The sequence below is a fragment of the Canis lupus genome, chromosome 2 (assembly GCF_048164855.1).
Source record: "Canis lupus baileyi chromosome 2, mCanLup2.hap1, whole genome shotgun sequence".
In the NCBI taxonomy this organism is placed as follows: Eukaryota; Metazoa; Chordata; class Mammalia; order Carnivora; family Canidae; genus Canis; species Canis lupus.
In genome coordinates, this window is record NC_132839.1 from 22109284 (window position 1) to 22170231 (window position 60948).

Below are 60948 nucleotides of genomic sequence, written 5' to 3' on the forward strand. Positions count from 1 at the left end.
CACTGTAGCATTCCAGCTGGTCTCTCTTTAATTCTCAGGCCGAATTCATAGATTTTCAGGATAATTTGAAGGTTTTCTAGGTAATTTGGTGGAGACAGGTGATTTGGGGACCCTACTCTTCCGCCGTCTTGCCCCTCCCCAAGCCACTAGTATCCATACTGGCTTTATAAGTGATTAATCTACTACCTTTATTTGTTGGCTTTTACCTGTGAAATTTTTTTCTTCCCTGGTTTTCTTATTTTTAGTTATGGCCTATTCTTTTTATTTCAAGGATTCCCTTTGATATTTCTCATAAGGTTGCTTTAGTGCTGATAAACTCCTTTACCTTTAGTTTGTCTGAGAAACTCTTTATCTGTCCATCTGTTCTGAATGACAGCCTTGCTGGTTAAAGTATTCTTGGTTGAAGGCTTTTACTTTTACTTTGAATATATCATGCCACTCTTTTCTGCCCTGAAAAATTTCTGCTGAAAACTCAGCCAATAGTCTTATGGGATTTGCCTTATGTCACAATTTTCTTGCTTCTTTTAGATTTCTCTCTTTATCATTGTCTTTTGTCATTTTAATTATTATGTATCTTGGTGAGAACCTCCTTGGGTTCATCTTGTTAAGGACTGTATTTGCTTCTTGAACCCAGATGTTTGTTTCTTTCCCCAGATTAGGAAAGTTTTCAGTTATTACTTCTTCAAGTAAGTTTCGTGCCTCCTTCTCCTTTTCTTTTTCTTCTGGGATCCCTATAATGTAAATAATGTAAATGTTATTATGCTTGATGATGTTGCAAAGTTTTCTTATCCCCTTCTATTTTTCTTTTTTCTTTTTGCTGTTCAGTTTGGTTGCTTTCAATTACCATGTCATAAAAATCGCTGATTCTTTCTTCTGCATCCTCTAGTCTGCTATTAATTTCCTCCAGTTAACCTTTTTATTTCAGTTATTGAATTCTTCAGTTCTGTTTTTTTTTTAATTTTTTCTGTCTTCTCTTTTCCCAAGTCCAGTTAGAGTCCACCAAGTATCTTTTTGACTATTACTTTGAATTTTTTTCTCAGACATACTTCTTATATCTGTTGAGTTAGCTCTTTTACTGTGGTTTTGTCTTACTCTTTCATTTCTGACTAATTCCTCTGGCTCCTCATTTTGTCTAATTCTTTGTGTTTGTTTCTATGTATTAGGTGGGTCAGCTACATCTCCTGGTCCTAAAAGTAGAGGCCTTCTGGAGAAGAGATCCTGTAGTGCCCTACAGAGCAATTCACCCTGGTCATCAGAACCAGGCACAGTAGAGGTGTCTCCTGTGTAGGCTGCAGGTGCCTCCTGTTATTCCCAAGCCATGATTTCCTTTGGCCTAGTCAGTTGCAGTGCCAGCTTTGCCTGCTCTGGGTGCACTGGTCAAGGTTTCCTTTTTGCACTGTTAGAGACCTGTCTATAATATCTGTGTGCTTTTTGATGGGTAAGGCTGGCAAGGCCTAGCATTCAGCCTGCAATTAGCCTCTCTGCCACAATTGCAGACACATCAAAGGGCAGGACTTGCTGCTGCACAGCCATCTGTGATGTTCAGCTACAGAAACTGCAGGCATGCTAGTATGGGCCTATCTTCCCCTCTGCCCAGAGCAGGAGGCATCTGAAGGGATGCCTACCTAGGTTATTGGGGTGGGTGAGGCAGGTCCGCAGAGGAAATTCCAGGATGGGGCTTTCAGTGTTAGTGCTGGCTATTGTAAGTGTCCATCTGCTGAGGAAAGGGATAGAAATAAATGGTGCCCACCTGTATTTTTGTTCCCAGAGAAGTCTACTGATCCCTGTCCCTTCAAAACATGTTCTGAGATTAAGATTCATAAATATGTCTCCTTCACATGTACCCCAGGCTCTTTTCAAACTGCTGCTTCTGTGACATTTCTCAGGTTGAGTTATTTAACGTGCTATTTTTTTAAGGATATGGACTTAGTTTCTATAGCTCTTTGGCTCTCTCAGAGTTTTAAGCTCACTGATCTTTAAAGCTTCCAGAGTTAGGTCTTGGTGGATTTCAAAGTCAGGTATAAAGGGGACTGATCTTCCCAGTTGGATCCCCAGTGTCAGGAGTGTTTGGTATGACATCTGATATTGTTGCTTCTCTGTGCTTGTGGTATCCCTCCTGTTTGTGGCTAGTCATTCCAGAGGTTTGGTTTCCAAGCATGTCTTCACCCCTTCTACCCTTTTCAGGGCAGCCTTTCTCTGTGATTAAACATAGAAGGTCTGTTCTGCTAGTCTTCAGGTCATTTTTCACTGTTAGTCACATAGATGTAGCTGTTTTCTCAGTGTGTCCATGGGTCAAGGTGACTTTAGGATCTATCTACTTCATCTTCTCACAACTCTTAGAAAGTATTTTGAACTTAATGAAAATTAAAACCTTATGTATTAAAATGTTATAATAAAAAATAAAATAAAATAAAATGTTATAATAAATATCAACAACTAAATGTTGTTAATCTGTCAGTTTCCCCCACATTGATAAATTGCCCAGAGTGGAAGCCATTAGCCACATAAGGCTATTGAATACTGTATATCTGACTAATATAAATTAAGATGTGCTATGAGTACCAGATTTTGATGACTTATTGCCAAAAAAAGAATGTAAATGATTACATCAACACTTTCATATTGATAACATTTTGAAATGAAAATATTTTTATATGTTGAGCTAAATAAAATATATTAACATTAATTTCACAAGTTTCATTTTATACATTTTTGCCTTTCCTTATATATTTTGGCTTGAATTGTACTATGCTCTGAATATTTGTATCTCCACACGATTCCAACCCCAGATTTATATATTGAAACCTAACCCCCAAGGTGATGGCATTAGGAGGTGGGGCCTTTGGGAGATGATTAATGCAGAGCCCTCGTGGATGGGATTAGTGCCTGATAAGTGCAACCTATGAAAGCTCTCTTGCACCTTCTGCCATGTGAAGTTAGAGTTGGAATATTGCTGTTTATCAGCTTGGACATAAGCCCTTACCAAACACAGAACCTGATCTTGCAGGCACCCTGATCTCAGGCTTCCAGCCTCCAGAACTATGAACAACCTATTTCTGTTCTTTGTAAGCAATACTGTAATTCAGTCTGTGGTATTTCATTATCATAGCCTGAACAGGCTAAGACACATTATACCCCACTGGTCACATTGATCTATAGACTTAAGGCAATTTCAGTCAGATCCCTTACTGATGTTTGTTAAAAATTGACAAACTGATTATAAAATTTATATTGAAATGTAGAAATTGAGTCTCATCATATATCCTCAATTACTTTTCAACAAGGCATGAAAGTAATCCAATGAGGAAAGGATTGTATTTTCAACAAATGGTATTGGAACGACTAGATAGAAAAATAAATCCTGATCCTTGTCCCATGTGATATACAACAATTAATTTGAAATGGCCCATAGAACTAAATATAAACCCTAAAATTATAAAACTTCTGGAAGAAAATCTTTGCAACCTTAAGATTGGTGAAAATTCCTTAGGAAGAAAAAAGGAACAAAAAAGACAAAAAAAATGTGTATTTGATATTATCAAAGTTTAAAATTTCTACTCAACAACAGACAGCACTAAAAATAAAATCCCACACACTGGGAGAAAATATTTGTAAGAACTATATATAAGGACTATATCCAGAGTATATAAAGAAATCAAAATGCAATAACAAGAACAGAAACAATATAGTTAAAATTAGGCAAAGATTTTAACAGAATTTTCACAAAAGAAAATAGATGGCAAATAAAGAATTAAAAAGACGCTCTTAGTCATTTGTGCAATGCAAATTAAAATCACAATGAGAGATAACCACAAATTCATTAGAATAGGTGAAATATTTTAAAACTGATAATACAAAATGTAAGAAAAAAAGTATGGAGTAAGGACTTTCATATGGTGTTAGTAGAGATGTAGAGTAGTACAATCACTGTGGGAAACAGTTGGGCAGCTTCCTATAAAGTTAAACATTTACTTACAGACTGACCCAGCAATTTTACTCTTGGGTATTTCCTCAACAACAATGAAAAAAGGTCCTCATAAAGAGTTGTTTATGAAATTTTAAAGATTTATTCATTTATTTATTCATAGTAGCCCTAAGTCAGAATAGGTCACTGTCCATCAGTAGATAAATGGATAAATAAATTATGATATCCATACAATAGAACACTACTTAGCAATAAAAAAAAAGAATACACTTCTGATACATTCAACAACTTGAATAAATGTCAAAAACATCATCTGAGTGAAGACTTTATATACCAAAGAGTACGTACCTTCTGATTCATTCATATGAAACTCTTTAAAAAAGGCAAATTTAAACTATAGTGATAGGAAGAACATTGGTTGCCTGGGGTTGAGAGCAAGAGAGGGACTAGTTAAGGAAAAATACAAGGAAATCTTTCAGGATTCTGAAATGTTCTATTATCTTGATTGTGGTGGTCATACAGATATATGTGTTTGTGAAAACTCACTGAATTGTTTACATTAAATGAATACATTTACTGTATGTAAATTGAACTTCGGTAAAGCTGAGGATTTCTTTATCGATGAGAATGAAAGAAATTTTTCAAGTGAGATTATAAAACTATTTAACATTTCTATTTAATGTTTTTATTATAATTATTATTTAAAGATAAATTCTTACCAATAAGATTCCCTTTTACTCCATCCTGTTCTTCTCCATAAAAATATCTGTCCTCATTTCATGGTTTGGTCTACTATCCAACACAGCATCAATGTTAAAATAAAATCAAGTTCTGAGGATGCAAAAAATTAAGAAGTCATTTGAATACAACTTCATAAATTTAAGAAGTTGATGACTCACTAGCTATTTGCACCATAATTTTGTTTCAAAGAAAGGAAGAATCAGAGTTCCAAGTTTCCGATGCAAAGTTGTTTTTGCAGATATTCTGAGAAATAATTTCCTGGCAGCCAAGTACTGTAACTCATATACTACGCAGAACATCACTGTAAAATAATGAAAATTCTATCTATAAGATAAGTTATTATAGCTATTGTCTTTTTTCTTCTGCAAGGGAAAATAAAATTACAGAACCTCAAGTCATAAATACATGGATCATGGCTTGTGAGGTTTTTGGGTTTTTTTTTTTTTTTTAACATTTTATCAACTACAAAAGAAGTCTAGGGAAGCTAAACATGTGCCTTTTTTTCTGATTACTTTGTTATGCTATCCTCAAACTATTAACTTTTTATGCTATCCTCAAACTATTATCCTCAAACTATTAAACTATTGTTAGTAGCCAAACAAAACCATTCATGCTAACTGGAAGTGAGAAAGTTCAACTTGTTTATCAAGAGAGGAGTTTTTATTGTGAAGCAAACTAATAAGCTTTTTTAAAAGAGGAAATCTGCTCATGCTAGGAATATGGTAGAAGAATTTATCTTTAGGCTTAATCTCCTTTTTTGGAGTAAGCATAAAGAACAAAATTTACAAAATACATTTTTTGCATCAGGCTAGCAGGTTACATTTCTACACCTTTAGCAAACAAATAGTCCAAAAAAGTCTTCAGGTTTGTTGATGAATTTTTTTTAAAAAGGGTGTCCCTGTCTTTTTGTTTGGTTGGTTCTAGATCTACTACTCTTAGAAGTCTGACCTGAACTATACTGACAGCTTATCCCCCAACTCACCATGTGTCTTTTGGAAAGTCATTTACTTTGTCTTACATGTATGTCTGACAAGACGAAGGAATCAAATAATACAGTAGATAGTTTTTCTTAAAAACACAGATTTTTAAATTAAAATTGGTTTCTGATTCCACATTCATGCTGGTGAATGTCCTGTGTGTTATAAATGATTCCAGTGTAGGATACATTTCACTGTCTTCACCCTAACTAGACACACCTTTACTTCTTTTTCTCCTTTCTTTCAACGCAGATTAAAGGATGTTTGTCTTTGTGATGGAAATCATTCTTCCTTCTCCTTTATAGCCACCACTATTTGTTCAGCTAGCAAAATGGCTGACTACTGATTGTTTATACAATTACAGTCTTATGACAGCTTATTTACTTCCTCCTTTTATAAAGTTTTAGTTCCAACTGGAGTATTTAGCAATAGGTACAAAAGCAAAGTGGTGACTTTATTCTAACATTGAAAGGACACTTGAGGATTTCTGCAGAAGGAAAATGGAACTTGGTCCCTACTTCATACCCAAAATTCTGTTACCTAAAGATTAAAAATATAAATGTGAAGGATAAACCATAAACATTTTAAAGGAAATATGTTTATAATATCAATACATGAAAACAAGACATCAAAAGCAATATATGTAAAACAAGTTTAGTAGAAAAATTCAAATTAGAATAGGGAAGAATTTTTTGAACAATACCAAAAAAATAATTACAAAAGAAGAAACTAAGTTCAACTACATTAAAATTAAAAATTTCTCCTCAAAATACACATAAAGAAAATTTAAAAATATGATAACTGCAAGATGAGAGTTGCAAATATAAGCAGAAAAGGACATATATCTAGGTATAGAAAAAACTCTTATACACAAAAAGACCCTAAAAAAAATAATAAAGGCTCAGTAGAAAAATGGACCAAAAAATAAAAGAAAATATGCATTCATAGAAGAGAAGATATGAATAGCTCATAAACATAAGAGACTCCTAATAATTATTAGTTGTAAGGAAAATGTAAATTAGAAAGACAATTTGCTATCGTTTGACATCTACATTGGCATAAATTTACAAACCTGTCAATGCCCTGTACTGGCCACAATACTTATCACCAAGGAATCTGAGATACTTTTTGGGAATGTAAATTGACACTATCACTTTAAAAAACAATTAAGTACTATCCTGCAAAAGTGAATAATCACATTACCTACAATTCGGCAATTGCACTCCTGGGTATAAAGCCTACGTGAGAGATATGTATGACAATGGCAGTATAATTAATAAGCAAAATCCTGGAAAGCTAAATTCTTTAAACGAGAAAGAATACATATGTATGTGTATAATCACCTACTGGAATCTGAATATGATAGTGAAATGAATGAACCACTACTTGCTTCAGTGTGGAGGAATCTTGGACTCTGAGAGGGAAAAGAAACTATATACAAAGTGGGGCTATTTTTATAAACCTCAAAACCACAGTGCATTGTTGAAATATACATTCATGTGTGATTTTAGAAAAGCGAGTAGGGGCACCTGAGTGGCTCAGTGGTTGAGCATCTGCCTTCAGCTCAGGTCAGGATCCCAGGGTCCTGGGATTGAGTCCCACATCAGGATCCCCTCAGGGAGCCTCCTTCTCCTTCTGCCTGTGTCTCTCATGAGTAAATAACAAAATCTTTAAAAACAAACAAGTAAATAAATAATTGATAAATTTCAGCAGAGTGTCTACTTCTTGGAGGGAAGGGGTTAGGGGTACGAGATGAAGGGAGACCACAAGTGGTTTCAAAGGTATTTACAACATTTTAATTCTTAAGTTGAATTGTGATTTCATTGGTGCTTATTTTATTACTTATTTACCTGGATCAAATAGTTGATAAGTAAAAATGTAAAGATAAAGGTGTATATAAGCTAAAATGTGTCCCTCTCCAAATTCATATGTTGAAGTCCTAAGCCCAAGTACTTCAGAATGTGAGTATATTTGGAGGTAGTGTCTTAAAAGAGGTAATTAAGTTAAAGTCATTAGGGAGGAATCTGACCCAATGACTTGTGTTCTTGTAGAAAGAGGAGATTAGGACTCAGATGTTTACCGAGGGAAGAGCCTGTGAAGACAGAGAGAAGACAGTCATTTAAAAGCCAAGAACAGGGGCCTCAGAAGACACCAACCATACCCACACCTTGATCTCAGACTTCTGGCCCCCAAAACTGTAAGAAGATACATTTCTCTTATTGAAGCCACCCAGTCTAGGATTTATAATCGCAGCCCCTGCAAACTAATGCTATGTGACTCCATAAAACAGGATAAATTGTATTTATTACTTAAATTATTTTTTTAGTTATTTGTGAGCTTAATTCATTTCTGTTAACTGGGAACTTAGCTATCATTTTGATGTGTTTTTTTTAGGGAATATATTCCAGCTTTAAAACCAGTGACATATAAGTTAATATTTTTATTATAATCTACTTATACACATGGGGCTCAGATTTTCTCAGTTTATTATCAAGGGGCCCTGATATAAGTTCTTTAGTCACCATGTTACTAAACCTTAATTTTTTTTAAGTGTCTAATTCTGTTTAAGAATGGTGATATTTGCTTCTTTCACAAAGCAGATGCTGACTTGAGCACGGGTAGTATATTTGGGAGTGAGAGAGTAGAGAGCCAGGGAAAAAGAACAAGCAAAGGGTATGTTAGGGAACTGGTTATTGTTTTGGGCAATGGGGCTTCTTTCAGCTGGGGACTCTGAGAAATCATAATCTTAAAACTATCCCTGGGTATATAGGAGGTTAGGGCATATCCATCAGCTCCAGTCCTCTACTAGTTGAGATTTGCTCCTAGAGGAATTAATGCTCCTGCAATGTGATACTGCCCTGCCCCTGGCTGAAGGGTCCTATGCTCGCAAAAATCCTCGAATATAAAAGTAGATACACCTGGTTAGACACTTGCAGTGAGTTGTGGTCCTGTGCATAGAAAGCATTCACTATTGCTTGTTTCTCAAGTCAGAGGCAGGCTGAGGGGATGTGACACAGGGTACAAAAGGCATCAATGTGTATTTCGCCATTCTAAAAAGAGTGTCTATGCTATCTTCAGTTGCAAGAAGTTATCTTGGCCTATTGCAGGGAAAATTGCATAATTGAGGGAACAGAAAAGAAGCCCAACTATTAGGGCCATGATATCAGCAAGGAAGACGAATTAAAAAGAAATTGATACTTACCTGCTAGCTACCTAGTATTGATGCAGTAAAGGTGTAAAAAGTTTATGTTATCAATGAGATAAAATCAAGCCATGGGATAACTGGGATAAAAGTGACTGAATACTTATCCAATTTGAGTGAACAGGTAGGAGTCCCAGCTAAATTTAAATGTAATATAAGAAATCACTAAGAAAAGTATCTATAGATCTGTAGACACCATGTAAGTAAAATACCCTAAAAAAATATATAAAACCAAAATTTACTGGATAACAAATTACCTCTATTTTTTAAAATATAATTCATATTATTTTAACTAATATCTTTTTCCCATCTGATAAAAATATTTTTTTTTATGCTGGCTAAGCCTCAATGCCACTAACACCAATACAGACAAAAGCAGTGAATTAATTAATGAATATGACTCCCTGACATAGTACCAGACTTGAGAAATGGCCACAAGCTTGTGATCTGAACATAGAATTTATTGTACTGGGAGTTATGATTAAAAGTGACTCCTTAGTTAAAAAGTCTGAACTGATGCTGAAAACTGCCTGGAATCACCATTATTAATAAGGTAAAATTTCTTTCCATGCAGAACAGAATCCTTGAGCAATGCATAAACATATATTATCACTTCTGAATCAGATTTTTCTTGTGTTCCCTGAAGAGGCTTCCTTTTGCTGGTATTTTCTTTCCCTCAGTGCCCTCTGCTATTTTGTGAGACTAAATCTTCCCATTCATCAGGAGCCAGCTCAAGTTGGCTTCCTCTAGGAAGGTGCTCTAACTTCTTTTCTGATAATATCAGCCCCTACCCTTGAACCCTGTCTTTTTTCTTCAGATCTCAAGATTCCTAAGCCTCCATTATGGCTATTTATATATTTTCTGATCCACTAAATTATAAATCCTTAAATGTAGAATTCACATCTGATTTGTTTCTGAGCTTCCATTACATCCAAGACAAGCAATTTGCATATAGTAGTTCTAAAAATATTTATTGGCTCAGTAAGTTGAACGATTTGTACACTGGTAGCATACATAAATTATTTGTTGCTCCTTGCTTCTGTGTCCTAAAAATCACTTTGATCCTTACATGTAGAGGTCTAGTTCTCCCGTGAATCTGATCCATTTTGTAATAGATGATTTTTTCCTTTACTTCACAAATCGGTGATTGTTAATTGTTGACAGTTTGGGCTTGTTTAAGTTGTCTAGTGACAGTATACTCTCTGAACTCTAGTTGGGCCATTGACAGTATTAATAAATGGTAAGGGGCAGGATCTCCTAATGAGACACTTGCCTGGAATTTCTTTAACAATAGAAAGCTTATAAATTAGTTTGTGAGCTCACATAATAGTTCCTTATTTATTCTATATAGCTTTACAATATCTTTATCCATGGAAACTATTCAAAAACCTAGTTGTATCTTTGCTAACTAGTTCTTCTGAAAATGATTTCTAAGTATTACAGGAAATCGAGAGAGAAAGGAATTTGCTTGACTCGGCCAGTTGGCAGGGAGAAACCTACTCCTATCCTTCCTTTCTCTTTTTCTTCTCTGGAATATCATTCTGAGAAGGCAAGTATCTCTCTGCACTCAAGGAGACTGGAATGAAACCTCCCATTGAAAAACCTACAGTTTCCTCAGTTCAGTCATTCTAGATCTACACAGTATACATTCACATTCCAAAAGTAGTGGTTATAAAGAAAATCAGCAAAGAGCTATGTTCTGTAAGATAGTCTCAATTCTATTATGCTAATATAACAACACAATATACTAAATCGGCAAGGAAATTTTTCCAAGAATATTTCATGGAATAAACAGAATTAACTAAATTTGCCACTGACTTCCAATCTCTCTAATTATATTACCATCACCTTAGTCTCTGGGAAGAATGTTGGGAAAATTCTTTTGAGCATTTAAATACTTTTTAGGAGCATCTAATATGAAATTCAGAAAACATTGCCAATTTATTAACTTTTCCAAACAAATAAAAAGATGGATTTTTTTTAAATCTTACTAGGAAAAATAGTGTTTCTACAGGGTCAGCATCCTTTTAAGAGGCTAAACCTCAAATGCCTTTGATAATGTTTTATGTTCTAGACCTGTGCTGTCCAATACAGTAATCATGAACCACACATGGTTACTGAGCATTAGAAATGTGGCTAGTCCAAACTGAGAGATTAAATGTAAAATATAAGTCAAATGTTGAAGACTGAGCATGAAAAATATAAAAATCTCACTAATAATTTTATATTGGTTATATGTATAAATAATATTTTAGATATTTCTTTAAATATTATTTCACTTTTTCCTTTTTATAAAAATAGTTTCTAGAAAATTTTAAACCACACACATGGCTTGGTTTTTTTTTATTCACATTATATCTGTGTTAGCATCATTTTATACTCTTAACCAGTGTTGCTCAAATCAGAAATATTTTTTCAGGAATACATGACTATATTCATTACTGTAGATTTCACCAATTATTAGTAAGTCAGAAAATTTAAGAAAATAATGGATAACAACTGCTCTATCAAAAATGGACCAGTGTTTGAGAAGTAATAGTTTGGCAAGTGATCTTCCATCAATAGTTGTTTCCAGATACAGTGACAGATTTTTGAGTGAGTGCCAGTCCCTATGTAATGACTAACAATCACATCAAAATGTTAGTACTCTGATGTCAGGATATTAATAAAATAAGTGCAGAATTAAGAATAATTTGAAGACCTTAAAATGAAACACTACTAAGAACTAAAATGAAGTGACTTTCCTATCATATCACTTCATCTACAGATTGGTTTTTCTTTTCTTTTAGCCACTGAGATAGAAAGGGTAATTGGCAAATATTAAAGCTATAATACGAGTTTTCTTATTTTTTTTAAATATGGTTTTTTGCAAATGTTTCACCTGCTTCATTTTTGAGAGAGAAAACTATTTGGTGGCTCCATGTTGTGAAAAGTGCAAAATCAATGACACACTAATAGGAAAGACATAATTTTGGAGGTGTCAATTAGTATATAAAAGTATATTGCACACTCATCAAATTTCCAAATTTTTTTTTAGAACAACGCCAGTTCACTCTAATTCCATCTACTAGAATGATTCAGAATCAGATATGTACTTAGCATTCAGATCCTCGGTATTATTTAAACCAGAGGAAAAGAGACATGAGTAGTGGATAAGTAGTGTGGCTTTTCTTGCATGGTTTTTGTTGCTAGGGAAACCACTTCCTTCTAATCCTTGTGTTCAGCCTGTCCATCCTACTATCTGGCATCATTGCCTCTCAAGAAGGGCAATATCACAGCATGGAATAAGAACAGGAAACAAAGGACAAAAACCAGAACATTATCCTGCTACACATAAACATTTCTCAGAAAATCTGCATGGTAGTGACTTCTGGGAAATGAAAAGCAGAACCAATCCCTTAAAACTGCTATATACACATGTGCTGGTGGCTGCAAGGTACCGCATTCACACATACAAGTATGCAAAAACACCAATTTTCAAGTCACACTTGTGATTGCGGAAGAGAATGTAATGTGTCAGGCCTGGACAGGACAGGGCTTGGCACATCAGAGTCTCAGGGCTTGCTGGGTCAGTATGGAGCCCTGTGATCTTTCTCAGAGGCAGTCACTGGCAGTCAGTGTAATCAGTGAAGTGACTTTGTAGGAGTAGATTCTCAGAACCAGTACAAAGACTAAGACCCCTTAGGTCCTGGGGTGAGGCTGAGGTATGAAACAGATAGTGAGCTGAATAAAACCATGAGTAAATGAAAAGAAAGCTGACATGCGCTGGTAAAATAACCATAGGCCATAAAGGTAACTGCCCTTACAAACTCAATATTGGCTTTTTTCTGGACATCTTAGCAACCGACTCAAAGACCCAAACTGACTCTCAAACAAACAAGCAAAACCCCAAACTCTGAAAAGTGATAACAAACCGCAAATGATTTGAATGAATATAGTCAAAAGCACAGTCCTGTCATCTGTGCATCTATAAGACATCAAATAATCAGCTCCTCTACTACTTTGTTTTACTTTGGTTTTCCAGTATTTACTGCATGTGTTCTATAGACATTGTTAAATTGAGTGTACATGTATGGCAAAGAGTAGTGTCTACCAAATTCTGAAGACAATTGGTGATTAAAAAAAAAAGCTGCAGCCATAGTAGATAATTACGTAACTATTCAGATAAAAAAATACCAAAAAATTAATCTGAAATAACTATATACAAAAGTTACTCTTATGAAACAGATGTACTAGTGGGCACAGCTTGGTATAAGACCATGTTCAAAGACTATTCAGAGTCCGTCTGTTTCCTTTATTCTTTTATAAACCTGGCACTTCATCTTATACTGCATTCACTGCCATATATATGTATGTATATATGAGTGTGTGTGTGTATGTGTGTGTGTGTGTGTGTGTGTGTGTATATATATATATATATATATATATATATATATATATATATATATATATATTCATTCTTTTGTCTTCTCAAATGATAGCTGGTTTCCTAACCTTGCTACTTAAAGAGCATCTCTGAAGATGTCCTAGGATAGCCATATTAATTTAAGGCTTGTTCTTCTAGGCTCCCAAGAGTGACATTCTGTGTAATTCCACAATAAAATTACCAAAACACCACTAAAAAATGTAATAGCAATTTACCAAATATTTGAAAACAGAAGCAAATTGTCTCAAAATCTCTGTCCAATCAGAATTCTATCATCAGGTTCTTGACTGCCCCTATAGCCAATCTTACAGACAGATGCCTTCAAATTTTCCTTCTGTAGACATATTCAAATTGTCTTCTGGAGCTCCTTTTTTACATGTTTATTTCATCAGCTTTGAAAATCCTAGTTATACCTGAGATGTGTAAGAGAGAAATTCAAATCCATTTTTAAAGAACTGAGGAGGCAAAAATAGTAATTTGCTATTGGTCACATTAATTGTGATTCTCTTTCTTTCCCCTAGAGACTATCTTTCCATAAATACCCAAAACAGGATTCCTTTCCTGACAATTTGAGAAATTAGTTGCAGATGTTATGAATCCTTAATCTCCATGTAATGTAGGAGCTACTTATTCATGCCAGTAGAGAAACAGAAGAGGTAGGTAATATTCAAAACTGTCTACTTGTGACCTGTTTTTGCTCCCCAATATAGTTGTAGAACCACAGCACCAAAGACAAAGCCATATATGAAAAAAGTTACATTCTCCCAAAATTACCTGCTTTTATTTTCCTTCATCATCTATTGCAAGGGTACAGCCCTTTATAATGTTGTCTCCCTTCTACTCATAATGTTTGTAATTTAATATTATCACTTCATTGTTAGGCATGAATCACAAATACAATTTAGTAATAGTTCTCATAGTTATCATGAGGCATCCAGACACTTTGGGGCCAATTGGGCCATTTTTGAGGTGAAAATGGCTGACATAGATTACATTTGATTAGTTCACATGTTAGTCATTGATACATAGAAACAAAAGAGCTTTTGGAGGAGACTGCATATATAGTAAAATAATTTTTAATATTTTAACAATCTCCAGTGGAACAAGAATTTGTGTGAAATTTGTACCCTTTCCTTCACCATCTCATGCTGCACCCTAACCCCCCAGTGAAAGTGCATTCGGGCATGTCCCATTTAGCTTCTGAGATGGAAAGAGGTCAAAATCTACACAGGTGAGTCTTGAGGAAAACAGTAAAAGCCAAAGACAAACTACCTATCACATGAGGGTGCATGTAGTGGGAGGAGATAAGTGTCTGCTGGGCTCCACGTAGGAAAGCAGGCCAATGGAGTATGGATTCAGGGAGCATAAAAGCCTAGAGAAAAAAGAGGATATGTGAGAGAACTGGAACCCCCACTGGGGCATTCCTGAAGTTCTACACCAGTGCAAGACTACACCCTTGGGTCTCAGTTTTGTAAGCATTGCACATAATAGTAAATATCTATAATATTCAGGTCATAAATTTCTTTTGATGAAATTCTCAAACCTAATGTTTCCTCTGGGGGGAAAAAGGCTACAGAAAATCATGGAACAAAATCCATACAAACAAATCCAAAACTTGGAAGACTACAGTAGCATCATGTTCATGTGTGACAATCAAGTATGCCTTATCTCCTCATAGTTGGCCTCCTGCTTTTTGTATATAAAATTGTCCTTGCACACATCTAAGCCAGAGCCCAGGCAGCAGCCAAGTCTCCCTAACAGGGCAGCTTCCTCCAGCTTCTCCTTGCCTTTTACACTTTTATTTCTCACCAAGTAGCCCAGAGCCACATTTTAATAAGTGACCTTCAACAAGCTGAATAATTTCTTCAGTACATGGGTACATTCAAAAGCCTTGGAGGATTTAGCTGTAATAAGTAGTCCTAGCAAATATACGGTCTTATGAAGCCTTTGAAGTCTCTAAAAACTTCCCTTAAATAGCCTCAATTGAAGGTTCGGGCTAGATGATTTACAGAGCCCCTTGCAAAGCAAAAATCCTGTGATTTGGGATCAGCAGAACCAGCTGGATATTACAGCTTACTGAAGTTAATATGGTTCTCCCATCTTTAAGAATATTTTTGGATCTAAAACAGGCTGCTTGAATTGTTCAGCTATTAACTATTAATTAATGTCCAGTCTTCACTGGGCTAGCAGCAAAACCAAACAAAGCAGCGATTTGTATTCTCATTCCCCTACCTTAAATAATGATCTGATAAAAAAATATTTCCATTAAACACAATTAGAAAATATTGTACAGTGCTGCAAGGCCAAAGATGTTTTTCACAACTCTGGATTGATTGTCACTTAACAGACTCAGGGTTTGTATTTATCCTCCAATGAATTCTTGAACTTTACTTAGAACTCATACCTTCCTCAACCTATGTCTGTAACTTTATTAAAAAGTTTGAAAATAGTATAGCAACGTGTTCTTAATATTTCATTTTTAAGTTGGAGATGTAAAATATTAAATACTTTTGGTTGGTCAGTGAATCAGATTTCTAATCATGTGCATTGAATAACGTTTTTCGAAATCTTCAACACCTTTTTATATTAATCACTGCTTATCAGAATACTAACTACATACTTAATCACGTATGGTACCTAGAGCATGATTTTTGAAGAAATAAAAATTTAAAGCACAATCACAATAAATACACAAATAGAGAATCATCATTAATAGAGAACACAGAAATTAATAGAAAATTAATCTATTATAATCAGTTTGCCTAATAACCAGTTTCTGAATGGCAAAATTGACTGATCAAATTTACCAAAAATTTGTTTTAAGAAATATCTTTTAGAGTATACCTGATGAAAATGATTTTTTTAAGTGTATCTACTGCCTCTAAACTTGTTTTCCCTTAATATTTATGGAGGACTTAAGACATGTAAGGCCTTGTTTTAAATACTTTACATAAATTAATTTACTCTTCACAATAGTCCTATGAAGTATATTATGTTGTTATTATTGAGAAGAAAACAGACATACTGTCATGGTGGGTAACTTGCACAAGGTCACACACCCAACAAGGTGCAGAGTTTGGCTCACTGTGCCATACCGCCTCATAAAATGACATCCACAGAAATTAATGAGTTTAAGAAAGTTTCAGCATATCAAAAAATAAGGAGATCAGGGTTGAGAAGTTAAGATGGAGGAGTAGGAGGGGGACCCTATGCTTGCCTCATCCCTCAAACACAGCTAGATAAATGTCAAATCATTCTAAACGCCAAAGAAATCTATCTGAGACTATTAGAAAAAACTGCACAACTAGAAGGAGAACTAGAAGGCCACATCGTAGAATGTAAGAGGCGTAGAATGTAGGAGGTGCACAGAGATGATTTAGGGCAGAAAAGGATCACAGGTGCTATGAAGAGGAGAGAGCCCTGATCATGGACAGAGGGAAGAAAGTGGAGAGAAGGTTGGGGGCGGGGGGGGGGGGGGGTGTTGCGTAGAAAGGGAGAGGGAGGGAGTACAGCATACAGAGGATTGAACAAGGAAAACACTTCCTCAAAGCCATTGGCTGGAAAAATGAGACGGACTGATTATCATTTTTATAACCAGCAGAGCTCAGACTGGAGTTTTAGAAGTCCATGGTCTGGCAGTTGTTAAGCCCAGAAGACACTGAAGGGCTCCTGTGGAGAAGGAGGTCTGAGGTGCACAGCTGATGGCACAGTCTGAGGATACCCAGGACACACTGGGAGAGAAGTTTCCCCTTCTTAGAGTGCATCTGGGAGAGGTGGCCTCACCTTTCAGAGGACAAAAGAGCTCGTGAACTATAGAGAATACACTGAGGATTGCTGGAAGGGAGGTGAGCAGTGAGGTGGGCTAAATGGGTGATGGGTATTAAGGTGTGCACTTGTGATGAATCCTGGATGTTACGTGTAAGTGATCAATCACTAAATTCTACTCCTGAAATGAAAACTGCAGTATATGGTAACCAGAATTTTAATAAAAACTTGAAACATTTAAAATATAAGGAGATCAAATCAGTTGTAACTCTTTCAAAATTCTGAATGTTTTTTTTAAAGTACTGCTAAAACAGTCATATGCACTGGCTAAAATTTAGAGAATATATTCATATTTACAAAATGTATTTAAGAAGAAAACTCCCTAAAATATACCATCATTTGGGCTTTATTCTATTCATTAGTAGGTTGTACTACATAAGGAGAGAATTAAGGTCCATTTGATGAGGGGAGAACCAAAGAATTCATTGATATAATTTGAAATCACCATGGAAAGAAAAATGAAATCAACAGAAAATCTTCACTATAGATTTTATATGAGGATTTCATGAGGTAAAACTAAAAGTACCATAGGTTAAATGTCCTATGAAGACTTCATTTATATGCAGGTTTTTCTTTTTAAATATCTTCCTTTAAAGAGATGAATATTTAGTTTACTATCTGTTTTAAATTATTTTCAGTGTTGAAATTTCTGCCGACATGGTGAAACACATGTAATGGTTAGGGCAAGAAGCTCTTGTGTGCATACTCTAAGAAACAAAATCTACTTCCTTTTTTTTTTTTTTTTTTTTTAATCTACTTCTTGACTAGATTCGTGGTTTGGTTCGCTGATAGCTCCTCAGGCTAATTCTATGGGACTTAGGGTAGCTTATATTTCTGATCAGGGTCCGACTTTGTGAAATGATTTCAATCCTAATCCATTTTGAGTTGTTGATAGGATATGCAGTCAATTTTTTTCTTCTAAAGTCTCTTAAGTCTCTTACCAAATTAACCAATAGTTCTCCACATAAAATCATGTTAATCATCCTAGTTGGAAATTTAAGAATCGGAGTTGTGTAACTCCTCCCTGCCTTTATTGTGAAGATGTTGCCCTTTACATCATGTGATGTCAGAAGAAAAAAATAGATTTTTCTTCAGCAATGGGTCTATTTTTGTCCTATAGATATTATGAATCAATATAAATGATTATGTTTTTCATTTGCACCAAGGAAGTTCAGAGTCATGTTTGCATGCACTTCTACTCAGTTTATATAACTCTCTGACATGACCTTTGAAACAACATAACCCTGCTACATCATTCTTTGTCCTGTTTTATTCATTGTGTTTTGAATTTTATTACTATACAGAACATATTTATATAAGCAGACGTAATTACTCTTGAACAATTTAGAAAATACATAAATATATACCTGTACCAATCAAATCTCATATTTGTCATTACATCACTTCAGAACATGATTTTAACTTAGCTTCTCTACTTTTCACCTATATCATTTTTTAATAAATCCTTTTCAAACATCTTCATGGTTAATTTGCTGACTAGGGTATCTCATCCACATGCATGTCTTTGGCTAGAATCATTGCTAGATGGGACAACCAGGGAGGTGTGCCACTCATCTCTCCCTTTGAGAAAGATTTTTGTCAGTCAGTACTGAGGAGGGCTGTTAGATGATAGCTTCTAGCTATAGTTCTTTCCAAACTCACCACAGTATTTGAGCCAAGGCTATGTTTTTCCTGGGAAGCACCTATCCAGTCACTGAGTACAGTGGATGTCCTAGGGCCTGCCCAATGCGGCAACACAAGGGACTCTTGCAACAGGCCATCTTTGATCAGAGCCTCACCCTTAAGTTGGCCAGGCCATTGTCATACCTACATCCCAGTCTACGATTTTCACTGTCCAATTCTTCCTCTTTCCTGTCAGGTGTTAGAATCAAAGCATCCCCATGATATAGCTTTTGTTTTTCTGCTTTACCTTTCATAGGCATTACCAACCCTCTACGTTTCTAATCAATAAACCCCTTACACTTCTAACTCCAAATCAGCATCTGACTCTCAGAGAACCAAAATGACACATTAGATAACTCACACATTTATATCTCATTGAGGTTTCACACCTGTGAAATTGATGTATATCAATCCACTGGGATACACTTTGTGTTTTTTTATTGTGGTATTTAATCACAAGGGTCCCTATCTAAATCTTACCCATCCTTTAAGTTTCAGCTTAAACATCAGCCACATCAAGGTTTCCTTGACTTCCTAGTTGAAAATAGTTATGTACTCTATTATAAAATTCTGTATTCTTGTATGCTATACCTAATATGTAATTATTTGATTAAACATCTTTGATATTACTAATATATCCAACTAAACTCCACATTCATCAAAGACAAGTGTTGAATTTATGCTTTTAAGTATTCTGTGCATCACCTAACATACACATATGTGTATATGTGTATGTGTTTACGTGAATGATTTGATTGACTAATCTAGCAACAGCTGGATGATTTTTGCCTGCCACTAGAGCAACTGTGGTGATATTTGAAAAAGTGGATGAGGCTAATAAAAATGTGATGGCCCAGTAAAAATGTTGGTTAGGCAATATATCTCTTGAATCTAACTTTAAACATCAAGAATAGGAGACTCATTTGGCCTATAAAGTTTTGTTGGTTTTCTAAACTCAAATGTCATAAAATCTACTTCATAGCTACAAAATATGCAGTAGCTGTGTGTCTGTAAGAATTGCCTACGCCTGATAATAGAGAGATTTTCCAATATAATAATGTTTGTACTGTCAAAGACCAAAAAGTTGATTTTAGGTGCTGTAGAGGCAGGGTGCTTAAAATTTTTCATCGATTCTTTTCATCGAAGCATTCAATATATATTGAATATATATTTGATATGCATTAAAAAAAACTCTCACATCAAAACCATGATAGTCATAGCTAATATTGCTTTGGATGGGATTAAGAAACAAGCATTTCAGTTTTAAAAGTAATTTTATTTTTTATGAATATTAATGAAAAAACTTTATATTTTTTATTGGTTTTAGGAGTAGAATTTTGTGATTTGTCATTTACATATAACATGCAGTGCCCTTCGCAAGTGTCTTCTTGATACCCATCACTCATTTAACCCATCCCTCCACCCGCCTTCCCCTCCAGCAACCTTCAGTTTGTTCTCCTAGTTAAGTGTCGTATGGTTTGTCTCCCTCTCTGCTTTTACCTTATTTTATTTTTCCTTTCCCTCTTCTATGTTCCTCTGTTCTATTTCTTAAATACCACTTATGAGTGAAATCATATGGTACTAACCTTTCTCCAAGACTTATTTTACTTAGTATAATACCCTCTAGTTCCATCCCCATCACTGTAAATGGCAATATTTTATTTTTGATGACTAATAGTCCATTGTATACATGTACCACATCTTCTTTACTCATTCATCTGCTGATGGACATCTGAGGTCTTTCTATGGTTTGGCTCTTGTGAACATTGCTGCTATAAACATTGGGTGCATGTGCCCCTTCAGATCACTATGTGTGTATCCTTTGAATAAATACCTAGTAGTGCAATTGCTGAATCATAGGATAGCTCTACTTTCAACTTTTTGAGGAGCTTCCATACTGTCTTCCAAAATGACTGCACCAGTTTTCATTCCCACCAACAAGATAGAAGGGGTCCCCTTTTTCTGCATCCTCATCAAAATCTGTTATTTCCTCAGTTGTTAATTTTAGCCATTATGACTAATGTAAGGTAGTATTTCCATGTGGTTTTGATGTGTATATCTCTGATACTGAGTAATTTTGAGCATTTTTTTTTCATGTGTTAGTCATTTGTATGTCTTCTCTGGAGAAATGTCTGTTCACTTCTCCCCATTTCTTGACTAGATTATTCATTTTGGGGGTCTTGAGTTTGATAGGTTCTTTATAGATTTTTGAATACTAACCCTTTATCAGATATGTCATTTGCAAATACCTTCTCCCATTCCACAGGTTGCCTTTTAGTTTTGTTGATGTTTCCTTCACCATGCATAAGATTTTTGTTTTGATGAAGTCCCAAAAGTTCATTTTGCTTTTGTTTCCCTTCTCTCAGCAGACATGTCTAGTAAGAAGTTGATACAGATGAAGTTAAAGTAATTTTAAATAAAAATACTAAAATAATATGTGGTATGAGATATGGCCAAAACCATGGCTGAACCTTAGGAAACATTATTTTAGAGAACTGAAATGTTAGTCTAACTCGTTAATGAAACCTAGGTTCTTACTGCTATTGAATCAGTAATTCAGTTTAATAGCTTTCATTTGCCAGATATTTATGAGCACTGCGTATATGTAAAGCACTGAGCTCAAAACTAGGGAAATAAAATTAAGAACATGTCTTCCATCAAGGAGCTCATAACCCCAAGGGGAAGGCACTGTGGAAAAAAAATAATAAACCTCACGTGACTGCCCTAATAGAAGGACATTTATTGAAGTTTCAATGGGCGGGGGGGTAAGAATGATTAGCTCTGCCTGTGAAGCGGGTAATCACATGAAAAAAAGGGGTTAATACAGGAGTTTCATTTGGGAGGCCAGGTAAAAGTTCACCAGGCAAATAAGTAAGGTCCCTCATTTCAAGTGAAGGCAACAGTCTTGTCAAGCCAGAGAGGCTTCTACAACAAAAAGTAATCCCAAATGCCTGGAGTTATGGGGTGCAGGATAGTAGGGGCTAGAAACTGAGGCACAGGTCTACTATTCTGTGCCAAAGAGTTCCTATACCTTAAAGGTGACAGAGGACCAATATACCAGATAACCACATGATCAGGTTTGTTTTTAAAAATAATAATAATGCCAGAGGACTTTTGTATTCTCATTAATTTTAAGGCAGAAAATTTGAAAAGTACTTTTTCTCAGTATAGATTCTCTTAGAATAAATTTTTTCCAAAACACCCAAAAGTGAGATTTGAAGAGACAAAAGCCGAAGTGAGATAAGAAAAAATTCAAACCAGAAGGGGGGAAAAATCATCCACCTTAATGACTGCCATCTCCAGTCCTGAGGGTCTTACCTGTTTCTTAAGGGAAGCAGTTCTACCCAATCATTTACTATTCTTTCACTTCAGCATTTCCCGAAGTGCCATAGCCTTATCAGTCACAAAGTAACAAAGGTATATATTTTTATTATTAAAAAAATCCTCAACCAGTCCTCAGAACTACTGTCACCAGTAATGTGATAAATAACACTATGTGCTCTCAGATAGTCTTCCTGTCAAAAATGTTTAACCTAATCTAATCCTGCATAGTCCAAGTTGAAGGACACACCAACCTTTATGATGGTCAATGACAGCCTGGAGAACTGTTCTAGATTAAAGGAGAAAAAACAAGCAAGGTAAATTAACATAATTTGAAATCTTGGACTGGATATTGATTTAAAAAGAAAAAAGCTATTTAAAGGATCTAATTGGGATTAGTGGAGAATTTTGAATATAGTCCATATGTTAGATAATATATAATTATTAAATATCCTAAGTTGTGTCTTTATGTTGTGCTTATATAGAAAAATGCCCTTGTTCTTCAAGTTATATGCAGAAATGTTTGGAAGTAACATTTCATAATTTCAGAATAAGTTACTCAAACGTTTCAAGGATAAAAAAAATGAATCTTACATAAACAGAAATCTAAACAAATGTTACAAGGATATATAAATGTTGATTTACTATTTAGTGGATATTCTGTAGGCTTGACTGTTTTCCAAATAAAATGTTGGAAAAGAATTGATCCCTGAATCCCATCTCCAAAATTTCTGATTTAATTGGTCAAGAGCCTAACCATGGAGACTTTTTGAAGCTCCCAGATAATGTTTAATATTATTATTAAATAATAATATTGTTCAATATTATTATTTTACAATTATGAGGGCAGGAGTCAGCAAGTATCACAAGTCCTTGAGCCTAGCAGTTCTTGAGCTTTAACTATATGCCCTACACTTTTGTAAGTGGTTAATACGTATTAATTGGCTACATTGATGAGTAACACAGGGAATAGGCCCAGATAAATGTTTAATTTTATTCTGTATTTTTACAAGATATATCTGTGAGTGATTTACTTTTCACCAGAAGCCCAAACCATTTCATCCCATAAATAAGACTAAACCATTTAAAACAGCATCTGCTTGGAATATGTAAACTACCAGGCCACAGAGTTAAAATTTGAGAGTTTATGTGAAAAACACTCAAAATAATATGTGGTCATGATATATATCAGTGAAAAGGCAAGAATTTTTCCGCACAAAAATATATTAATGCAAGAAGAGAAATGATAAAATATGTACACAGTTAACTCAAACACTGAGATAGTGACAGAAATATAAATTTCTAAAGTCAAAAACTTTATATCTGACTTTCACCCAGAGTAAGAGAGTCCAGGTGAAAATTTCAAGTTCTGTTATTATTTTATGTTACATTTTAATAAAAGGGTTTTTTTAAGATTTTTATTTATTTATTCATAGAGACAGAGAGAGAGAGAGAGAGAGGCAGAGACACAGGCAGAGGGAGCAGGTTCCATGCAGGGAGCCCAACGTGGGACTCGATCCTGGGTCTCCAGGATCCCGCCCTGGGCTGAAGGCAGCACTAAACTGCTGCGCCACAGGGGCTGCCCACATCTTAATAAAAGGTTTAATTGTTGACCTAATATTGAAGGAACTTTATATCTGTCTGGCCAAATGTAAAATTTAGGTTTCCTTTGGCTCTGATTTCAGGGATTTATTACTTGCAAAGCAAATGACAGACGTCATCTGGAGCTATAATTTACATCTTGGGTTTTTGTTTTGGGGTTTTTGTTTTGTTTTGGTTTGGCTTGGTTTGGGTTTTTTTGGCCCTGCCTAAGCAATGTGCATTTGCCTAGTCAATGTTGTTGGTCTTCCCATGTTTTTGCATGGCAGAAATTAAATAATATTATTTCTAAAAAAAAAAAAAATAGAAAGGTACTCTTCAGTATAGCAGATTCACAATCTGAGTCCTTGTTGTCTCAAATAACATATTTCTTTATTGTTACTACAATAATTACATTTATCATTAAAAAGAATTCTATCCTTTAATAAAATGTAAATAATTAGATCCATACCTCTACTACATATGTGTTAAGAGTTCTAGTTGTACACCTTAAATTAAGGATCAAGTTTAGAGCTTATTTTACACAGTTGACCCTTGAATGACATCAGTTGGAACTGTGCAGATCCATTATACTTGCAATTTTTTTCTATAAGTATAGTACTGTAAATGTACTTTTTCTTCCTAATGATTTTCCTAATAACCTTGTTTACTTCTAGTTTAGTTTACGGTAAGGATATTTATAGGATACATATAACATACCAAATATGTGATAATCGACTATTCATGTAATTGGTAAGGCTTCTAGTCAACAGTAGACTACCAATAGTTAAGTTTTTATGGAGTGATAAGTTCTACATGGATTTTCAACCACATAGAGAGTCAACATCCATAACCTCTATACTGTTCAAGGGTCAACTGTACTGATGAGCATAGAACAGAATGATTTTTTACCTTTTAATATTCCTAGAAAACAAATTTTATTTAACTATTACTTCAGATATTAGCCCCATACATACATTAACTAAAGCAATTCAGCTCAACAATTCTTAGCTAGAAAAAAATGAAATTCTAATCCTACTCCTTGCCTCTTCACTGCCATCTGTCTACCACCCCCACAACCATAGAGAAGAATGATGCATTATTTCAGAACAATAATGTCCATGTCTTGGTTTGGTCATATACAGCTAAGGAAGCCACCATATGAATTTAGCATATTAATTATTTACTTTACCTAGTAGCTTTAGGAAACAAAATTTGGAAATGGAAGAATGAAAATTAATATTAGGAAAAATTTTGGATAATGGTATTCTTAAAAACTATAGGGAAGGAAATTTCTTCTTTATGAATTTAGTCTTTCTTGACCCTGAACATTAATATCTGCCTTGAGGTGTGTGTGTGTGTGTGTGTGTGTGTGTGTGTGTGTGTGTATGATTCAACAGCTACTCACTGATCATTAAGAATAAACAACCACCTACAACTCACACCATTTGGGAGACTTTTAGAGGCTAAGCTTGGAAAGGCCACACCCACTCTTGACCTTTCTATGAGATTTGGAATGTGAATGATAGATCTGAACTGTCCTTCTTGAACCTGTATGGGATTCTTCTAATTCACACTTGGAAGAAGATACTTCTGTGAGAGAAGGGAATAGATCTGAAGTGAAATCAACCCTTATGGTTAAAGTAGAGTTTCTAACACTAGTTGGTGAGATTGCCAAGGAGAAACCCTTAGAAATCTGTGGATAAAATAAGGTTGGGAACCAAAATGTGGAAATCCTTGAGTGTTTTCCTGTTGAACTATGAGAAAGCTGTATCTAATACATGCATTATGACTTTTCTCCATTACTTTTAATTTTCTCCAACCCTTTAATAAATTCACATATAATTTGTAGTAGTTGTGAGGTAGAAGGAAAAGAGCCAATAAGACATATTATAGGGCTGCACCACTTTCGTCAAGCATATCTTCTGTGGAGGATTTTGGCAAGTAGCACCATTTTCCTGAAGGGACCTGACTTGCATGAACAGGATTTTTTTTTTTTAAAGTAAAGTCTTGCATCTATTTCTTCTAATGTATGCCATTTCCGGCCATCCTGCCATATCTCTCTTTTCTATATACATTAGATATATTTTTTTAAGTTTTTAAAACTGAACTTTTTCTCATCAAAAATGAGATGGAAAAAACTGGAAAGGAATAGTGTGGAATTTGAGCTGCTGTTCCCAGAAGTCACCAAATTTCTGCAACCTCTACAGATGAACATGCGCTCTCATAAAATCATTGTTAGGACCTTGGGCATTTTGATAGTAAAAGTATAATGCCAAGGAAGCCAAGGTTCCAAGTCATTTCAAGAATAATATGAAACAGTTCTCACTTGGAAAGTTCATTTAGGAAAAAAATACATGTTGATGTGAGTATAAATGGAAATTAAAAAGATAGATTGACCAAAACCCACAATTAGTAAATGAGTTAGTTCAGTTTTTTCAACTCTAGAACTCTCACTGTACCCCCCCTTGGCTGTACCACCCCCTAAGTATATAAAGTTGGCCTGCACACCTAAGAGATCATAATGAACCTGTAAGTTCCTGGGATCTTGTGGAGTGACAAGAACCCTGCTGGAACCCTGAGGGCAGGTAGTGACAGTATCACTTATTTGAAAATGTGGAGCAGAGTTCTATTCATCACTTACCGTATAAGGATATTAATACTTTTTGTTCTTTATTCCAAATCAAGAAAAAGGACATGGGGCCATCAAATCTTAAATGCAGCAAGATCCTCCTGCCTCAAGCCCTGAGAAGCTGTGATATTTAGGTAGTTAAGAGGTGACTGGCAGGAGGATCCATTGTGTTCGCTGCATTGACACACACATCAGAATGTTGGGTAACAGTAAAATTCTGAATGCAGGATATAGATTTCTTGTCATATATCATGTTTAATAGATGTATTTAATATTCACTATTGAATATTAAAACTATATTCCCTTGAAGCAATAGAGGCATCAAGAAAGAAAAATGACATGTTATCTTTTTTGACATAGTGAACATTGGAAAAAGACTCAGAATAAATACTAACTTAACCATGACAGGCATGCCTGGGGAAAGCACATGATAGTTACCACAAGCACTAGAGCATCAGATGAGAAGTCCAGAAAGCCTAGTTCTGTTCATGGCTATGATACCAAATATATAAACTTGGACAATAATCGTAAGTCACTCTCCTTAGTATTTTTTATCTATCAAAGGCAGCTAATCATAAGTAGATACTAATTATGAGGAGTAAATAAGATAATGGGCATGATCACAGCAAAATTTTATAAAAATACAAGTTAGTCTAATGGTTTAATGAGATAATGCATCTGCTTTAGGAAAACTCCACCCATTAATCATAGAATTATTTTAATTAGCACCTACAGATCAGCTAAGCCATCTATATAGATTATGTAAATATTAATATAAATATTTGAATAGAAGTCAGAGAAACATTGAAATAGTATTAAGAGTAACTTCAGGAAAAAAAAGTAACTTCAGGCCCTAAATCATTTCTTATCCCCTTGAAACGGAATATGTTATTTTCACTGATAAATTATATCAAGGTCTTAGAAAATTACTGATATTTTAAAAGAAACATTTCAATGAACATTAAATTCTTAGTGGTACAATTTTTTAAAGAACTAGTGTAAAGAATAAACAAATATAAATTGATTTTCAAGTCTAAAAACTTAAACACTTAAAAAGTTAGAATTGATTTATTAGGTGCATTAAAATAGTAGGCTGTAGGGTATGCATAAGTTTGCATATGTCCAGTTCCAGAAAGGCCCCACACTTTGGAGTGCCTTCCCTAAAGACTATTCTGGTCCGTTGGGCTGGGCACGGTTGGCAGTTCCATCCAGCATTCTCTGAGTCCAAATCATGAACCACAAGGTCTTCAGTCTCTTCTTCCCCACTTTGGGGAAAACTCCAATCCTCTTCCAAGGGTGTAAAGTGAACCAAATGATCTGAGAGGCTCTGGTATTCATGCTGATGGGGTTGTCCTTCACTCCAGAGTTGGTCCTTGTTCCAGGAGTGCAGCCTGTTGAGTGGACAATTCCCAATAGCACAGCATTTCTTTGCAGGATCAAGTTGATGAGATTGGGTTGCCATAAAGGTACCACAGCAGCTGACTCTATCATCACATGTAAGTTCAGGCCTGGGCTACTGAGGATTCATTGCCAAACCTGGGTTTGAGCTATGTGTGTGGGCTTGTGAGTGGGCCCTCACTCAATTCTTTTCTGACCACAGTACCACCTCTGGTCTAGCATCCATGGGTGTGCTTTACCCCATGCACTCCTGGCTACTGGCTCCTAGCACAGTCACTTATTCCCTCTGCAAACTCCATGCCTTATGTCTACCAGCTCTAGGAGCATGGGAGCCGAGGGGTAGGAGTGGAGTTGGTAGGGGGAGGGGCTGAGGGAGAGGGAAAGAGTATCTTAAACAGGCTCCACGCTCAGCACAGAGCCCAATGCATGGTTCGATCTCAGCACCTGAGATCATGACCTGAGTCAAAATCGAGTCAGACACTTAGCTGACTGAGCCACCCAGGAGCCCCTAAAAGTTTTACTTTTATAAGAAAAGGCTAAAAGTAAAAATAACATTCAGTGTTTGTTTTGCAGTGAGTCATCATACAGGCAGCACCGCCAAGCTCCTTCCCTGGAAACTATACTCAGCATCTGGCCACCCTAGCATTCAAGTGTGTCAGTGAGCAACTGTGCTTTATCTAGATTTATTTTGTGCAACTGTTAGCAAGATGTGTCCTAAGGTATCTGAAAAGCCTAAAAGAGGTTATTTTTGGGATCTGGGGATACTCAAGAAATTTTCCATATAAATTTAACGGTAACTGTTCCTTCACTTCATGCCATTTCAGCTTACAGAAGTTTCATAGGAATGTTTTACTTTTGGATAGCAAGGGAAAATCTGTTATTATATGTATTAATTATTATAGTTCTCAAAGTATATAGTATAAGTAACTAAGAGATAACAATTAAAAATATTTTTATTGATTTATCATATGCCAGACCCCGATCAAATATTTGATATATACTATGTCATCTCATCCTAAGATCCTACTATCCTCAATTTTTTTTCAACCAAGTAACATGTCTGAAATTTCATGCCTAGTTAATATTTTAAAATATTCTACTTAAAGGCATGGATAGAGAGAAGCCTAGAATAAAGAGTGTTGAGGACAAGGTGGGTGTTTTCAAGATATATTCAGAAGGCACCAGATTAGCTTATAGATTGGATAAGAACAACAGACAGCAAGAACTGTGAAAACTAAGATTTTTCAAGGACCTAAGCATGTGAAAGCCCTTCTCAGAACTCTGTTTCTTTCCTTCTTTTTATTTATTTATTTTTTTTCTGTCTGTTTAGAACTCATAGTGTAAGGCTGAACCACCATCCACCACTTGCAACTCCTGGACTCATATCCTTAAATCTTTGCCACTTGAGATAAAAGGGCTCATCCTTCTAACTTAAGGTTAAGTTCCTAGGAAGATAGGTTGATGGACACAATACATATCATGTGCTCACTCCTTGGATTAATCACAGTGAGCAGTGAGCAGAATGCACTATGATTAGCAATCTTTACAAAATATCAAGTTTAAATCCCAGAAGGGAAAGATGTCAGGCAAACCAATCAGAGAAATATCTATAAGGATGCATTAGATAGCTATGCATCCACCTTTACTATTAAATTATGAACTAACCTTATCAGTTTCATTGGTTTATTTTTTGCAAAGAAAGAAGATCAATTGTTATTCAAGCATTAAATACTTGAATAGCACCTAGGGAGCCAGAATCCACAAAGCCAAGAGCTTCCTACTATATATGAACATGGCCCTAAGGTTAAACAAACAAAAAAATGATGCTCTAATAGCCAAGAAATGTATTCTAAACACATTGTAGTTATCAAGTATCTTCAACCCTAAAATACTCCTCTCACCAAAAAGGGATTGCCCAGCAAGGCCATTAAAGGCAGTGGAGTTTATTATTTATCTTTAATAAAGAGCTAGATTAAGACTATCCAGTGTCACAGAAACACTAGTTAATTCATTCAGCAGCATGTTTGAATTTACATTAGAAAAGCAAAACCACTTGTTTAGTATTGCACAAAAATACCATCCATATTCTAATCATGAATTTTGACGTCAAAGGTGCTCAGCTAAATGTGAGCTCTTTGCAATGATTAACACTTTCAAAAACATTTATTTTCATAAACTTGCAAACTCTAGTAACCTCCTTCACTAGAGGGCATTTCAGAGAAGTGCTTCTGAAAACTGAGTGTACATGATAGAACTGTATTATTTCTATGACCGTTCGCACTCATTTCTAGTATTGGCACCTTTTTATTAGAACAACATCAAGATGTGTCTGTTAAAGAAAAAGTGGCTTTTACATGCCAAATGACTTACTAGGTGTGTGCTATAGTGAAAAAGCAGGTTAAGGGGATGATTAGAGGGACATTTTTCTGTTACTTGACAGATGAGTGCCAGCAACTACCTCCTCTCCTGAAGGAAAAAAAAAAAAAAGTGTACTGGGATAGATGTTGATTGCCTGATAATAAAGACCAAGATACCCTGGTAGACACTATCAAGCATTTATATCCTGTGGCAGACATGGAGAGGTAGAATTTTTCTTAGGTCTGTAGGCTCATTGTCTAGTTTTCCTGAAATCAGGGCCACTTGGCATTCCTGTACCTAAGACACTTTGGTCTTCATAGACCCCTTCCTCCATAGAGATAATTACCGATTGTATTTATCATCATGTTGGTGTAAAGACAAATATATTCCTTTTTTATATTAAAACATTTCTTTGACCTAAAAGTTTAATTTTGATGTAAAGGATATTAAAACATGTTTGTGGACCTCTGAAAGCATTGTGGTCACCAGGCACTGTGTCTGCTGCTGCCCAGTAGATAAGGTGGCCCTGACTGAAACCACACCTGAAGAATATGTGAAACCACATATTCTTCAGAAATATCCAGTCTAGCAAATCTAGTTCAGTTAAGGTTTTGACACTTCCAGGTAAGAACTATTTTAAGATCAAAGATGCTAAATGGCTAGCCAGTGAGTCCAAGGATCCACTAATTTAAAAAGAATAACTAAAGGGCATCATCACCCACAGGCAAACAGTTCAATCTCTGTTGACTCAAACACAAATGTTGGAGTTGAAAAATTTAGATCAAAAAGGAATACAGTGCTGAAGCAACTGTTCCTAGGGAAGCCTTCAAATGTTCCCTTTGAATGAAATAAGTTGGCAGAAGAGTGTCGGCTTTAGAATATATTTGACGTTTGTTGGTTAATATCGTGCCACATTCTGCACTCCAAGCCACAGAAAGGTAAGCAAACACTTAGGAGTTTGACAGAAATAAACATCTCTGTCCTAAATAAGATCTAGCCATTTCATAGTATTCATTTAATCATTCAATAAATATTCATTTGTGCCTACTGTATTAGATACTGGGGATGTGAACCCAAGCTTGGAGGTGTGAAAAAGCCTGGTGTGTTGCCAGGTAGGAGATGGTGGTGGTGATACTAAAAAAAGATAATGTGATAAGGATTGTTTGCTATGTTGAAGGATTTATTTTATCCTAAAATTGATGAGGAACCAATGAATGACTTTAACTGAGGAATGGCATGATTATAGTTTAGAAATATATAGTAGTTGTAAGAATATGCATTGGTGTACAACCTTACTTTCAGGATAGAATCACCTATGGAGACTTGAACCTTGCCAATGCTCAGACCCCACCCTGCAGAGACACCTGTTCATTTAGCCTCAGAGCCCTAACTATAAGGGTTTTTAGAAACTTCCCAGGTGATTGTAATGTACAGCCAATGTGGGAGAACCACTGCTATGGAAGACTGGATGGAACAAGACTGCACTATGCTGAGATAGATGATAAGGAAGCAAACAAATAGCACCCAAGGAACACGCAGGAACTAACAGAATACAGGAACAAGAAATTTGTTTGATTGGATTTACCGTGAGAGATTTCAAAATGAGTACAATAAAACTGATGTCTCCAGGATCTAGCCACATGGCTCCACCATGTGGATAAACTGTGATGTATCAAGTCAGCTGATAGCTTTTTTCCTTCTGATCCTGGTTGTGGTTAACATAAGAATATCAGTAGAAATAAAAAGCCAAATATAGCGTGTTGCTTAGAAGAAAAATATGTGTTGATGCATAAAAAGATTTGGAACTCAAATACTTTATTCAAGTCCGATACAATGTTTTACATATGAAATTTCTTTATAATTTTTCCTTGGATACGATCTGTATGAAAAAGGTATTTATTTACATTCCTTATGTCTAACGTCTATTAAATTGTGAAATTATCACATTAGTTTTGGGGCAGAAGGTATTAAGAGTGTTGCTTTGAGGACTTGAAATGCCAAACATTTACAATTGCTTTTTATCTCTCTAGGATTCCTTGAAAGTAGCTTCATAATCACATCACTCCTATTCTTGGCCTATACTGAAATAATTCAGGTAGAAATTTTAAATTGATTAGAAGAAGATCAAAATAAGTTGATTAATTTTTATGACTGTAGAAGTTTCTCATCTTATTTAACTACTCACATAATTCTCTTGAAAGGCTTGGAATGTGTGATTCTTAATGGCAAAATAAAACATCTTCATAGTCTGTAAACTTTCATACATCATTGGCTATTGTAATTTATCAATATCTCCTTCAAGCAAATTCTGAAAATGAGATTATTATACTAGTGAAATTAACATGGCATTTCTAATTCTCCAGTCTCCAGACACAGTGCTCAATAAGCACTTTTTCAATTCATAATTAAGTTGTACTTTTCATCTAAAGGTTCAAGCCAAATTTAAATTTTAATTCCATAATCTGATTTAATATATCAATCCAAAGGTTTATATTTTACCTCAAAACTGTGTTTGTTCTGGAAGAAATATAATGCTTACCAACTGAAATGTTTCAAAATCTATTAAAGCAGAAAAAAAAAGTTCTAAAAATGTAGGTGACTAAGAATATTGCCTTATTTACTGTAATGACACCCTATTGACAAGGAAGGTCTTTTCTACACATAGGACAGCTATTAACTTAAATAATTTTAGAATATCTCCCAGACGTAAGGCACTATACGAGCATCATAGGCGATGTCTAAAAACAGGATCCCTTCTTCAAAGGAGTTTAAAAGTCTTTGGGGCAGTTAAAAGTCAAACAACAAGGCAACACGGCTTAATTTAAAGGCCAAAAGAGTGAAGCAAAGTACGTGCAATGAGTACGAAGGGTAATATACACAGTAAGCTAATATACTTGGGCAGTAACAGAACTAACAGGATTTAAGCTAGATGGACTCAAAAGAAATTTGTATAGACAGAGGGAGTTTGGGGCATTGCAGTCAGGGACAGTGACAAGAGCAATAACAGAAATAAATCACCATTTGTCGACTAGCAGCACTGTCCTTACTTACAGGAGCATATTAGAAATGGAGGATCTTGGTCCTGGCCTATGAATCAGAGTCTGCGTTTGAACAAGAACCCTAGATGATTTTCACTTACATTAAAATTTTTAAAACACTCTTAGACAAAGTCAGCAAACTTTTTTCTGTAAGGTGTCAGATTATAAATATTTTTGGCTTTATAGGCCAACTACTCAGCTCTGCTACTTAGAATGAAAGCACCCATAAATGACAGTATGTAAATGAACAAGCATGGTTGAGTTCCAGTAAAATTTTATTATTGTGATGGCTAGTTTTATATGTCAATTTGACTAGGACAAGGGTGCCGAGATATTCGGCTGAACATTGTTCTGGGTGTGTCTGACAATGTTTCTGGAAAAGATAGCATTTGAATTGACTGAGTGAAGCAAATTGCCCTCCTTAGTGTGGATGAGCCTTATCCAATCTGTCGGAGGCCCAAGTGGAACAAAAGGAGGGTTAAAGGTGAATTCGCTCTCTCTGCTTGACTTTTTTCCAACTCTGGCATTAATGCTCTGCACCCGGACTGGAACTTACACTATTGGTTTTCCCGGGTCTCCAGTTTATATACAGCTGATCCTGGACCTTCTCAGGTCCCATATTGCATAATCCAATTCCTTGTAATAAATTATAAAAGTATATAAGTAACTATATATCTATTTGTAGGATATCTAGCTATCCTATTCCTATTGGTTCTGTTTCTCTAGAGAACCCTAATACAGTTGTTCAGTTATGGACACTAGTATTTGAATTTCATAAAATTTCATGTGTCATGAAGTACTACTCTTGTTTTGATTTTTTAAAACCATTTAAAAATGTAAAAACTGTTATTAGTATTCAGGTCATGCAAAAATAGACATTGGCTAGATTTTGTCTGTGACTGTAGTTTACCGACTCCTGTCTGAGCAGCTAATAGAGATCCTGAAAACAGTTATTTTTATCAGCTAAATTCAACAGCAATAGAAGAATAATAACTAAAGAGGTTGGTAATTTTTATTACTCTATAACCAAAGGATATCTTAATCCAATTGTGAGAAAATGAAATTTTTTCCTTACCTTTTTTTAGCCAGTGGGAATGTGGTTATTAATAATTTTTCTTCAAATAGGTATTAAATTTCACTGTGGTCATGTTGCATGTGTATAAACACAAGGCCAACAAATGAATAAGCATCTCCCATTATTTTCTCTCACAAAGGTAACCTGGAATAAAAGTATAGTTTTCTTCATTCAACCCAGTAGAAAAGGTGGAGACTCTCCATGATAAGGCACACTGTCATTCTCCTCATTATCTGGGCTTTAAAAATCAACTGCAGTGATGCAACTGGAATAGTAGTTCTCAAAGTGTAATTCAAGTTCCCACCATCACCTGGGAACTAGTTAGAAATGTTCATTCTTGGGCCTATCCAGGACTGGATAGTGGGCCCCACAATTTGTATTTTAACAAGCTCTCCAACTGTTGAACATTAAAGTTTGAAAACCACCGAACTCAAGAGAACTCAACTTAAGAGTGCAGATTCCTGAGGCTCTACTCTAGATGTATTGAATTGGAAACCTCTGGTTTGCATTTAACAAGCTCCCAGATGACCGTTAGATTCATTCATATTTCAAAGTCACTACTTCAGAGTTGGCTGCTTTTCTTTCATCCCACCACCCCATCCAACCTGTAGGGCTTTATCAAGTTCTATACATTTTACATTTGCAAAAAACTTCCAAACCTAATGCTAATCATCAGAAAAAACTAAGATTTTTTTTTTTAAAACACAGACTCCTAGGTCATGCTCCAAAATTACACACAAAAACATATTAATGTATTACATTTCATTCAGTATATATCATATATGATATGTATGATACAAGTGATATATATCTGGGAGCCTAGTGAGGATTTCACCTTTATATTCCTGAATCTGACAAAGCTACTCAAAGAGTAAATATTTGAGCCTCCCCATTAGAATTGACCCCCTGTTCTATTTTAATGTGAACTTCATAAAGTCTTCATTATTAAAACAATCACAAATAACTTCTAGATTAAAGTACTTCAATTCTGATAATTTTTCTCTCCCACTCAAGATTTTTGACATTATTGCATACAAATTACTTGGCTTCACATTCAACACCCTCTGCTAATCTTCTTACAAATTCGTATCTCCATTAATTCACCTTATTCTCCAACCAAGCCATGTTTCTTCTGTCTCTAGATACACATTGTACTTTATGCCCCTCTACTTTGCCCACGCAGATTCCATCCAGCAGGAGTGTTGCCTCCCTCGATGTCAATAACAAAATCAAATTTACATAACTTATATCCTCCATCAGCCTGTTCTAGGTGTCCATTAAGTAATAACTAACATTTATTAAATAATTTGTAGAAGCCAGTCACTCTGCTATGTCTTCCAATGCATTAACTAATTTAATTTTCATAGATACTTTATTAGGTATCTACAACTATTTCCTTTACTGTTCAAAAAACAAAACTTAGGGAAAAATAGATTGAAGTGATTTTCCCAAGAATACTCAGTAGCAAGTAGTAAAGCTGGGATTTTGATTTCATATCCTAAGCGCTGAAATACTAGATTTATTGAGTCACAAATGAAATCTTTCCACCCTGTTAAATTGCTATAAAATTGTGTTGGAAATGATTACGTGGTACTCTATAAAATAGATGTATTTGCTATTGATTAATTGGTATAAAAGAAGGATAAAGATCGTAATAGATCACTCCTAAACATGGTTGCAAGAGAACAAACCCAACTCTTTTTTGGAAAGGTGGTGGTTAACAGTGATTAAAATACCACTCCCACCACCACACAGAAATTACTTTCATGTTGACCACACCTACCTATCAGAAAAGACACTTAGTCTTTGGACTGAACCATAACTGATACGGGTTGAATGAACTAGGCTTTAGGCTTTCCATGGGTTTCAAACCATATAAAGGTCATGTCTATATCAATACCAGGTATTAGCACCTAGGGATAAGAAATCTTACTATCCCACTCTCTGTTGAGCCCTACCCAAAGTTACTGTCATTGAGAGGGGACTGTTATTGTACATGTCATAGTCATTCTACTACAGACCCTATCCTGAGATAGGGACTATGAAATAGTCCACTTTTATGTCTCCATCACCATCATCACCACCACCTAACAATTAGCACCAGATTTAGACTATGGTGGGGATTTAGTAAACTGTGGAACTGAATATGGATTTATAGAATTTGTTCCTCAGTATGGTTGTCAATCCTCTTTACACTTTAATTTTAAACAGTCCTAAAAGGAAAGAAAAAGTGTTTCAATTTGGGGGAGAGGGTTACATTTAGATCAAGGATATTTTTAGATGCTCTGTCTTCCTTTTCTATTACTCAGTTTTTGGAGAAACTAGGTATTTGCTGAATGTTGCTCCTTTGAGTCACAATGTGAAAACTGGGGGGGAGGGGGGATAGGAAAGGATTTTAGAGCCGATGCTAATTGCATATATCATAAAGACTTGCAAAGAGTTTGTTTTTGAATATCATTGCCAAGCTATATTTAGAATGTCACATACCCATGTCAAGTAGCTGAAGGGGTACAGTTGCATGTCAGATTTTGAAGGAAGATATTGTGGGGTTTTTTTTGTGTGTGTGAGCATAGGTATGCTTTATTCTCCCTGCCACTTTTTTTTTTTTGGCCTTTATGGCCCTGAAATCAGAAACTTTGTGGATATGAGTATACTGAAGTATTTGGGAAATAACTATAAATTAATCAGGTCACTCAGTAAAGTGTTTTATTGGACTACAAATCTATTCAAGTTCCACATATGTTTATTGGTCATTCATTCCCTCACCCTTCTAATTTTCCTTTTCTTCTTTTATTCATAAGATCAAGCAGTCTGATATTCTTTATTTTTCCCCAAAACATTATGAGCACTAGGGTAGAGCCTGAAGAAGAGGGAAAGTTACAGCAAGAAGAGAAATTCCTAATGCTGTCATGAGAAACTTCGGCATCACACACGGGTAAGTATAGAGACTTTCCACCAGATGACGCCTGTTCTGCATCATCTAATCTCAGATTCACAGTCCTTGGTTTTGAGGTAATGCATGCAGTCAAAATATTTAGAGTTTGTCTACAAATACAAACTGCAACACAATTTAACAACTACAGCACAATAAAAGAGATAGTGTTTACTTAAAAACTCATTGTCATCTTTTCTGCTAACATTTACTTTCTAGGTAGTATCTAACAAAATAACCTTGGCTTTCAAGTTTGCAGTATTTCTATTTTTTAGAAAGTATAAATTCTTCAGTTTGTTTAGTTTGTTTGAAATGCCTCCAGCTAGTATCAGGGAAATTGTGACTTAACTGGGGTGGGAAGTGGAGGGGAACTGACCGTGTGTATTGATAATTTTGAAATTTTCATTTCTCTCTCTTCTTTGAAGTTTTATACAAATAAAAAGTATGGAAGAAACACTTGCTACTTTTTAGTTGGAATTAGAAATGGAACTAGGTAAAGGCACCGAGTTCTATGTCCACAGTCTGCCTTCCACTGTAGAAATAGCACAAGGAATAAATTTGTGCTCAAAGAGCTCGACAGGGGAATGTGACTCTGTCATAGTGACTGATGTAGCATCCAGCCTGCTCATCTTAATAAGAAGTCGTATGTGAGCCTCACTGTTAGGGCATCAGTAATAATTTTATCCTGTAGCTGGTTAACTTAGGTATAATTCCTTATACATCCCAAAAATATGGTCAGTATTAATTTTTGTAGGCTAAGATTTGTTACACGAAAAAAAAATAGTTCCATCATCACCACCAGCTTTTTCACATTGACTTCCTAAATGAACTCTGACACTGAGCAATTTTACTGTGGAAATCTTATCCTATTTCTCCCAAATGCCCATCTTTGGATTCTCCTTTACATAAAATTAAAGGAGTTGTCAGATGTCTTTTAGAAAAAAACAAAAAGAATTGACATGGTATACAAAACTGTCATGGGTCAAGATCTTCTGTACATACTAATTTACCTACATCCCCTCATTTCCTGCTTATCTTTTATAACTTTGTTTTTCCTTTATTTTTTTTAAAAGATTTTATTTATTGATGAGAGAGAGAGGCAGAGACATAGGCAGAGGGAGGAGAAGCAGGCTCCGTTCAGGAAGCCTAATGTGGGACTCAATTCCCGGTCTCCAGGATCACACCCTGGGCTGAAGGCAGACACTCAACCGCGGAGCCACCCGAGCATCCCTGTTTTTCCTTTAAAATTATTCTTCCCCATTACACAATATTTTAAGGTGCTCACAGTGCACTGGGCTCTTAACTTACCATGTCCTACCTTAACATTATGACATTTTCTCCTTTCTTTTTTCTGAGCCATTTTACTAGTCCATATTACCAACAAATGTTTAAGGAGTGTCTGGATTTCAAAAGTTGCAAATTACAAATTTGCAAGTTTGAGAAATTCAAATGACTTTGGCAAACTCTACCCTCAACTGTACCTACCAAAATGAAACAAAACAAAACAAATAAAGCTCTCCCTTAAACCTCTCAAAACTTTTTCATAGAACACAGACACCCTCCTACCTCTTTTTATCTATGCAAATTTTCAAGACCTAAATTCCTCATCTCTTTATCTGCTTTTTATTTTTTAAAAAACCCAACTATTTGCTGTAGCTCATTCCATCTTTCTAACGTGATGAATTTTGCACAGAATAAAGTATGCCTGCCTACATGGGACAAATAAGAAAACCAGTAAAGGTTTTTGTAATCAATATAAATTTTGTTTCGCAAATGCAATTTTGAAAATACTAGCAATAGCAATTGTAAATCTCGTCCGTATTAACAGTAGCTTATTGCAAGTCTTCCCTGGGGCAATAATGAAGATGAGAATTCAAGAAAATCATAAAACTACCATTACATAGTGCTTCAGATGTGGAAGTGGGGTAAGACTGGCTAGTAATCAGCAGAAGGGGAGGGGAAAGGTCCTGGGAAAAGGATAGGATCACAGCAGTGGTGGAAGAGTAGAGAATGCATATGCACTGCATCTGGCTTGTCCACCCGGTTCCATGCTCCCTGAGGCGGTCTTTTGTGAGGAGGCACATTCTTCTTTAAAAGTCCCAGGAATGCTTCTGCCTTGGGACCCTGATGTTCTATCTGCCCCCAAATCCACCGCTCCCGCAAGAGGCCTACTCCCTCAACTCTCTCAAGCCTTTGCTCAAATGTCACCTTTTCAGGGAGGCATACTTTGAACACTCTATTTTTTTTTTTTTGAAACAATACATATGTATACATTATATTATATGAAAGAAGAATTAGCAGAAAACTGGATATAGGACTTAACATTTCTGGAACCGTTATAAACCATGTTAAACTGTTTACACAAATATGTGACTATCGAGAATTTGCTAGGTGTATAATTAAATCCTGCCTACTAGGAATGTTATTTTTGCTTCAGAGTATATGAAACAGAATTGATCTTGAAGATCCCATTTCAGTGCTAAATTCTTTTCTAGATAACACATCTTTTGACTTGAAAAAGCGTCAATAATTTGAAAATTAGGTTCAGAGAGTAAGCTAAATGGCAGCAGGGTTTGTGCCTGATTTTGTCTACGACTCAAGGCGTGTGTGGTAGGTAGAAAATACTTGCCTAATAAATAATCTTCACAACCAAAAAAAAAAGAAAAAGTATTAACAGTATAATACCTTATTCTCTTATATATAGTAGCCATTTAAAATGAAAAAGCTAAAATAAAATGAAAAAGCTAATCTAAAAAAATACATAAAAATAAAAAATAAAATGAAAAAGCTAGAAGCCTGGAGTTGCTTGATGATAGGATTAAATATAAAATGGGCATATCATTACTTGAACACCTTATATTTTTTTAATTATTTATTTATTCATGATAGACCTAGAGAGAGGCAGAGACGCAGGCGTTAGGAGAAGCAGGCTCCACGCAGGGAGCCCGACGTGGGACTCGATCCCTGGTCTCCAAAATCGGGCCCTGGGCTGAAGGCGGTGCTAAACCGCTGAGCTACGCAGGGATCCCCTTGAACGCCTTATTTAAAAGTTGACACCCTCCCAGGCCCTTTAGCCGCTTCGAGTTACCGCACTTAAGTTGTTAACGTAGCCCCCCACCCCCACCCCCGCCCCCGCCCCCGCCCCCGCCCCCGCCCCCGCCCAACCTCCACCTTCCATCCCTTTTGGACGCCCCTGCCTGGCGCCTCTCCTTTAAATTGTGTCGGGAAGGGGCGGGGCTAGGGCCTCGCGTCACCGTAAGGGGGCGTGCCCTTAGGCTCCGCCCACTTGCGTGCCGGGGGCCGCCCGGACCTACCCGAGGGCTGTTTTCCTCTCAGTCCGCTCCGGAAGCGCGACTGCCGTCGGAAATATCACGTGGTCTGGACGTCACCGCGCCGGCGCCGCCGAGCGGGCGCCCTCGGTTTCCGCGGGACCGCGGTGGTAGCCCAGGCGGTGTTTGCCCGCCGCGTCGTGCCCTGTGGCGTCCTTTCCTCAGGCCGCCGCGGCCTGCCTCGCGGCTCCGCGATGTACCACAACAGCAGCCAGAAGCGGCACTGGACTTTCGCGAGCGAGGAGCAGCTGGCGCGCCTGCGGGCCGACGCCAACCGTAAATTCAAATGCAAAGCGGTGGCCAACGGGAAGGTGAGGGAGCCTGGCGGCCGGTTCCCTGCGCGCCCCCTTCCCCGCTGCCGGCCTCGGCGGAGCGCGGGGCGTTTTCCCGACCACACGGGCGAGGACCTCGGGGGGCGACCCGCAGCGTGCGGAGGCCAAGGCTCTGGGGCGCTCTAGTTGTGGGGCGCTGTGCGGGGAGTCGGCGCGGGGAGCCTGGGAAGGGACGTTCCGGGCCGGCGGGGCGGCAGGTGCAGTGGGCAGGTCGGGGCCCGCAGGGGCGGCGAAGGGCGAGGCCGCGCACCTGGAGGCGGAAGGAAGGAGTCCGGTTCGGGATGACGAGATGGGGAGCCTGTTGTAAGACTTCAAGTGGGAGACTGACCTTTCGGGTTCTGTCGTAGGGAGCTGGGAACCCCGGGGGTGCGGGGGGCGGAGGCGGGACGCGGGGGTGGTCGGCGCCCGAGGCCTCGGCCCTGCCAGCCGAGCCCTTGCCGTCGTAGCTCCCGCCGCCCTGCTCCTCTTCCACGGGCTCCGCCAAGGGTTCCAGCACCAGCGTCCCTCCGGCGAGTATTCCGCCCTTCAGACCCCTTGGGGCCGAGGCCCTTTGATGCCCGACCGACGTCTGTATCACGCCGCCTGCGTTTGGCGCTGCCCCGAAGGGGGACCTCCCGGGCTGCGCCCCAGGCGCTGCTCTGAGTGTGTGTTAGCTCATTCAGTCCTCACAACTGTCCCACCAGGCAGATGCTGTTATTGTCCTTGCTTTACAGCCGGGGAAACTGAGGTATGGAGTGGTTGGATAACTTTTCAGGACTGGTAAGTGGCAGAGCCAGGATCTGTGAACCCATTCCTGCTGGGCCATCTCCATAAAATTAGTTGGTATTAGTTTCCTTGTGCTATCATTAAAAAAAAAAAAAAAGGCACAAACTGGGTGGTTTAAAACAACAGAAATGTACTGTTTCACAGTTCTAGAAGCCGGAAGTCTGGGATAAAGTTGTCATCAGGATATATTCTCTGTAGTTTCCAGGTGACCCTTTCTTCCTTCAGCTTCTGGTAACTTAGGTGTTCCTTTGCTTCTACCAACTTTTTTTTTTTTTTTTTAAAGATTCCATTTATTTATTCACGACAGACACAGAGAGGCAAAGACAGGCAGAGGGAGAAGCAGGCTCCCTGCAGGGAGCCCTACATGGGACTCGATCCTGGAACTCCAGGATCAGGCCCTGGGCTGAAGGTGGCGCTAAACCGCTGGGCCACCAGGGCTGCCCTGTTCCTTGCTTCTATCTCTGTCTTTACAAAGTGTTCTCTCTGTATCTTCCCACATTGTTGTTATAGGGACACCAGTCGTATAGAATTAGGAGCCACCGTCCTCCAGTATGACCTCATATTAACTAGTCACATTTGTAGAGATTCTGTTTCCAGATAAGGTCACACTCAGATCCCGGAGGTTAAGACTTCAACATACCCCCCCCCCCTTTTTTTGGTAAACATAATTAATCCAGTAACACTGCCTAGTATATAATTGTTTTAAAATTGTTTTATGAACCATCTAGGTATTTTGTGGAGAGTTTATAAAGACAGGAGGTACTATTTGGGGGGAGGGGGTTGGAGGTACTATTTTTTTAAGGGTCATAATCATCCTTGAGACACTTGTTGATTTTTACCTCAGCCTATGTGACTTAATGACTGAGAAAGGGATGTTGAAACCTTCCCAACCAATGACAGTATGTATCTTTTTTTTTTTAAGATTTTATTTATTTATTCATGAGAGACTGGAGAGAGAGAGGCAGAGACACAGGCAGAGGGAGAAGCAGGCTTCATGCAGGAAGCCCAACGCGGGACTCCATCCAGGGACTCCAGGATCAGGCCCTGGGCCAAAGGCGGCGCTAAACCGCTGAGGCCCCCCTCCCCCCCCCAACCTTGTATCATCTTTTTGATTTATGATTGACATCAAACTTGTGAGCAGATGCACACCCTCTGTCATGATTCTTTTTACCCTACTGAAGTAAATGCCCAGCTGACATTCTGAGAAACTGTGATACAATAGGATCATTTTTAGTTTATCAGATATTTCACTAATATTACTTCGTGTAATAATTTAGTTCTCTAAAGAGAAAAATGACATCTGGTATATTTCCCTTTGGTTGGAGATACAAATGCAGTCTGGACCGAGAAAAGTATTTTAAGATTATTCATTTCATTGAACTTCTGCTGTAACTTTTTTTTTTTTTTAATTTTTTTTTAAATTTTTATTTATTTATGATAGTCACAGAGAGAGAGAGAGGCAGAGACACAGGCAGAGGGAGAAGCAGGCTCCATGCACCGGGAGCCCGATGTGGGATTCGATCCCGGGTCTCCAGGATCGCGCCCTGGGCCAAAGGCAGGCGCCAAACCGCTGCGCCACCCAGGGATCCCTTTTTTTTTTTTTTAATTTTTTTTAAATTTTTATTTGTAACTTTTGATCTAAAGGTTCTTCCAAATGATCCAGTCTTTCTTGAACCTCATGAAGAAATGATACTCTGCAAATACTATGAGAAGAGATTATTAGAATTCTGTTCAGTGTTTAAGCCAGCAATGCCAAGGTCTGTTGTGGTAAGTTACAATAGTGATAAAGTGTAATGTCCTTTAGCTGACTTCTGAAATCAGAACTTTTCTAAATGTGTAACACAGTTCTCTGCCCACTTTAGGCAAATGTACGTATTCATGTTTTTGTCATTTCATGTATTTTTTGATAAATTCATTAACTTAGGAATTCTGTATCATTTCTTTTTCTTTAAAAAAAAAAAAAAAAAAGACTTATTCATGAGAGACACAGAAAGGCAGAGACATAGGCAGAGGGAGAAGTAGGCTCCCTGCAGGGAGCCTGATGGGAGACTCCCAGGATCCTGGGATCACACCCTCCCTGAGCCAAGGGTAGATGCTTGACCACTGAGCCACCCAGGTGCCCACATGAAACTTTTCTTTCAATCCAAAAATAGATAAGTATCTATTTCATTGGTTCTAGTGAAATGACAGAGTAGTTAAAAATACAGGCAGATCTTAGTTGAATCCCTCTGTGTTCCTTATTAGATGTGTGACCCAGTTAATCTCACTGATAGGCAGTTTCCTTCTCTGTGGAGATAGCAATACTTCACCAAGCTGTTGTAAGGATAGAAAAAGATGATAGCTTGGTGCTTGGCACAGAATCTGGCCCATGGGATACAGTTAATAAATGGTAGGTGCTGCTTCTACTATTTAATTTGGCAATACGAGCATAGTTCTACCACACAGAGCCAAAGTGGATTTACAGAGAGGGCTTATTGCCCCAACTGTATTAATTCTGTCCATGTTTTCACGAGATTGGTTAAGCTGTGAATATTTGTATGTTTCTCCTTCATTTTTTCCTAATCTAGTTGGCTTTTGTTATTCTGAAGTCTAAAATAAACACACATAGACTTTTTAAAATTAACTCAGTGACCATAGGAAGGGTAACCAGGGTGGGTGGGGAAGGACAAGAAAAGGTCTTTTGGCTGTGACATTGCTGTAATAATTCATCACAATTTATTTGATTAAAGAAGATTAAGTTTTATATTTGTATCAGAAACTTTTTCAAAGAAACTTTTGCATATGTAAGTTTAAAAGAATTTTATACAAAATTTAACATGGATGTGTGAATAGATTTTGATAATGTATGTATTTTTAATCATAGGGTACAGCTTGTATGTATTTCAAGCGTTTTTATCTTAATAACTCAGTAATGGAATATCACCCCCGGATAATAATGTGAGTATAATTCTAATTTATTGATTTTCATTTAAGAAAATCTTTATTTGTGTGGGGAAAAAAAGAAATGACTTTCTAATAAAGGGTAATTTAGACTTGCTTCCTGTTATGAATTTATACTGTCCTTTTACTCCTATATATCTGTAATACTTCCCTCCCTATAGTACTTATGGCATCTGAACTTCAACTTGTTCAAAGTCCGTTTTTCTTATACTAACTTTCCCTAATACCCCTTTCTGTTGGTAGCACCTTTCTTCTCTTTGTTGCTTCCGCTGAGAATCATTTGTGGTACCTCTTCTCCTTCTGTATCAGTGGGTTTAAAAGTCTTATAGCTCCGGATTCATATCAATTGAACAAAAGTCCATTAAAAATAAAGATAAATCTAGTATGAGACTCATCAAAGAGCTTGCTATCAATCACATTCTCCTTATTTATTTTCTCTCTTTTTCATTTCCTTTTCTATCAGTCTAGGCCAGGCCCTTGTTGCTTTCAATCTTGATTTTTGTGGTAATTTTATTACTAGATTCTTACTTGATATTTATGGTAGTAGCCATGAGAGTTCCCAAGTTTGTTACTGAGGTGGTAATCTTTTGAAATGCCTTCAGAGTCTTCACTGGTGGTGTTCCTTTCTTCCTACCTTTCTTCCCACCTTTCTTACCTTGCTTCCTTCCCAGGTATATCTGTGTATACTGCTGTGTTCTTCTATCTACATTTCATGATCCAGTGTACTCTTATTTTTCAGTTATTTTTCCAGATATTTATGTTGAACTTTATGAAATTGCCATTAAGTCAATTATGGTTGAATGCTATGGCAAGATTATACAGTTCAACCTAATTATAGTCTTCTAATGGATAAAAAGTTGAAAGAGAAAATTCTTTAAAAAAAAAAATTTCCTGTAATGTCTAGCATCGTCACCTGTTAATATTAGGCATTTTTGGAATTTATTTTAGCAATAAAATACTCAGATATTTCTCAAAGTATGTACAGATCCCATCCTATCCCTTTGGTTTTTTTTCCTCTAGGCTTACTTGTGCATTTTTGGCCTGCAAAGTTGATGAATTCAACGTATCTAGTCCACAGTTCGTTGGAAATTTGAGGGAGAGTCCTCTTGGACAAGAGAAGGCACTTGAACAGATTTTGGAATATGAACTGCTTCTTATACAGCAACTTAATTTCCACCTTATTGTCCACAATCCTTATAGACCATTTGAGGGCTTTCTCATTGATTTAAAGGTATCCTGTCGATATAAAAAGTAAACTAGTAGAGTGTATACCTTTGCTATAGTTCTGTAACCAGAAAAATCAAAATTTTATTATAACTTGTAATATTCCTAATTGTAACAACATGAGTTGCTCTAACATGTGAGTTTAGCTTGGATCTCTAATGTTATAGTTCTCAAACTTCGGTGCCACCTGGAAGGCTTGTTAACCGTACTGTTGGGCTACAGTACCAGAGCTGCTCATTTAGTGGATCTGCATATTGGTCCAGGAACTGTAATGAGGACTATTATCAGTTTAGAGTAATGGTTTTGAAGACTTAAGTTAACTTTTCTAACTCTGAAGTATACTGCCATGGATCTGATTTAAAGAACCACAAAAATTCTTAATTTTAACTAGAAGATTGCTAAGTGATTTTTATTTTTAGTGCATGTGTAGGCATCAAAAACGTAAGTAAATGAACCCTGACAAAAATAACTTGTTTTGTTTGGGTCCTGAAAGGGGACTTGGATAGTGTGAGTGAGGTCAAAATGGAAGTCAAAAACTGGTTCATTCATCTCAGTTGAGTAGCAAAATTTGGGTATGTGTACCATATGCCAAAACATTGTGCTTGAGGATTAAGACAGGAACAGCCTCAACTCTCCTAGGTCTTACAGTCTAATGGGAAAGATAATCATATATTCAGTGTGCTAAGTGTTACAGAAAGAAAGATACAGGATACTTTAGAATGAGATGGGTTGTCGTGAGAAAGGGTCATTTAGAGTGAAAATCAGAGCAAGAGTAGGAATTAGGCAGTAGAATAATACACCAATTAGATTTCTTTGGTCAAAGGTCCAGATTCAAGAAACTGTGGTGCAAGAACCTAAACAGCGTAGAGATAGAGGGGAAAAGACTGCCACAGAGTGCTATCTGGGTGGAAGGTAGAGTCTAGACTGTGGAGGGGATATTAAGGATTTTGAATAGAGCAGTGGGAGACCACTGTAAGGCTGAAGTCTGAGCAGTGGCATAATTAGGTTTGCAGTTTTAAAAATTTTGTTTGGAAGCTCTTGAATCAGTCTGCATCAGCTATTTATTGCACGTATGTATGCGTCAGACATAATATGGAGAATGGATTAGAATGGATGAAAGGATACCAGTAAGATGCTATTATGAGTAGTCCAAGCAAAAGATGGTGGTTGGCTTGACTCATCCAGTGGCTGTGCATATAGAGAGAACTTCCTGGACTTAGGAGATACTAGTCAACCACTAGAGCTTGAGGATTTACTTCCTGTAGGGATTGAGAACAGAGGAGGAACCCCCAGGTTTCTGGCCTAAGAATATAGGTGGATGGTGGTTCAATTCCGGATACAGAAAACGCTGGCATAGAAGAGATTTATTGATAGTGGAGGGGTGGGGTTTGATGAATCTGGTTTGGGACATAATAAATTTCCAATTCCTCCAAGACATTATGAGTGTCTGGAAGTGAGAGATGATGGCTAAGCTATTGGGTGTTGTTACTTCTGGAAAACTTAAACTGGGTTGGCCAAAAGGACCATTTAAAGGGTAGTTAGAGAAGGGTGCCTGGGTGGCTCATTGGTTAAGTACCCAACTCTTGGTTTTGGCTCGGTCATAAGATTGAGCCCCACGTGCTCTGGGAGCACAGTGTCTCCTGGAGATTCTCTCCCTCCGCCCTCCCCCCCCCCCACCCCCCTGCTCTCATGCTTGCTCCCTTGCTTGCTCTCTCTAAAAATAAGTTATTTTCATAAATAAATATAGAATAGTTGGAGGAATAGAAGATGCTAGTAAGGAGACTGAAAATATCCAAAGAGATAGGACTTTCTGGAGAAGTGAAGAGAAGTAGAGTACTTTTAGAAGATGAACACAGGTCACTCTCTAACCTGTTCAGAATTCAGGCAAAGTAAAAGCAAAAGGGATAATGTTTGCTGGGTGGAGTGCCGGAAGGGTCATTTGCGATTTTTGTGACATTTGTCTTCATAGAGCATGGAGGAAGAAAGCAGATTGGAGCCAGTTGGGGAATACATAGAAGGTGAGAAAACAGGTATTTATGACATGGATTAAACAGCTTGTCTTTGAAGTGGAAAAAGATGAGTGAGAAGATAGAGGAACTCCTAGAAAGAGATGAGAGAGATGGCTTTTGTTTTGCTTTGTGGAAGAAACTGATGTGGAGAGCTAGTAGTGAGAGAGAGCTTAAAGGAAGAAGTAAAAAATAAGTTCAGCTTTCTCTTTGGAGTAAGGTATAAGGGATTGGCATGAGATTCAAAGCAAAATAGAAGAATTGGCCTTGAGAGAATAATAGCTCTTAGAACAGAGAGAAAGAGGAAAGCATGGGTTGAGGACAGCATTACCCCTGGGGATTGAGGCTGACAGAAAATAGTGTGTCTTTGTTTAAGGCAGAGATCATTTACAGAGAGTGGTGGAATTTCTGAAAACTACCAGAGACGTTGAGACAGGTGGAAAATGTTGAACACCCAGTTACTGAAAAATGGGAGAACAACTTTTCTATGGGATATTATCATAGCTAGGCAGTGTTGAAAGTCCTCCTGAGGTCAGTGAACTTGAATTTATAATAATAGTATCAGACCTCTTGGTGGTACTATTTTCTATTGCAGCACCAAGAAATGTGGATATAGTTACAAAGCAGAAGATTGCTTGGATTCAGCCGTTGTTAAGGCTCTGTCTGAAATATATTGGCAGCATATTGAGGCAGGGAATTCTGGAGGGAAATGAGGATCCGTGGACATTGGTAAGTAGGAGCAAGTAGAGGGATAAGGGACCAAAGGTTCTGAAGAGGAAGTCAGGGAATAGCTGTGAAGTAATTGAGGAAATATGTTGAGGGAAAGGAGCACTGTGGTCAGAGTGGAATGTCTGAATTTGTCATAGTAGAGGTCAGCCATTTCAGGAGAATAAGATTTGAGTGTGACTGCAGTTGACTCAGGATATTTTGTGTGGAGCAAAGAAGATATTTCTTAGTGCCTTGGGACTTGAATGTGGATTTCTGAAATAGATCTGAGGGTTTAGGATTTAGAGAACAGCATAAGAGTTTTTAGGAAATACAGGCTCTTCCATATTTCCTGGGCATATTCTAAAAATAATTCTGTAATCAAATCAAGATCCATTTCCATTCACTTCTTCCCAAAAGTAAACTTCAAGTAGCAGGAATTTCAAATCTAGATGAGGTGGTGCTTTGATTCCTAAACGGCCTTGCAGCTGAATCAAAGCTGGATTGCCTGGAAAGCCTTTTCCTTGGAGTATGTAGGTCTTAGGTCAACTTCAAACCTCTCTTCCCCTTCCTCCTCAGCTGGAAAAGGATAAAGAAAGATTAACATAAATCCGAACAGTGCCAAGTACTATACTGGGAACATCAGATTCTTAAAGCATATATTTCTTGTTAGGGTTGTGATTTTATTTTATTTTATTTTATTTTATTTTTTAATTTTTTTAAATTTTTATTTATTTATGATAGTCACAGAGAGAGAGAGAGGCAGAGACACAGGCAGAGGGAGAAGCAGGCTCTATGCACCGGGAGCCCGATGTGGGATTCGATCCCGGGTCTCCAGGATCGCGCCCTGGGCCAAAGGCAGGCGTCAAACCGCTGCGCCACCCAGGGATCCCGGGTTGTGATTTTAAAAAGTTTGAAAGTCACTGAGGAAAAGCAGATTCTTAAAACATGCAGAATTTAATGACTATACTTTGGGTACATTCTGATACTGAGTACAAAACAATCATATGTGGAAAGATTAAGCTGGTGTGTTACTTTTTTTTTTTTTTAAGATTTGAGAGCAAGAGCGCCAGTGTACAAGAACAGGGAGTGTGGGGGGAAGGGGCAGAAGGAAAGACTCTCAGGCAGATTCCCTGCTCAGTGTGGAGGCCAATGCAGGGCTTCACGCAGGGCTTGATCCCATGATGCTGAGATCATCATGACCTGAGCTGATACCAAGAAGTGGACACCTAACCGATCAATGGAAGCCACTCAGGCACCCCTGGGGTGTTATTTTTATAAATAAAAGAATCCTTTGTTAAACATTTTCTTGTTTATATAAATATTTTTGAACTCTTATTACTGTTAACTCTCAAAAGTGGTAACGTTGGGATACTTTATTTCTAGACTCGCTATCCCATGATGGAGAATCCTGAGATGTTGAGGAAAACAGCTGATGACTTTCTTAATAGAATCGCATTGACCGACGCTTACCTGTTATATACACCTTCCCAAATTGCCCTGACTGCCATTTTATCTAGTGCATCTCGAGCGGGAATTACTATGGAAAGGTACTAATCTGTGTTTTAACTTGGATCAGACTCAGGTTATCCCTGCCTGTAGACCCAGCTTTTAAGTGAGACTCACTTTGTGACAGTAGTCCTCTGTGCCTCCTATGGTTGGGAGGGTTGGTGAGGGGCACTGAGAGAAGAAATGAAATCACCTTTTAAAGAAATCTTTAACAATTGAGCATCTTTGAGCTGAGGGATATCCATTTTGTGATGAAACTAGAAGTAAAGGAGGTGATCCTTGAAGGGCTGATGGAGCTGCCAGCAGAGGGTGAACTGGTAAGCAACATGCACACAGCAAATACGTTTGCCTTGATTTCTCATTATTCCCCTGCTGTGGAGCGTGTATGGCATGTGGAATTCCGTGAAGGTCCTTTGAATGAATAAGGCTTTAGAGACTGTCCATATGACGTGCACCTGAGCTGCAGAAAGCAACAGCTGATGCATATGTGCACAGCGAGGACCAGGCTTCTCCATAAGCCCTTCACCTGAATTAAGTTTACTTGATTCTTCGCAATATCTTATGCACGGGCTAATTAAACATACTGATTCTTTTTTTTAAGATTTTATTTATTTATTCATTTGAGACACACAGAGAGAGGCAGAGACACAGGCAGAGGGAGAAGCAGGCTCCCTGGGGCAAGCCCGATGTGGGACTTGATCCAGGGTCTCCAGGATCATGCGCTGAGCTGAAGGCAGACACTCAACTGCTGAGCCACCCGGGCATCCCTATTATACTGATTGTAACTCAGGCACAGGCCAGTAGCAAATGAGATTGTGTCCGTTTTTATGATGATTTCTCCGTTTCTCTGACTTTGAAGTTCTGACCAATCTTAGTCCTAGAAAATCTGAGAAAGATGATAAAATTTTCCACTCTCCACGTTTGTGATACCCTCCTCCATGATCTCATGATGCATGGATTATGGTGGTGGCAAACATGAACAGATGTGTCTTTATTCCGCCTAATGGGAGTGTTTACATGTTTCTCAGAGAAGTAAGGACGTAACTGGCGACAAGCTGCTTCCCCAGACATCTCTAGCCTGTTGCATGTTTCATGGTACTTTCCACAGCTTCCCTTCCCAAAACATGAACAGTTTATGAATTTCAAAACAGATCTAAGATAAGGGATTGTGGGCTTACGTGTAAATCACGTTTACTTTATAGTATGCCTCTTCTCTACAAACACAGCTCACCAAATGTACATAATTTAATCCCAAAGTGATCATTTGTTTAATTGAGCAAAACTTTACCGAGTCCCTTCCCTGCACCATGCGCTGCACGGTTAGAATGAACCAAGCTGTCAATCCTTGTTCTAGTTAGGGAAGATAGCCAGCAGATGGTTGCTCTCTGTAGAGTTCAGGTGTGCAGCTTCCACTCTCCAAGAGAAGAAAGCCTCTTCCCCACAATTCAGATAACCACACATTTGATTAATCTGTTGAAGCATTGTGTCTGATGCAGCATATATGCAAATTCTCCAGTGTGAGATTCTTCTTCTTCTGTAGTTGGAGAGGGATGAAGCATCCGAAAGTCCAAATCAGAGTTTATGTCATCTTGGAAGTGTAGTTACAATTTCAGATAGTGGAAACTAAAATTGTGGTAACTTGGGCTCATTGCAAATTAAATATACTATTGAATTTCCAAGGGACCATAAACAGTTGAACTTTTTTTTTTTCCTTTGAGGAAATACTTGCAGATCATTTTTAACTTCTGATTTACTTTGCAAATTTTGAGGATATATTGGAATTCCCTTTATATTTATTGCTGGTTTCAGAAAGGGAAAGCCCTTGTGCTATTCTGGATGATGCTTTAGATTAGTACTCATAGGATGTTCTGTTCTGTCTTTTTTACTGGATTTTAAGATTTATTTTTCATCTCCTACTTTGACTTGTTAAGTATTCCTGCTTGCTTATGGATTTTTTTAAAAATCAAAATACTGAAATTCTCTAAAATTCAAAATCAGGATTGAGATTGAGTTGCTAATTTAAAGGCTTGTAGAGGTAAAGAGCCTGGTCAGCTCTTATTTTTCTTTTTTTTTTTCTGGTCAGCTCTTAGAACCCAATGTAGCACGCTTGCACTTAAGAAGTGGAAAGGAAAGGAAGAATAAAAAGAGACAAAAGAAGATGCCAGAAGTGTAAGGGGTTTTAGGGAGAAAAAGGTTATCTTGAATTACTGATAACCAGAAATGTATTAGTTGTTAAGGAAGTTGTTTTTATATCTAAAATTAATTCCCATCATTGATGATGAAGTTGTAACATCAAACTTAGTTATCAAAATTTATGTAATATTATTTAAATAATCTGGATAGTTTAAAAGATACCAACAAAATTTCTTAAAGAATTGTCTATTGTTGTAATTATATATCACCATTTATTCACTTTGCCATTTTTCAGAGACATTAATTTTTTGCACTTGTGTTGGATGATTTATATCTTCAAAATCTGTTCGCTTGGGCATTTATCAATTATAGATCAAGTTCAGAGTAACTAAATATTTACATACAGAAATTATTTTCATGCTGCTATCATTGGTTTTGAGAAAAACAGATAATTGGGCTTTATATCCATTTATGGAAAAGTATTAACACTTTTGATTCGGACTCTATGCAGATATGATGTGATAGATTTGCAGAGCATGAGGATATTCTCAACTGGTTTGAAACCTGTTAGTCTCGAGAAGAGCACCTGTAGCTTAACTAGATATTAAGGGGAGAGAGAATCCTTAGTCAGCTCTGCTACTTTGCAGCTTTATGACTTTGGGCAGGCGACAAGATCATGACTTGTCTGTCCTGTGACGGACATATATATGTAAAATATATATTACAAAATTTACACATTAATCTGAACATTAAACTTTTTTTTTTAACATTTTATTTACGATAGAGTAAGAGAGATGTGCTCCTTCACAAACAGGAGGAGCAGCAGGGAGAGGGAGAAGCAGGCTCCACACTGACCATGGAGGCTGATGTGGGGCTCAATCGCAGGACCCCAGGATCATGACCTGAGCCAAAGGCAGACACTTAACTGACTGAACCACTCAGGCACACCCCGAACATTAAACATCTTTTAAACTCAGTTGTAGGGATCCCTGGGTGGCGCAGTGGTTTAGCGCCTGCCTTTGGCCCAGGGCGCGATCCTGGAGACCCGGGATCGAATCCCACATCGGGCTCCCGGTGCATGGAACCTGCTTCTCCCTCTGCCTATGTCTCTGCCTCTCTCTCTCTCTCTCTCTCTGTGTGACTATCATAAATAAATAAAAATTAAAAAATAAATAAATAAACTCAGTTGTATTAAATTCTTAAGACTATAATAGTTGTAGATTATACAGTTTTGTGGAAATCAAAATATTGTTATTTAATACTTTTGAAGTAAATTACTTTTAAAATTGCCCTTAATGAAATGCACATGGGGGAAACTAGTTTATGTCGTCATGTTTCTTAAGATGCTATATGGGTTCAATAGATTAAAACTTTTTTCTTTTCTTTACCAGTTATTTATCAGAAAGTCTGATGCTGAAAGAGAACAGAACTTGCTTATCGCAGTTACTAGATATAATGAAAAGTAAGTGAAACAGGACGATTTCATAAAACGTTCTTCTATTACAAAGCTACTTTCTAAATATCATCTTGATATTTAACTTGAGGTATCCTATAGATCGTTGTTTAGATTTATTTTCATTGAATTAATGTATCATGGAGGCATGAGGGATACATTCACTGATGAACAAATACAGCTTCCATGAAAGTAAGTTGTTTGTACATAAACTGAACTTACTAGGAAAGTGAAAATACAAGATTCAGAAAGGGTTAAGATTCAAAACAGTTCTTTTAAAGTGTACACAGATATATGATAGGCACAGGAAAAGATCTAAATGGAGCCAGATTAAAAGATAATACTTAAAATTTGAAGTTCTGTTTTGTAAACAGCTTTAATTAGTGAATAGACATTATTTGCTAGTCATGTTGCTATTATAAAAGCCCTGGTTCTCCAGTGGGTGTGATTTTTGCAATGTCTGGGACACTTTTGACTTTCAGGACTTGGGGCAGGTGGGGATGGTGGCTACTACGAGCATTTAGTTGGTAGAAGTAAGAATGCTGCTGAACATCTTACGATTCGGTGTAGCCCCCTGATAGGCTGAGAAACGGCTCCCCAAAATACCCATGTCCTAATCCTTGGAAACCGTGAATGTTCCCTTAGAAAGTCTCCGCAGATGTGTTAAAGTTGAGGATCTTGAGATGGGGACAGTATCCTGGATATCCAGGTAGGGCATAAATGCATCACAGGAGTCTTTATTAAAGAAAGGCAGAAGTTTGATCCAGAGAAGGCACTGTGACGACAGAGCACAGTGAAAGATCTGAGGGTGCAAACTGAAAATTGGAGTGATAGGGCCACAAGCCAAGGGATGTTGGCAGCCACAAGAAGCTGGGACAGAGAAGGAATGGATTTCCTCCTAGAGCCTCCAGAGGAAACATGGCTATGCTGACATTTTGATTCTGACCCAGTGAAAAGGATTTCAGACTCCTGGGCTTCAGAACTGTTGGAGGAGAATCCAAATCCATTTATGTTGTGATAAGCCTCACTGAGTTTGTGATAATTTTCAATAGCTGACTCCGAAAACAAATAGAGCCCCTCACAAGAAGGCCAAACTGTCAGCATTGTCAGTGTCAAGAAACCCTGTCTTAATGGTTGAGTAGAGATTACCCACCCTCTCCTCTTCACGCTTGCCTGGGCGTCACTGATGCTCATGGCTACTAAGCTTTATGATTCAAAGTCAATTGCGTGTATCCCCCAAACTCTTTGTGCTATTTATCCTTGTTAATTAAGTATGTAGTTGAAATACTGAGTAAACCAATAAACTACGACTAAAAATCTTGATCTTGAATGATAGTAGTAAGTGAGGGTACTTTTTATATGCTTTATGTTTCAGAAGGTAAGCTTCTTCAGGGCATGTAAATTATCATTTCTTGATTCTCTGAAATGATCTCATGGGGGCTTCAGTTGAGTGATGGATTTGTGATTTATGAATCATAAAACTGTAGGTCTTCAGTTACACCACTAGAGGGTTCACTTCCAGAGCTAATTGTGATTTGGCCAGAGATTATTAGTTAGGATCATGAAATTGAGGAGGTAAAAGGAGCCTTAAAGATAACCCACTATGTTCATTGTACAGCTGATAGTTTTTGATTGATTTCTTCTCTGTACCTTTATTTTACTCCACTTGTTTTAATGTGAAGTAAGAGTAGCTCCTGACAAAACACTCAGCTTTCGCAATGTTAAGATGTCTTATCCTATTCATAATTTTTCGGAACAAAGATACTGTCCTAAGGGTAGTGAGCCACAAGTATTAGTTCAGGTGAAAACACTGCTTTGCAATGCGAAATAAGCCAGTAGCTCCACCTATTTGGAGCATGTAGCTGCTAATAATAAACCTATTCCCCTAAAAATCTTGAGATTTATATTCTTTGGTTTATTGCAGTTGAATAACATAAACAGACCAGGGTAAGGACATTTCTGCAGTTGTAAAGTCCCTGACACAGTAGTTTACTCCTAGCCTAAAGAGGACATTTTTGTTTTCTTGGTGATGCTTTATTATATAGCTTCTGCCTTTTGTTGAAGCAAAGGATCATTGACACATTTTTACTAAGCATCCTCCTGTTGCACGTCATCTAATACTCGTTTCCTTTGTCAATAAGAAGTAAAGTCTTTGGGCCACCATCTGTAGCATAGAATGTCATAAATACAGTTGTTGGTAGAGAACAAAGCATGTTTACTAAATCATGGATTTTTAAAGCGTTAGACCTGAAAAACCGACTACGGTGGGATTTGGTAAAAATACTGATTAGATTGTAGAACGTGTTTATTTTTATGCTGTATATGATATAGGCTAAGCAGCAGACAGCTACCATTATTTGAAGTATGGTGTTCACTGTATTTTTTTTTAAAGATTTTATTTATTTATTCATGAGAGACAGGGAGAGAGAGAAAGAGGGGGGGGGGGGTGGGCAGAGACACAGGCAGAGGGAGAAGCAGGCTCCATGCAGGGAGCCCGACGTGGGACTTGACCCCGGGACTCCAGGATCACGCCCTGGGCCGAAGGCAGGCGCGCTAAACCGCTGAGCCACCCAGGGATCCCCATGTTCATTGTATTTTAATGCCTAACATTGCAAATCCTGATTAAGAAAAATCACATTTCTAGAGTTTTGTTATTGTTCCCATAATAAGATGGGAAAATACTCAGCTCCCTTAGGGAACAGGACTTTTTACTATCTAGTATGAATTTTTTTTATCTCCATATAGGTATGAGAAACTTGGTAAAAAAATATGAGCCACCCAGATCTGAAGAAGTTGCTGCTCTGAAACAGAAGTTGGAGAGATGTCACTCTGCTGAGCTTGCCCTTAACGTAATTACGTAAGTAGATGAGAATATTATTCAGTAGATAAAACTGTTATTGAGACTAGCTTGTCCTTAAATCATTTAACTGGTAAATGTTTGCTTTTGTGGGGAAAAAAATGACTTACCCATTACACGACGTAACAGCTTGGCTTTCATAGTACAGCTCCTGCTATATGACTAATGTGTTCTTTAGCTTGTGGGCCATATCCTATTACTTCCCGTGGGATCTCTGGAGTCTTTCTAGAGAATCTCTGAGCCTCTTCTTGCCCTTTTAACATTTGGGTTCTTTACAGGTCTGGTATCTTGTCTGAGAAAACAGGTATACTGTTTCAGAATTATTTATTAGCTGGAGCAAGAAAAGCTGACCTATTTTCTTTCAGGGTAAGCTTTAAATTGAAGATGGAACCAGTAAGAAAATGTGCTGTTCGGAATCCTCTTGGCAGCCATAAGGAACACCTATAAGGTCTCTGATTTGTAGGCTGACTGTGGGAATCACACGATTTGGGCTCTTTGTGCTTTACAAATTGAAGGATCCACTCAAGCCTCATCTTTTACGGTTTAAACAAGTTGGGGGTCTGGGCAGGTAATAATGGGAAAACTTTTTTCTGTGGAATACATTCTGATTCAAAAGTTCTACCTTATTATGCAGTGGGAGTTAGCCTTGATATTTTACAGTTAACATCCATTGGATATGTTTTTGATTTCTGTAATTGGCAAATATACTGAAATGCATAATGTCTGAGAAACCAGAACAGCGTTCCATAGCCTTTAGGTCCAGATCCACATGGTTCAAGTTCTTTAACTACACAGTTGTAGGTGAAGAATATCCAAGGATTTATGAATCATGCAGAATAGGGAATTATGATAGCCTAGCTCTCATGGCAAAGCATGCCTTAGTCTAGAACTTCAGATTGGTAGACCTCACTCCTGGGTTTCAGTGGTAACTCACAGAAATGACAGAGTGGTTACAGAGAAGTATAGAAATGTTGACTTTAATAAATGAAAATACTGTAGCAGTGATTATATTCTTTTCACATTGATTTTTAAATGGGCTTCAACCAGGGGTCCGCAAACTGTGGCCCATAGGCCAAATGTGAACTCTGCTACCTGTTTTTAGAAAGACTTGTACTGGAGCAGAGACATACCCATTAGTTTGCATATTGTCTGTGGCTATTTTCACACAATGATAGGAGTTGGGTAGTTGTGACTCCTTGTGTAGCCTAGATGGTGAAAAATATTTGCTGTTTGACTATTTAAAGAAAATGTTATCATTCTCTGGATTAGACCATTGAACTATTAATCTGCCCTCTTAGCTAGGTAACTGAATGGACCATAGTCCAAAATTCCTAATTGCCAGAGTACCTCTTACTCTAAAAGTTATTATGTGCTTTTTTTGTAGTATGTCAAGCAAATTCTGCGTTTCCACGAATACTTGAGAAGGGCTTTTTAGACCACCTGTAAAGGACTTTTTTTAAAGTCCAATATGAAATGCAATAAATTACTAGAAAAACGAAATAGAATATAAGTTGAAATTTTATTAGAAATAGTCATAAAACTAATCGATGGAGTTGCTATAAAAGTTCTAAACACAGTCTGTTTCTATACTTCACCTTTTTGCATTCTGAAAATGGTTCACGACTGGTGCGTGGAACACAGACAGGCACTACTTCAGAAAAAATATTTGTTTTCTGGGTCTTTAAATTCCTTTACCTTTCTTTTTCATTACACAATTAACTGTATTGTCGTTACGAAAGTCAGTTAATACAGGTAAACTAAAGTTCTCTTTGACCAAAACCCAAATCCAGTTGTGACCTCAGAGGCAACACCTAGTTGGTTTACTTTTGTCAGTCTTTTTTTTGTATATGTGTGTATCAGATAAGGTTTTTCGTCTCGGATGTTTCATACATATTGTAAAACATATAATAGTATCAATCTTTAACTTGCCAGTCTGGGTGAGAAAGCTGTATCACATTGGTATTTTAATTTACATTTCCCCTCTTACTCTGAGGCGTTGAGGCTTTTGTGTTTAACAGTCATTTGTAGTTCTTCTTTTTTCCTCCTTACAACCCTTGTGCAGTTTTCTGGTGTTACTTTACTGATTTGTAGTTCTTTATATATTTTATATACTCGTCTTTTCCTTTATATCCTACAGCTGTTTTCTGGTTTCTTTCAACTTTGTGATATATAGGGAGATTTGTGTTCTGTTTTGTGCTTTTCCATTTGAATGCCTTTTCTTACCCTAAGGTAATACGTATTTTGTTTGCTTTTTGTTCAGCTGTTTAAACCACTTAGGAGATGTGTACCTCACATCATTCACAAATAATTCTAACACTAACTTTTATTAAATAATGTTATCACCATTTTTAAAAAGTTGATAATTTTCCCCAGTTATTCATTGTATATTAAATTCCTATATATACATCATTTTTTGCTTGTCTGCTCCAATCATTGATCCATTTAATTCTTGCTAATACAGCATTTTATCTTATGTATATAGTGTTTTGATGATAACTGGAACAAAGGCCCCACGCTTTATTCTTTCAGTTTCTTTTTGCTATTTTTGCATAGTCTTTTGCACATCAGTTACACTTGACAGGTTCCATGAGAAATTTTATTAGGATGTTAGTTAGAATTGCATTAAACATAAAGATTAATTTGAAAGGTAATGTCTTCCTCTCCATAATTCATCTCTTTCCATCTACTGCAGCTTAGTTCTTCACACAGAATATTTCATATCACCTTACTAGTTTATAGTGTCTGTTCCCAGTTTTAGATTACTTATTGATGGCTGCCCAATTACAGGAAGAAGAGGAAAGGCTATGAAGATGATGATTATGTCTCAAAGAAACCCAAACATGAAGAGGTATGTTCTCCAAAGGTAAATTTAAAGTTACTGTTGTTGGATAATCTGGTATGACCATAGTGTTCTGATTTTATTGTTCCAGAACACAAGTATCTTAGAGATGTGGGCTTTGAAGCCTTCATTTTTGTTTTTCGCATCCTTCTTGATGTATACTGTCTGATTATGGGGTTTTCTCACTTCTATCTTAGCGTGTTCAGAATCAGTATGATAGTTTATTGATGAAGAATCCTTCCTGTGGTTCTGGAAAGCAGCAGAAATAGAGATAACATGCTAAATTTTTGCTTGGTTTTTGCCTCTTCAGGGATTCTTCTCTTACCTTTTTCAAAGAATTGTACCTTACATGTCAGATATAAATTAATAATAAGAGGCAGAAAGTCACAATCATAACCTTTACTCCTGTCATTGGTGTAGTCTCGTGAGACTAAGCCACATTACTAGAAGATTGAACTCTACAAATTTTCCTAGTTTATTACCTTCCTGTAACCAGAGGGAAAGGAAGATTTTCCTGAAACGTGAAGAGGTAAACAGTGCTGTTATCCTTCAGTGTAATGTCATTCTTACTATATTCTCTTTCCTTCTTAGGAAGAATGGACTGACGATGACCTCGTAGATTCTCTCTAGCCATTTGAAATTGACTTTTCAATGCTAACTGATCACACGGATGAAGCACATCTTAACTTTATTGAAAAATGAATTAATGTGAAAGTATCAAGTATATTAAACTTTTCTATTTGTTATTTTTTTCCCTTCCAAGATAGCTTTATGTGAAATAAAACTTGCTCTAAAAGGACCCAGAATAGCACCTGGTTTAGATCTTACCCCATCATGACTAATATCAAATTAGTCTTTCTACAGTAGTCAGAGCTATAATTTATTTGCCTATATTGTCTTAAAATAAGCAAACCTATCCTTTTAGGGAATAAAGGCACCAAAAAAAAAAGGTCTACAAAAAATAAAACCAAGTAATCAGCTTTAAACATGGTAGGACATGGTTTTTGCCCTCTAGAAACCTTTATAAATGCCGTCTCAAAGGTCATCATGATATACTTAGCTTTTTTGTATAGAACTACCGAACGACAAAAATGTACTTCAACTGAAACTGAAAGCCAGTTAACCCAGGGTAATCATCATCTGCATTTTTTTCCCCTCAGTTACCTGAAATCATTACCAAATAAGTTCTAAAAAAGAAATCAGATAAACACGTAGTCTTGAATACGGTCTAGACGAAAAGATAAAGTTGCTGTAGGGGAGCAGATAGCAAATTGTATATTCCGTTTCAAAACTAACATTATTCAATCTATATAAACAGGTGTTATAGTTACTAAGAACTTTTCAAATTAAATACGTTCAAAACATTGAATTCAAACTGAAGTGAGCTGATCTAAAATGTAATTGCACAGATGATGGTACCAAGATACTTGGGTATGACCTTGGCTGTCTGTTTCACTCCGTGACTTTGGTCGAGTTCTAAAGCTGTGACAGTTTTCCAAGATGTAAATAGGGAAGATAATGCCTACTTTTCATAGGATTAATGGGAGTGGTGCTTGCATATTCTAAGTGTTCATTTGTTCAGGTATTTAACTGTGATCTTACTGTTCAGTTTCTAAGTTGGAACCAAATTATGAATGTCAAATTTTTGTCTGGAAAATTAGGTTGTAGGAATTCTTTTTTTTTTTTTTTTTTGAAAGATTTATTTATTGAGAGAGAGACGCAGGCAGAGGGAGAAGCAGGCTCCT

General features: G+C 37.0%; 1 protein-coding gene and 2 long non-coding RNA genes across 5 annotated transcripts; 2 read left to right on the forward strand and 1 right to left on the reverse strand.

Moving 5' to 3' along the window:
- Nucleotides 1–23570: 23570 nt before the first annotated feature.
- Nucleotides 23571–42576, reverse strand: LOC140614009 (uncharacterized). 2 transcript variants are annotated; one of them, XR_012014912.1, is made up of 4 exons: nt 35963–40204; nt 34180–34323; nt 32252–32374; nt 23571–32147 (listed from the first exon to the last, which is right to left on the reverse strand). It is a non-coding gene; the product is annotated as an uncharacterized lncRNA (long non-coding RNA). The 2 variants fall into 2 exon arrangements; XR_012014913.1 differs by lacking the exon at nt 35963–40204 and adding an exon at nt 40426–42576 and having other exon boundaries at nt 23577–27701.
- On the forward strand, nt 40463–60002 carry CCNH (cyclin H). 2 transcript variants are annotated; one of them, XM_072792690.1, is made up of 9 exons: nt 40463–40751; nt 43182–43304; nt 44401–44474; nt 45498–45708; nt 49799–49962; nt 53446–53516; nt 56253–56364; nt 59152–59227; nt 59795–60002. In XM_072792690.1, the coding sequence occupies exons 1-9, from the start codon at nt 40635–40637 to the stop codon at nt 59831–59833; spliced, it is 987 nt and encodes a 328-aa protein (XP_072648791.1). In that variant the 5' UTR covers nt 40463–40634; the 3' UTR covers nt 59834–60002. The 2 variants fall into 2 exon arrangements, with proteins under 2 accessions (XP_072648791.1, XP_072648800.1); XM_072792699.1 differs by having other exon boundaries at nt 40469–40751; nt 59152–59212.
- On the forward strand, nt 45715–49163 carry LOC140614012 (uncharacterized). Its single transcript, XR_012014914.1, has 2 exons — nt 45715–47719; nt 48303–49163. It is a non-coding gene; the product is annotated as an uncharacterized lncRNA (long non-coding RNA).
- Nucleotides 60003–60948: the final 946 nt, after the last annotated feature.

Excerpts from the sequence above, each read along its gene's own strand:
- CCNH (XM_072792690.1), top strand. The coding sequence starts at position 40,635 with ATGTACCACAACAGCAGCCAGAAGCGGCACTGGACTTTCGCGAGCGAG. Across the intron at positions 49,963-53,445 it reads GCGGGAATTACTATGGAAAG|TTATTTATCAGAAAGTCTGA; the intron begins GTACTAATCTGT and ends TTTCTTTACCAG. Across the intron at positions 53,517-56,252 it reads GTTACTAGATATAATGAAAA|GTATGAGAAACTTGGTAAAA; the intron begins GTAAGTGAAACA and ends ATCTCCATATAG.